The sequence below is a fragment of the Haliotis asinina genome, chromosome 9, assembly GCF_037392515.1.
Source record: "Haliotis asinina isolate JCU_RB_2024 chromosome 9, JCU_Hal_asi_v2, whole genome shotgun sequence".
In the NCBI taxonomy this organism is placed as follows: domain Eukaryota; kingdom Metazoa; phylum Mollusca; class Gastropoda; order Lepetellida; family Haliotidae; genus Haliotis; species Haliotis asinina.
Genome location: NC_090288.1, coordinates 42,204,175 through 42,276,263, shown reverse-complemented (window position 1 = coordinate 42,276,263; position 72,089 = coordinate 42,204,175). Strand labels below are relative to the sequence as shown.

Here is a 72,089-nt window from a genome sequence, read left to right as displayed (position 1 = left end):
GTTGCTTGAGGGCCATTGATGGCATTCGGTTTTACTGACAGTAAACTTTACAGTTTATTTGCAGACTGCAGTGGGTATTGCAGACATCTCGTCGTCTCTCGGTGTGATTACACAGCTCACGTGTAACCCTACTGCTGTCGTGAACTGTGCAAATATACACCATCTGTGGCCGACCTATGTGAATGACTTGCTGCACAGTGCATCAGTCATGAAGTTTTTGGGGTGCTGCAGGTGAAATATTCGGAATTACGCTTGAAAGCAACTGTAGTGTTCGTGTTATTTAAAGATCAATGCTCATTGATAGCAGTTAAATTGGCCACCTGTTGTCCAGGCAATGACATGTCATCGTGTGATGTTTTTGTCCATCTTGAAGATGTCATTTAGGCAGACGATGAGTTTTTTTTCGTATTTCCTAATTTCCACTTTTTGGTTATACTTTAATCCATTTCAAAACAATACATGCATGTGCATATGCACGTGCTTATAGATGTACACGAGGTGATTTATTTAAATGGCATATGTTGCTTAGGACATTACACAGTGTTACTGAAAAATCACCTGTAGAGGCGACCAAAAGGCGTCATATATGTACACAGGATTGTGATTCATTTAAATGCCATATAATATAAGACATTACACGTGGTTGTTGAAAAGCATATGTAGAGACAACCAGAGGCAGATTGTGATGTATTTACATAAATTCTGTTTGTATAATACTTCTTAGCTCCTATTTAACAGACAGTTTAGTGTAACATTAACTAGTCTGCTTCTTCTATCATTTAACAAATCGTTATGGTATATTTTTACTTAACATTACCAAATATAAGATTGACGTAATGCATTTTTATTAATTTTACTGCGGGAGTATGATTGCACATTCATATGTTACCACAGATAGAGAGTGATATATTTTAATACAATCTTCTTAAAGAATATATTATAATTGAATAATATACGTTTACTTTCCTGTTGTCAATAATCACATGGTAAATCAGACGGAGTTGATATTGTTATGTTGCTAGTGCGAGGTGTTTCTTTGTGAACCTTTCAAACTGATCGATTACTCAAGGCAAGAGGAGCTCCTTTTGTTTTCAAATACCACTGCATCCCCACTGAAAACAGACTACTCTTTTGCTGAAAAGGAGGGAACATTCTAACAGTCAAACTGAATGTCTAAACTCTGGAAAGGTATAATTCTGATAAAAATTCCCATTTTGGAGGGAGATTCAGAACATGAACCCGAGGGAATCAAGATTTGATTTCACTTAAGGCATTTTCATACAGTTAAGGATGGATGGAACGAAGTATGTTATGGTTCAGGGAAACTGAGACGTACAAGGTAACAGCGTGGGTAGAAAGTATCAAGCTAACTTGGTGAGTGAATTCAGTTTCACCCCATTAAAGAAATATTCCAACAATTATCACGGAGGGGAACACCAGAAATGGACTTCACACACTGTACCCATGTGGGGAAACGAACCGGGTTATTCAACGTTACGAGCGAACGCTTTAACCACTAGGCTACCTCATGCAAAGATAGAGTTTTATGTATGTTAATAAATCGATGGTGATGGTGATGGTGATGATGATGCTGATGATGATGTTGATGATGATGTTGATGATGATGATGATGATGATCTTAAACTTTCCGACGTAATGCGTATGTTGCCCACGGTAATCAGTCACACTTTCTTAATGTGATGAAGACAGGAATTCTTCATATTAGTGTTATCTTACCACTGATACCATCATTGATAACACGCCATAGTGCATTCCGTACCATGAAAATGGGGGTTGGGTTAACGTTAGGCTTCCAATATATGATATTGCACTGTCATGCGGACTTGCAGTATTACTGAACCACCGCACTGAGTGGCCGATTGATTGCTTCTCCCAGCCTCTATACACCTGTGTAAACATAGGAAACTTCCCTTCACATCGACCAACGAGAATGTCGTACGTGTAATGGTAAACTAGATTTTTCTCCTCAGTCCCTTGAATTATTTAAACTTTATATGAAGGCATGAGCAAAGCAGACTGGTCAAATAATGATAAACAATAAGGATTGGTATGTAGCTTCCATTTCAATGTTATCTGGATTTACAGCGATAATCGACATAACATCAGCTAAGTAATTTGTATCACTTTTAAAGAAGGCATAGGAATTTTTAGTCTTCACAGAGTTTGGTAATTGATGATGCAGCGGTGTAAGAGCGCGCGCGCGCACACACACACACACACACAGAGACACAGACATACTCACATATACTCGTTGGTTAAATATACATACAGTGTGTTTGTGTGTGTAAAATAAAATTTAATATTCTGAGTTCCTGAGTGAATAACTGTTGGTTCAAGAAGCTACATAAAGTCCGCAGCAACGATATTGTCTCTGTACTTAACCCAGAGAATGGTTACATATAGATTCGGCAACAAAGAGATGGTTGTCAACTATTGTATTACTATATATTTTACGTTTAATATACCTTTCATATTTAAATAACTGCTTTGATTAGGAATGACTGTGAAAATACTTCAGTGCTTCTCAGAAATATTTCTCAGTAGTTCTCAGATAATTGTGATAAGACATCATGTAAATTAACGTCAAGAGATTTAATATCAAAGCTTTGTTGCCTGGGAACAAATCATATTAATCAATATTTTTAAATGTGTTCATCGCCCTCACAAACAGATTTTGCAAGGCTAATTTGATATATTGTTATCATTGTAAGGTATTCTTACATTTAAACGTCTCCTTTCTTCAAGACAGTTGTACAGTTATATCTATTACAAAGGTAATTTCGCAAAGGAGATGGTATATACAGGTTTTAACAATTATATACAATACTACCTATGCTATACGTTATAATATTTAGGAAATATATATGGTTGAAATCAGGCGAAAGATACCCAAAAGAGCAGGTATTTGCGTAAGTAAACATTCCTTCCTTTCAAAATAACACATTTTTTAATGTACACAAAACAAATTTTTTAGTTAGCAAAAACAGTTCAGGTTGTACTTTCCTCCAAGTCAGGAGCCCTTTATCATTGAATTTTAAATTTACCCAGGGTAAACAGATCTACTGTAGTCTTATCTGAATCACATAGCTATATGTGTTATTTCCAGACGAGGTGAACATTTCAAATTTGTCACCTGAAACACATCAATCTGTCTGTTTTTATTTTTTTCGATATGAATAATAAGCTCTAAAATCTTAAATAATTTACGTTTGTGAGAAAATGTCTCACATTTGTAACAGAATCTACTCATGGTCGAGGTTGGTAGATATCTCATATCATCTTACCTTATTCAGCATATGCATGCGGCTTTAAGATGAGTAAATATGCAACGCATGGTTATAATTCATAGGTAATTTTAATGCACACATGCACACAAGTAATTGTGTGAGGGCCAAAATGAAAACATAAATACCTGCAATATTTGATAAATACATAAGTACATAAGTCAAGGTGCACATGCTCCGTACATGGGCGAATCAAGAGGGGGTCGGATGGGGGAGAGAGTCCCGAACCCCTCTTTTGAACATAATATGACTTGTGACCACACTGAAGATTTTTCAAATTTGAAAGGGGGATGGGGGTGGGGTTGGATGGGTGCAACCGTCAGTGTCCATCAGAAGATGACTTGCAACATAGAAGCAAGTGACGACTTGCCTGACGTTGAATAACACAGTAAACTATGCACTTAATATATGCTCCTATTCTTGATTTACCATCGCCTTGAAAGCGATTAAGGTTAATCCTGCTTAGGTGAGCAGAATGAAGCATGTCAAGCAAACATGACACACAAGTGACTGTCAGTACAAGGTGTGATGAGCGAAGGTCATCCCCAGCTGTTGTTACTGAAATTCTGGTTTAAAGTTTAAACAATATTGTATGTCGTAAATGAAGTGACAACCTAGATGGGCCAATATGGACAAATGCACGTGTGAAGTAACAGGTTGCAATGTAAATGATTGCAAATTACCAGAGTGAATTATTGATAACCACATGTCAGAAAACGAGACATGCTCTGCCTTCTCTGTTACTCCTCCTAAATGAAATTCACTAGTAAAATGAATCTGTGTGGTCCATTTAACCATATGCCACTTGATTTTCCTCTTCTCCAAAATAAAGTAATATATACGATTCATTGTTTTCGTGAACCTTTCAACATGAACTGATCATAAGCCAAGGCAAGATTTCTTCAGGGAAGGCTCAGAAATTTGTGACGAGGGAGGAACACATTGTCATTTTGTCTCTCTCAGAAATACAACATTTCTGCTTGGGAAATATAGCATGTGTTAATGAGTTGTAAAATCAGAAGGAGAAGGAGATTCTTACAGACATTCATTCTTATAGTGGACAATTGGATGATCGGAACGCAGCCAAGTCAAAATTATTCTTTTCTAAAATGACAACAAAAAATTGTTACGCGCACAAATAAATGTGACGTACCGATGCCCGAGGAACATTTCACTTTTCAATTTAGTCTAGGTAGAAACTAACATTAATAGAGTTACTGACAGGAGTCAACTGATGGGGGAGGGAGAGAGTGAGGGCCCGTGTGTGGGTGAGAGAGAGGACACAAACGACTGTTAATGTTTAAATGAAGCAGAAAGACAATATATTTTCATGTTTAAATTGTCTGGAACTATCATTATGTAGTAAAGATGGTTCATTATCAGAGATCAAGTCTTTGAAGGGCATTTAGAAGTGAAATGCATAAGGATGAAGATTTTATGGATATCAACTTCTTTATATGAGAACACAACGTTTCGGAGTTAATGCTTACTCCTTCATCAGGATTTTATGGATATCAACTTCTTTATATGAGAACACAACGTTTCGGAGTTAATGCTTACTCCTTCATCAGGTTATTATCAGAGATATAATGGTTTTTTGATGAATTTATGGTTCATGTATTAGAATCTTCGCCGATACCTGCCATTTAGTTTACTTTGTCCCACTAAGTTCAATCAAGTATTAAACCAACACCATAAAACAGACATTTGACATCTGGTAATATGATTTTAACGTTAATGTTTATTAGCTATGTGATAATTGAATTATTACATGTACCTCATTCACAATCCTTATATGGACGTTGGACACCACCATGGAGCGTTCTTCTTGAAGCCAGTAATAGACTTCAATACCGATTAGACTTGCCCACACTCGATTATTATTCTCCCAGTCATACGTCTCTGGAATGTGTGTGGTCGTCGTGAAAACCCAAAGGCAAAACAAAACAAAACAAAACTCCCAAAAGGAACAATATCCACAAAAATCGTTATCATCTGGCATGACCACGAGTAACATGCGAAGACACCTGCTTACTACTTACACAAAAAACTGCAGCGTTACGCTTGGAGAGCATTGAACTGACTTGCATAGCATGAACTGCTCTCAGCTTTACCAGCATGGCGAGAAGTACGAGAACGCCTTCGTTTGTATGTGTGTGTTGTTATGGACCCTGCAAGTTTGAACGGTGTTGGTCTCGGACAAAATCCTGTCGGGCTGTTTTTTTATGTTTCACTACTTCATTATTAAAACATCATTCGTCATCGTTTGACGTCACACAGTGACATTAGCAAATACGATAACATGAGCCGGATTGTGAAGCGTGTAACTCTATATTCAGCGTGTGCTCGAAGCGCTGCATGATTAAACATGCGATCAATGGATTAGCGTTCACTCAAGTATTCGACCCCAGGTAAAATTCGTCTTCCCTAAAGTGTAACAGGTCGTGGTTTGAATCCATTTAGCCATGGTTATGACCCTTGATTTGCCAGCACCAAAGTGGTCCAAGATCTGTATCACATTTGGGGACCTGTGAAGATCCAGAATTGGTCTTCAGTAGTGAGTGAGTGAGTTTAGTTTTACGCCGAAATTCCAGCTATATGGTGGTGGTCTGTAAATAATCGAGTCTGGACCAGACAGTCCAGTGACCAACAACATGAGCATCGGTCTGCGCAATTGGGAACCGATGACATATGTCAACCAAGTCAGCGAGCTTGACCACCCGATCCCGTTAGTCACCTCTTACGACAAGCATAGTCGCTTTTTATGGCAAGCATGGGTTGCTTATCTCTCAGGATACCATGGCTGCTATTAATATTTTTTTGGGAGGCCTTATAATTCATACTGTTTATAATTCATAAACGTGCTCTGCTCTAAAGCTGACCGGCGTCCACGTTTCATCCGTAGAACGTCTTGGCAGACCATGTCAAACCATTGATCAAAACGTGAGAAAATGAGGAAACATGTGTTGCTGAAGGCCTTTTTCTACCCGGGACCTTCACGGGTCGGTCTTCAGTTGTCCATGCTTGTCGTAAGAGGCGACTAACGGGATGGGGTGGAGAGTCTGGCTGATTTGGTTGACTCATGTCATCGTATCCCAATTTCGTAGCTCATGCTGTTGATCATAGGATTACCTAGTTCAGATTCGATTACAGATCCTATTTTCGTAGATCGATGCTCATGCTAATGGTCACTGGATTGTTTAGTCCAGATTCGATTGCAATTTACAGACCACCGCCATACAGCTGCAGTATTGCTGAGCTAACTAAACTCACTCACTTTTGGGATTTCGTCCAACATAACGCTGGCTACTGAAAAATATCTAATCATCTGACTCTCTTAAATGAGGCAAGACCAAATAATGATAATTAAAACCTTCTTAAGCAAACTCATTGTTTAATATACAGTAAATATTAGGATCAATTAATATGTACTTTAAATGTTCCAATGTAGCGAATATTAGTACTCTGAGCTAATTAGGAAAATCAAAACATTTCTTATTATTTTGTAAAATCGCAACCGGTGGTTGAAATGAGATATATCAATAAGCATTGATACTATTAGATCTCTGTACGAGTGATTGCTTACAAATTATGTAATGAGATTGAAATTGTGACAAATAATGCATTTGCTTTGTAAAGTCTGGGCAAGTAAAATGTTTTGAAGAGTGATAACTGGTAGCCTAGTGGCAAAGGCGTTCGTTCGTCTCGCTGAACACCAGGCTTCGATTCCCCACATGGGTAAAATATGTCAAGACCGTCTCTGCTGTTCCCCGCCGTGCTATTGCTGGAAAATTAATAAAAGCGGAGAAAAACTAAACTCAATCTATAAACACAACACAACGACTGAAAATATCGAGAAAAAAAGTACAAACTGTGCGTTACTGTTGAAACGACTTATAACACCACTATGAAAATACATCTCGCCGAATTAGGTCAAAGGAACTCTTTATCATCATCAGAACGACAGCCCATGCATCATAACGAGACACGGAGGGATGCATCTGAACTCCGGCAACTTTATTTACACCTAACAGAGCATATCCACAGTTGTTACAAAGCATTCCACATAAAGAATGAACGCTCTTCTCAGTTCACCATTCAAGACAAGTTTAGCAGGGGTGCAACTGTGGAATTTTTCAATCTTGTGGTTTCAGTAAGCTTAACCCCCTGGATGCCGAGTTTTTTTTCAGGCGCACATTTTCATAAGGTTTGAAAAGTGAACGTTGTGCGAGATTTGCGCTCGCGTGGTCCTGGATCTGCGTACGAGTATAAAATTATACAGAAATGTAGAATATTTAATTTCCTATCCGTTGATATAAATATAATTGCGACTACCTCAGGGGTTTGACAAAAAGACACTGCTAAAAGTTGTCCAAAACTTTTGTGTGTGTTCAAAAACAGTAAATTTCTCAGATTTTATCGTGCACCAATAAAAGCACTCTGCTACGATTTTTTTAATTTGGCATCTTTACGGAAAGTGTGAGCGAAGAAAATACAGCTTGATATCTTAACGACATAAGTGTATATGAAATGGATGTATGTGCTAATGCATAACGTCATACTCACAAAATCAAAAATGACCCGCAATAAATGTCAAAAATCGATTTTCTTCTATGACGGCAAACGTCGACAGAGAGGTCATGCACGTATAAAGATAAGGGGGCATAACTCAGCTATGGTTTACATTAGGTCAATGTAACTCAGATCACATGGAGAGAATTTGCTGTGGATATGGACAGTATATTTTCGTTATGTTTTGTTCACAGTGAACCAAACTATTCCAATACAAATTTCCCCAATGTGAGTGGATACCTTTTGGTAGTTTCACAATTTGTAAGAAAAGACGCAAATGTACTACAACATAAAGCAGGTAATAGCGATTTGGATGTCCCTATCCGATACACAATTTAGTTCTTAGATTCCCATATTCTCCTGTTTGTTTATATGCATTTTTATTAATTTTGCATCATTATTAACGGAGTAACAGCCACATTTTCAAACGTAATGAAATAACTGAAAATAATGCGACATTTTAGTTGACGTCGCGGCATGTTTTGTGCATTTTGTGACGTCGGAAAAAGACTACTCTGGTTGCTGATTAGTATATATCTAACCTAATTTCCACTCAGTGTGTTAAAGGTCTCGGCTTCTGTGTGAGAATTCAACACTTTTTATCCAAAATATAAAATGAATGGTTTTATCACTGAAATAGTGTCCTGAATATATCAACAATTACACGGTTTTACTACATATCTTATTGTGAGCAACACGCGCACCTGTCTAGCATCAATTTAGCGTAAATGAAAATTTCACAACACCTGAATATTCATTGAGAATTCATTTAGGAAAAAGACTTTTCTTCTCATGATTATGAAATCAATTCCCTTCATAAGTATGCAATGAAAGGTGCAAAGAGATCGCTTTTTCAGTAAAGAAGTATTAGAAAATTGAAGTAAGGCTTGTCCAAATTAAGACATGACCTGATTTATATATATGTATCATTGAATTCCCCAAGCATCTTAGAATCAAATTATAAATGGTCTTTGTCACCAATACCAACTGTCTAGACAAAACGAAACGAAATATACTTGGTATGAAAACGAACGCTGTGCTCGAAAGACAGCGCTTGACTGAAATGTAAACAACGAAAACTTCCAATTTTACACTGCGTAGCAGTTTCGGAATTTTTTCAACATCCAGTCGTCTAAACATTGCTTACAATGGCTCAAAACGCTTAGTATATTCAGGAGAAGAGTATCGTAGCAAGAAATAGCAAATTGAAAATAGATACAATGAAATCATTTGGTAATTCATAAGAAACTGTCAAACTTTTAGTGCAGCGTGACGCCATGACTGACGCAAAATCACGCAGAACGACAACGGTACTTATCGGCATTTCTGGCTTCTTCCATCATTTACGATGTAAACGACAAAAACATATAACATACACAGATGATCAGAATAATTCTGATTACGTACATGTCACATTTATGTACAAAAGATCCCCGAATCAAGCAAAAAGTCCTAATAAAATCCTGTGTACCCTTGTCACCGCCATTTTGAAAGAAATCGGTCATCGGTAGTGATGTCACACGTCAACATTGTTGCACATATTAGGCAATTTCTTTGAGGTGAAGGTCGGTTGAACAAGAGTAAACACAATGCCTATACCATTCCGATTGTACTTTTAGTATTGTGATGTATATTTTGCGCATCGTTCAGATATTTTTTCATGAAATTGATTTCAGTATCTACATATATTCATATGTGGATATAAGGTATGCGTTTTTATTCTTTGAACGCTTTTGATTGTTTGAATAATATTTACATGGGGAATTGAATCAGCAAGTGTACTATACCACATTTTAAGCCTCTACACAAGTGTTGGAAGATCACACGTAGCCATTACTGCAACATGTGCTTTAGTTCTCGTGATTTGCAATATTCAACACGTTGGGACAAACATTGCAGTTTCATATGAACAGGTCAATAAACAGCGATTTAATTCCAACTTATAAGTAAAACTGATAATATTAATGAAAATGATTTGTACATTTTATGAAATGTAGGGACACACATACTACTATTTAAAGGAATTGTCTTGTTCATTGTATTTGTTTGTGTCGTTTTTATAGACAAAACAATTATGTATATTAATTGACCAGGTGCGAGTTTGTCAAAACGTTTTATGATTCATTATCATTTTCGATAATAAAGTCAATTCAAATTAAATTAAAATATATCTGATGGCAGAATATCTAACTCAAACAATATTTATACGAATTTTTTTTAAAATAAACCAGGTCATGTCTTAATTTGGACAAGCCTTACTTCTGCGATCTCTTTGTACCTTTCATTGCATACTTATGAAGTGAAATGATTTCATAATCATAAGAAGAAAAATCTATTTCCTAAATGAATGCTCAATGAATATTCAGGTGTTGTGAAATTTTCATTTACGCTAAATTGATGCTAGACAGGTGCGCGTGTTGCTCACAATAAGATATGTAGTAAAACCGTGTAATTGTTGATATATTCAGGACACTATTTCAGTGATAAAACCATTCATTTTATATTTTGGCTAAAAGTGTTGAATTCTGACACAGAAGCCGAGATCTTTTACACATTGAGTGGAAATTAGGTTAGATATATACTAATCAGCAACCAGAGTCGTCTTTTTCCGACGTCACAAAATGCACAAAACATGCCGTGACGTCAACTAAAATGTCGCAATATTTTCAGCTATTTCATTACATTTGAAAAAGTGGCTGTTACTCCGTTAATAATGATGCAAAATTAATCAAAATGCATCTACACAAATAGGACAATATGGGAATCTCAGAACTAAAATATATCAGATAGGGACATCCAAATCGCTATTACCTGCCTTTTGATGTAGTACACTGGCATATTTTCTTACAAATTGTGAAACTACCAAATGCATATAAACAAACAGGAGAATATGGGAATCTAAGAACTAAATTGTGTATCGGATAGGGACATCCAAATCGCTATTACCTGCTTTTTGTTGTAGTACATTTGCGTCTTTTCTTACAAATTGTGAAACTACCAAAAGGTATCCTCTCACATTGGGGAACTTAGTATTGGAATAGTTTGGTTCACTGTGAACAAAATATAATGAAAACATACTGTCCGTATCCACAGTAAATTCTCTCCATGTGATCTGAGTTACATTGACCTAATGTAAACCATAGCTGAGTTATGCCCCCTTATCTTTATACGTGCATGACCTTTATGTCGACGTTTGACGTCATAGAAGAAAATCGATTTTACTGTTTTTCAAAACACACAAAAGTTTTGGACAACTTTTAGCAGTGTCTGTTTGTCAAACCCCAGAGGTAGTCGTAGTTATACTTATATCAACGAGTAGGAAATTAAATATTCTACATTTCTGTGCAATTTTATAGCCGTACGCAGATCCAGAGCGCAAATCTCGCACAACGTTCACTTTTCAAACCTTTCGAAAATGTGCGCCTGAAAAAAGAAACAACTCGGCATCCAGGGGGTTAAGCTCACACCAAGAGTACATGAATATTGAAAGGGATTTACACTAAATGTGAGATTAAATCATGTAAAATGTAGATTAGAACAAGAATATTGAAGCTTCCATAGACAATATATTTACAAACCAAACTACTTATATATTTTTACGCAGGAACTAATATTACTTTCAATTTTTTTTGTTAAGCCTTCGCTTATTTTTGTCTTAGTAGTACAGTAAAGGCACAATCTAAAAGTGACCTATACATATCCATGAGGACAAAGTCGACAAAGTGCCCTAGAAATATCCATATCTTGTGCTTACGACGAAAAAGTGCCCTAGAAATATCCATGAGCCTTATGTTGTGCTTATGTCGACACCAACAATCATTTTCACACAAAACAATGGAGAGCCATGGCAGAGTCACATCAAATATTTCTCTGGTTTATCATAAAATCTATGTTATTGCTATATTTGTTCGGGTTTTGGGACCTACTCTTAGTTCTTGTGGCAGTTGCTGGGATAATTTTCAAGATTACCTTTTACTTGCCTTAGTATAATGTTAGTAAACTGATCGTCCTCTTACAGAAACCGAGAGAAACTAGAAGCTCACATCCCATGGGCACTGTTTAGAGGAAATACGGAAGTATCCACTCAGCCAGAAGAACGAAAACATGTGGACAGACTTTCGTCATCTCATGTCAGAGTGACCGACTGTTGTGAATAGGGGATAGGTCACAGTGACCTAGTGGCTTGTCAGGCTGACACACTTGACCCACATCGGTCAGCACTACCGGCTGCGTCAACATAAGCTGTTACTTTGGGCGACCCGTGAATGGGTAAATACACTGAATAACACCATGGCGTTTTGGTTGCGACTGGCAATTTTAATAAATAGGTTTAGTCTGTCTCGAATGGAGAAATATGAATTTCATAGAAGGTATGTTTGTATATGTCCCTGCGCAATGAGGGCGGTCTGTATTTAATCGGGTATAGACCAGTCAGATCAGTCATCTCCATCACATTATGAGTATCGATCTACTGGGGTTCGATGTGGCGGCAGTCTATAAATAATCCAATCTGAACAACATAATCCAATGATCAACAGTGTAAGCATCGATCTTGGAATACAATGATATGTGTTGACAGTGAAACTGACCACCCGATCCCTTTATTCACCTCTTATGACTAATATCGGCTGCTTAAAACCAATTCTGAAACAGATCTTCGCAGATGCAAATTCAAATCATGACATCGTAATCATATATAATGATGTATTTTATTGTAGAAAAAGAATCTAGAAACATGGGTTGCTGATCACAAGATTTTGTAATGTGATCACTGGTTACTCATGTTTGATATTTACTCTTGACGTTCGAATTCATGGCATGTAGTCTTTTTAATTATTAGAATGTGAACTGGTACAAACCCCTTGACATCAAATGGGGTTTATACGTTGGTTTCATAATTACTGCGGATCACCAGGCAAGGAGACCTATCTTAATCCCAGTTTTAGAACTTGTGTGGAAGCGTTCACATTAGCCAACGAACAAGAAAGTGTACTCAGAACTTTGCTTACAAGAACCAAATTTCGGCAGTTATTAAGGGGTCAAGTACAAGATTTTGACGCAATTGATGTGAAATTCTCTGCAGAAGCTTGTTCATTAGATAATATTGAAAGGATACGTTCATTCATTCACTTCGTTTATTCACTGTGTACTTGCTTCTCCCTGCAAATCGTCACCCCCGATAACCATTAATCGTGAACTGTCCCTTATCATAATTGTATGAACTGTATTTGTTTTCGTCTCGAACTGGCTATCTCTGGAACGTGAACTTTTAACTCAGTCACTTACAGAAACACAAACACTTTATTGTGCAATATTTAAGCAGAGGTGACGAGAAGTGTTTTCTGTATGTTGAATTGATTATCTGTATTCTATTAGGTCAAAGCTACTTGCTGGACCAAGTACGAAAAATGTAACTGACAATGACTCTTAACTTACTGCCAAGGGCATACCTTCCCCATGCCCTTGAAAGATAACGTCCCTGTGAACGTAGGCATCAGTTGTGTACGTGCACGTCTACGAGGAGAGCAGCGTGCTCACTGCATGTATTATCGATCATGTGACAAGGTGGAGAGCGATAGACATCGGACACCTGACATCGTTATGACGAAACATTTACAGACATTTCATATCAAAAGAAGAATCTGCTGTTATTGTCACACTACATTGTGATATTTCATGGCTACATACTAAATTCACTCCCAAATACATTTAGTATTCATATTGAAATTCCCGACACGATATTGTTGAGATATCGTCAATGTGACGTTAGATCTTAACTCACTTACTACAATAAACATATTAAAATTTATGTAATCCTAAATTACCAATTTCAGTCGGCCGCTGGGAAATAGTCTCAATATCCAAAAATGCTGCCAACTTTGTCCAAACCAAACTGGTGACGTGTTCCACACCATTTCTTAACACATAAAAATCTAGAAATGTCAAGCTTTTTGCACTAACAGAATGTGTGTAGATTTTATTAAACCCCAGGGAGTCGATATTGAGGTGATTTTGATAATACAATGTGCCGTTTAATACTGACATCCAATGATCGAGGGAAAACAAAGCGCATTTAAGCAGTTGACCTGAGTTGGATACCGGCGTTATGCAAATATATATCAATAACCAAATTACAACATAAACAGGTCTTATCTACGTGCTATGTGACCTGCTGGTACTAACTCGGTACATAAATATGATATACCAGCAAAGTTATATGCACGTAATCACAATTCGTACACTAGACAGACACCTTAACTATCAACGCCTCTGTACTCTTTAATCCCTATCTGTTTAATGCTTTGAACGTATATATGTGAGTGAGTTTAATTCTATGCCGCTTTTGGCAATATTCCATACATATCCCGGAGGGAGACACCAGAAATAGACTTCATACATTGTACCCATGTTGTGAATCGAACTCGTTTCTTCGGAGTGACGAACGAAGGCTGTAACCACAAGGCTACCCTACATCCTCAAACGCGTATATAAGTAACCATATGTGCAGTTAAACTGACTGATTTTGATCATTATGAATTCGCGTAGTGGTGTCGCGCTGAAAAGTGAATTGTAGTCACAAAAATATTTGTCCCACGTTTGTGGTTGCCCGTCACTCTTATCCCTGAAGGGATGACGGGGTAGTCTGGTAGATAAAGCGTTCTCCCTTTACGCTGAAGACCCGGGTTCGAATCCCCACATAAGTACGTTGTGTGAAAATAAAACCACTCACTCGCACGCCCACTCTTATCCAAAAACAATACCATGAAAACATGACAGACGCCAAATATGTAAGCAAGTAGCTACGACAACTAGTGTCATTTTCATGCGAGCTATTAAGAGAAAAATCCGCTGTAAGCTTCCTCGCTGAGTACTGCAGTAGTCCTCTGTTAGCGTAATAATGAGTCAGTCAGAAAGTATGGTTTTGTAAAATCACATCAGGCAACTCAAGAATGGACTGTACCCATGTCAGAAATCGAACCCGGACCATCGTCGAGACGTATGAAGGTTTTAGCCACTACAGACATCCCCACCACCCCGGTGAGATTTAATTTTCTCAGCACCGAGACACTAACTATTCATAACTGAAGGTCAGAATTAATCCGTCTTTTCAAAAGTATTGCGGTCCTTTGTCATGAAAAAGCATTGACCCGAAAGCCACTGTACTTGAACAATACGTGTCATCTTCAGTTGTAATGGTGAAATGAATTTCCCACACAGACCCCTACTTGTTCATCTCTTCTCGGGGAAAAATTGTCAAAGAGTAATACACCATTGCGAGCCAGTCCTGTTTCAAACAACTGCCAAAAGACACCATGAGGCTTTACGTGGCTGCACCCGAAGCCATGTTCAATCTGACCAATATAACGGAGGCAGTGTGGCGATATTTCTGGAATATTCCGGCCTACCTGTTCTTAGTGTAATGACCCACAAGTCAAGGCCACTGATGCTTGTTTACTGATGACAAGGCATCCCTAAGAATTTGTTAAATGACCCCGAATTGTATTCCACTGTTGAGACAGGTACACGTGGAGAAGTGATCATGCTTGGTCATGTTTACACAGAGGAAAGCAATGACTACACGTCTGATTTTGATTCGTTGCAAGGACAAGTCATACCTGAAGGAGTTTGACGCCAACAATGAATTGTGTACGAGGTCGACATGTCTAAGGTGTTGCGCCTTATAACTTCCACAGGGTTTTACTTGGTTGGTTGGTTCGTTGTTTAACACAGCACTCAGCAATAGTACAGCCATATGGCGGCGGTCTGTAAATAATTGAGTCTGGACCAGACAATCCAGTGAACAACATCATGAGCATCGATCTGCGCAATTGGGATACGGTGCCATGTATCAACCAAGTCAGCGAGCCTGACCATCCGATCCCTTTAGTCGCCTTTCACGACCAGCACGGGTTACTGAAAACCACTTCTAACCCGGATCTTCACGTGTAGGTGTTGTTATTGGTTTTCGGAACAGGAGACGGACATCGATTGGCTCTGAGGGCAGATTGTGAATCGTTACGCTCGATCCGATAGCACAATACTGTTTCCCGTTTCCTGTTAGACAATTACGTATTGTGTTCTCTTAATGTTTCAGAAATGAAATGAGAAATGAGAAGAAAAAACTTGCATTGTCAAAACTTTGAAATCAATTATTTCAAAATGTTAGAATTAGCAAAAAGTAAAATCCATCACGAGAGAAGACATGAAACGACTGCGGATGTGGAACGCTTTTCGTCATCTGCTTGGACCAAGACCTTGTACTGTCAGCTGTGTTCTTCTTTTCTTTCCACATCTAATTATCTGACATAATATACCATCAAACAACCAGAAACAGCAAAGGGGTTCTGGTTATTATACACCATGTGGTAGTTATGTTTGTCGTACACCAGGTGGTGGTTATAGCTGTTATACACCAGGTGGTGTTTGTGGTTGTTATACACCATGTGTTAGTTATGTTTGTCATATACTAGGTGGAGGTTATAGCTGTTATACAGCAGGTGGAGGTTATGGTTGTTATACACCACGTTGAGGTTATGGTTGTCATATACTAGGTGGAGGTTATGGTTGTCATATACTAGGTGGAGGTTATGGTTGTCATCCAGCAGGTGGAGGTTATGGTTGTTATACACCATGTGGAGGTTATGGTTGTCATATACTAGGTGGAGGTTATGGTTGTCATATACTAGGTGGAGGTTATGGTTGTCATCCAGCAGGTGGAGGTTATGGTTGTTATACACCATGTGGAGGTTATGGTTGTCATATACTAGGTGGAGGTTATGGTTGTCATCCAGCAGGTGGAGGTTATGGTTGTCATATACTAGGTGGAGGTTATGGTTGTCATATACTAGGTGGAGGTTATGGTTGTCATCCAGCAGGTGGAGGTTATGGTTGTTATACACCATGTGGAGGTTATGGTTGTCATATACTAGGTGGAGGTTATGGTTGTCATCCAGCAGGTGGAGGTTATGGTTGTCATATACTAGGTGGAGGTTATGGTTGTCATATACTAGGTGGAGGTTATGGTTGTCATCCAGCAGGTGGAGGTTATGGTTGTCATATACTAGGTGGAGGTTATGGTTGTCATCCAGCAGGTGGAGGTTATGGTTGTTATACACCATGTGGAGGTTATGGTTGTCATATACTAGGTGGAGGTTATGGTTGTCATCCAGCAGGTGGAGGTTATGGTTGTTATATACTAGGTGGAGGTTATGGTTGTCATATACTAGGTGGAGGTTATGGTTGTCATATACTAGGTGGAGGTTATGGTTGTCATATACTAGGTGGAGGTTATGGTTGTCATCCAGCAGGTGGAGGTTATGGTTGTCATATACTAGGTGGAGGTTATGGTTGTCATATACTAGGTGGAGGTTATGGTTGTCATCCAGCAGGTGGAGGTTATGGTTGTCATATACTAGGTGGAGGTTATGGTTGTCATATACTAGGTGGAGGTTATGGTTGTCATCCAGCAGGTGGAGGTTATGGTTGTTATACACCATGTGGAGGTTATGGTTGTCATATACTAGGTGGAGGTTATGGTTGTCATCCAGCAGGTGGAGGTTATGGTTGTCATCCAGCAGGTGGAGGTTATGGTTGTTATACACCATGTGGAGGTTATGGTTGTCATATACTAGGTGGAGGTTATGGTTGTCATCCAGCAGGTGGAGGTTATGGTTGTCATATACTAGGTGGAGGTTATGGTTGTCATATACTAGGTGGAGGTTATGGTTGTCATATACTAGGTGGAGGTTATGGTTGTCATATTCTAGGTGGAGGTTATGGTTGTCATATACTAGGTGGAGGTTATGGTTGTCATATACTAGGTGGAGGTTATGGTTGTCATATACTAGGTGGAGGTTATGGTTGTCATATACTAGGTGGAGGTTATGGTTGTCATATACTAGGTGGAGGTTATGGTTGTCATATACTAGGTGGAGGTTATGGTTGTCATATACTAGGTGGAGGTTATGGTTGTCATCCAGCAGGTGGAGGTTATGGTTGTTATACACCATGTGGAGGTTATGGTTGTCATATACTAGGTGGAGGTTATGGTTGTCATCCAGCAGGTGGAGGTTATGGTTGTTATACACCATGTGGAGGTTATGGTTGTCATATACTAGGTGGAGGTTATGGTTGTCATCCAGCAGGTGGAGGTTATGGTTGTTATACACCATGTGGTAGTTATGGTTGTTATACACCAGACAGTGGCTATAGTTGTTATACACCAGACAGTGGCTATAGTTGTTATACACCAGACAGTAGCTATAGTTGTTATACACCAGACAGTGGCTATAGTTGTTATACACCAGACAGTGGCTATAGTTGTTATACACCAGACAGTGGCTATAGTTGTCATACACCAGACAGTGGCTATAGTTGTTATACACCAGACAGTGGCTATAGTTGTTATACACCAAAGAGTGGCTATAGTTGTCATACACCAGACAGTGGCTATAGTTGTCATACACCAGACAGTGGCTATAGTTGTCATACACCAGACAGTGGCTATAGTTGTCATACACCAGACAGTGGCTATAGTTGTCATACACCAGACAGTGGCTATAGTTGTTATACACCAGACAGTGGCTATAGTTGTTATACACCAGACAGTGGCTATAGTTGTTATACACCAGACAGTGGCTATAGTTGTTATACACCAGAGAGTGGCTATAGTTGTTATACACCAAAGAGTGGCTATAGTTGTTATACACCAGACAGTGGCAATAGTTGTTATACACCAGAGAGTGGCTATAGTTGTTATACACCAGACAGTGGCTATAGTTGTTATACACCAGACAGTGGCTATAGTTGTTATACACCAGAGAGTGGCTATAGTTGTTATACTCCAAAGAGTGGCTATAGTTGTTATACACCAGACAGTGGCTATAGTTGTTATACACCAGACAGTGGCTATAGTTGTGATACACCAGACAGTAGCTATAGTTGTTATACACCAGACAGTGGCTATAGTTGTTATACACCAGACAGTGGCTTTTGTTGTGATACACCAGACAGTGGCTATAGTTGTTATACACCAGACAGTGGCTATAATTGTGATACACCAGACAGTGGTCATTCTCATGAGTAAATCTGAAAGTCAAGGAGGCATTACTGGGAAAATATTCCCTCGAGTACTTCGAGTACTTGAAGAAGGGGCCGCGAGCCGGCAAATTCTAGTGTTGCGGAACGATAGAGACATCTTGGCGGCTACGGGTACAGTCCTCTGCCCCCACCCTGAACAAACTGTAATATGAACATTCAATATGAAAGTTTATACATAATTGTAGACATTGTGAAAGCCGTCCCCAAAAGGAGCGTGTTGCATGCTGTTGAGAAAGAAGCATGTCGCTGCGACGTTGCCAAGTGAAAGGCAGCCTTACACCTGTTAGGGTTTCTCTAACTTTAACCTTTATATCACCATGCATAAGCGTATAATTGTCAAGGGATTTCCCTTTGGACATCCTGTAGTTTTGTTCCAAGGTTTGGCACTACTACAGCAGAACTTGATGACATGTTGATAAGCTTTTGTGGTACGGTCTGAATAAAGGTTGAAATGCCTAGCCGAGCTAAAGAAAACATTACACCCTTCAAGTTATTAATTTTAACGTTTAGATACAAAATACTTTGGCGCTACCTGTGGTAATGATACGATACATTTGCATGATGTGTAATTTTGACATTCTTGATTACCTAGGGTATTGCCTGCACATGGCTTCGTTAACTATAACCAAAGGCTGGATATAGTTTGGTCTAACAAGCTTAACGACGCCAAGTTATCTCCAAAGGGAGTCAGTTCTCGTCCGCCAAGACAACTCACCCGAAGACTCGCGTATTTTCCACTGAACTAGGGGCTTTACTGGAAAGTACTGAAGTGAGTGAGCAAGTGAGTGAGTGAGTTTATTTTACGCCACAGTCAGCAATATTCCAGGTATATGGCGGCGGTCTGTGAATAATCGAGTCTGGATCGGACAATCCAGTGATTAACAGGAGAACCATCGATCTGCGTAACTGGGAACCGATGACGTGTGTCAACCAAGCCAGCGAGCCTGACCAAGTACTGAAGTATCTGTTTCAACCCTACACGGATGTAGATTAGCTGTAGATGTTGTAACACTTGCAACTTGTTTTCCTCATCGAACAAATCACCACTATCACCCATACATGTGAACACGCTGATAAGCTGCAGATGCTTTCTTGACTTGAATTCATCTTTAAAGTACCGAATATCATGGCGTATTTTTGATTGATATATTTGCTTGAAGGAGGGTAAGATAGCTAAAGGTGGTATTACAAGCTCGGCCATGACTGAAAATCGATATCGATAACACAGAATGCACAGTCCGTCATAGGTATGTGGTTGATCACCCTCATATTTGACATTATGATTCACCGTTTTGATACATGCCGATTTCGCCAGATAAAACCTGTTATCAACAGGTGTGCGGTGGGCATTGCTGCAGGACGAGCGTCTGTTCACGTCACCCACCTGGTTAGAGCACAACCTGTCAGAATCATCTTGATTACGATATAGTACTTCAGACTTTTGATAAGTATACAAAAGCTTTACACGTTTCGTTGTTAGATATGTTCATAGTCACCCATACTTAGGGGTTTAGGGACTCCGGGTCAAGGCCTTGGGGTTTCTTGCCTTCCAAGCGTGATTCGGCAGAATTCTAGCTATCCAGGAACCTATTGATGGTTGAAATTGTATACCCGTGCACTGGCGAGGGCTTGGCATAAAAGAAAACTGATGTTAAGAGGGATGCTTCTGTCGGACTGATTTATGGCTGTTGCTGCTGCTGTTGATGATGTTGCTGCTGCTGTTGATGATGTTGCTGCTGCTGTTGATGATGATTGGTTTAGTTGGTTTGTTTCTTGCCTAAAACCACCATCAGCAATATTCCAGCAGTCTGTAAGTAATCGAGTCTGGGCCAGACAATCCTGTGGCCAGTAGCATGGGCATCGACCTGTGCTGATCATCCGTGGCATCCCGTTAGTCGTCTCCTACGACAAGCAAGAGTTACTGAAAACCAATTCTATCCTGGATCTTCATGGGTCTGCTGCTGCTGTTGCTGCTGCTGATGAGGTGATAGGATGAGGCAGTGTATAGATTTATCATTGTGCCTGCTTCGATTATTAAATCACCCAGTTCAACTTATGTCCATTCTTATACACAATAAAACAAGCAGTCTTACTGCTAATATTTTAAAAACAGAATATTATAATAAAGGCTTGAATATCACGCTACACATGTTGAAATGTTGCGTAACATTATTCGATAGGGTGAGGCAATCTTATATACTAACATGAAATCACCAGGCATCATTTAAAGCGTGTTTGTGTTGTGTTAGCACTACAGGTACGACAAATAAAGGAAATAGTACTGGTGTTAGTGTAGGAAACACACTCTCGGCTTGTTCCGGGGTTTCTCTCGCTGAGAGTGAGTGACGTCAAACGAGGCTGGCTTTGTTTACTCAGTCGTTGTACGGACTGGATGTATAACAGCTTCATCTTGCCTAGCGATGATGTGATTCGTGCCTAAACGTGTTAGAGACATGTGGCGCATAACAACTGTTGGCGTATAGATCAGATTTAAATTGAACGTAAAGTTTTGTCAGATAAATAGATACCATATTCTAACTGTTTATATGGTTGCTATGCAATCGTGTCGAAGTATCAGAAGCCAGGCCTCCCAGCATGCATTTGCGTACCTTGGTGTCGCTGTCGTTGGCGCATTGTTACTTAGCTGTACAAACACCCAGAGCAACTTATCGACTTTCAGAGTGGCTTAGCCTTGCTTCAAGGCTGTACTGAATGCTAAACCCACGCGATTCTATTAATTCTATCCTTTAGAGCGGCGATAGGGTTCATTCCGGCTCACCCACTCCTATATTAATTAATCCTATTTATTAGGGATTAGGATTAACTTGGCCAGTAACTTTGTAGGGGTAGTAAGTTACTTGTGAAATAACATGTATAAAATTTTCATCCTTCTTTGAGTATGTTAAAAAGTAAACACATCAAGGCCTTTATCCCACATATACAATGATGCACATTAATAATCATCGTACAAGTACTATTTAATATAACAATTAACATCAGTTTTATCACTTGAATGCAAAACAGTACAAAACAAATCTGACCTATCACTTGTATATATATTACAAGCAAAAAAGTATGGGAACACCCTAAAATTTGATAGTCATGTGTAAACTTCATGAGGTCATATATACTCTAAGTTAAATGCAACCTTTTGTGTGCTTGATGGGCATTTTAACACGAACTGAAGCAACTGATTCAGTATTCGTTGAGTTTGAGTGAAACAAGGGAGGTTGAAAACAGCAGCATCATGTTTGATTCAAACACCCAAATTGAACAGACTTGTGCATGTCGAAGACAGACTTCCTAAGCATCCTGTGGCAGCTGGCTCTTCCAGGCTCTTCGGAATCGGTTCCTTCGGGCCTGGAACACACCATATCGGTCATCTGTCCTTGATGTTTTACTTGTCGTTAGAGAGCGAGGCCTGGCATGTACTCTACCAGTGGCCTGGAACCTGTCCCTCATTCTGTGAGCCACTGGAGACACCTAAAGGCAGCAAGCAACACTTCATAAGGATTCGCCATCCTGTAACCATGCAATGGCGTTGCTTCTGTCGTGAGCGCTTCACGGTTTGCGCTGTGGCATGGTGAAGAAGACGAGATGTTTCTGTCTGTAGCTTCTTTTAAAGGAAGCATTTCCACAAGCTGCATGGGAAGTCTGTCTTCCACACGTACAAGTCTGTGGTATTTGGGTGTTTGAATCAAACGTGGTGCTGCAGTGTTTAACCATTGTTTTCGGACATGTGCAATGTTTCATTTCATTCAAAAGCAACGAATATTGAATCGGTTGCTTCACTGCATTCTAACATGTCATTTAGAGTGCCCATTAAGCATTAAGTTGCATTTAAATAAATAAATGACCTCATCACGTTTAAGTCTATTTTTATATATATTCTATATATATATATCAATGAAACTATTGATTACAATTTTAGAGACCTGCGCAAGTGCACAGGCGGCTGTGTGAGCTAAGTGGCATTGAGTGCATTGTTGACTGCGGGTATGAATTGATTTCGGATCTGAAATGTTAATGTATCTACGTGTGCACGATATAAACACTAGATAAAGGTGTGACTTTCACATATCAGAATATTGCTGCTGTGGCCAATCATCATCTAAACGCAAAATTTACTATACGATGTTCATAGAAAGAGAGCTTATTGAACTAATTTTCAAAGCAACAATGAAGGATGTGCAATAGGTACAAGAAAAGCAGCCCCCCCAACCCCCACCCCCTCTTTGCCGTTACGAGTACGACTTCATTTTAAAAACACTGGAGGTAACAGAAGACCACTAAAATCGAAAATAGCGTGTACCGTTTCCTGCGCATGCGTAGGCTGTCTTTCTACACCGGTGATCGATCATATTCATTTTGTCGTGTTGTCGCACATTTTTCAGGCTTCTTTTTGCACATTTTAGATGCGACAATGGGACCACGCGACATATTTTGACCTTGAAAATTGTCGCTGTGTAAGATGTCGCCCTTTGACTGAATCGAAAAATGTGATTAAAAATACGACAATGCGACAAATGGCAGAAATGTCACGTTGTCATGCTTTGGTTAATTTTGCCTATTTTTGCTTGTTTTTGAGAGGGCCATAACACGCCAGTGTCCCTTCAAACAAACACTGAACTTGTTTACAAGTCTCTAAGCTAATAACTGGTGTTAAATGATACGTTCTGAAATATATTATATATCCCTCTAACAGACTGGGGTACGGTCCGCTTATCTCAAGGGTATCCGGAATCTCTAGACTTGTCTTTGATGAATCATGGTAAAGAAGATAATGGAAACGAAAGTAACCTACGACAGATGTAATGATTATGGAAACAAAACATGAAATTGTTGTCAGAAAGGTCATAGAAACTGTCATTATCAGTTTGAACTCTTGACCTAAGTTAGGCCTTTGCTTTGTTGGATGTCCGAAATTCAATCGCCCATACTGTGAAATGTTCCACGAGTGTATAGCGTGTTTCCGTTGGACATGATTAAAAAACAAATAACAATACGGTTACAAGGGAACAAGACAAAATAAAAGCAACATTAAGTTCTTCAATAAATATTTCATGAATCACCCTGGATCAGGACCCTCTAAGCAAGCCACATGCTATGAATGGGTGGTGGTGTTTCACACAAAAACAGCATTAGTGAGTGAGTATGGTTTTACGCCGCCTTTAGCAATATTCCAGCAATGTCATGGTGGGGGACACCAGAAATGGGCTTCACACATTGTACCATGTAACCGAGCCTTCGGAGTGACGATCGAATCCGTTATCCGCTATAATTCCCCACCACTTCGAAACAGCAATAGCCTAGTACAAAGAAACATACGAATATGTGAGGAAACACACACAAACTGTACATGTAAACACAGCCGCACGCGCACACACATACACATGCACGCAGACAGGGGCGCTCGCGCACATGGATGCTCATATAGTGATGCAATGTCAAATTCTAAACTCAAATTTGGCGGTGCTTTTTGCAAGTTGCTGGTCAAGCGGGTTAACCTTACATCTGCTTAGGCCAGTCACTTTTTCAGTACAACAGCACTGTCTTCAGCAATTCCTGCATGACCAGCAACAATTTTTGTTGTTTTTTTCATTTCGAGGTAAACTTCAAGAATTTCCCCCTTTTAGAGTCAATGCCCAATAGCACAGATTGTTTGGCATCAAAAACCGATCAGTCAGCATGACGCGAACTAAATTACATCGACATCGACATCAACACTATGATAGGCAAACAATGACAGGCACGTCGCACATTGCGTTGCCGCTCTGCATTTCGCTGACTCATGCCGAATCGTGTGTATAAAACGCCCCGGACGTGCAGACTTCCCACATCGAGAGACACCACTGTCTGCAACAGCACAACAGTTCTACCCCGGATAAATACACTGTCTTAATCATGGGCAAGGCATGGGTGTTGGCGAAAGAGTTCGAGGGGAATCCCACAGAGGCTAATTTCCGTCAAATCGACGAAAAAATCCCGGCTCCAAAACAAGGAGGTAGGGCGCTTTACCACCTAATGCACTATATATCTTTCATTGTGCTTTATGCATTCGCACTTGAGACTTCTGAATGCACGTAAATATCTTACTTCTTATTGGGTATATATGAATATGCGAGCTGGGTTTATCTATTTCAGTAGTTTTTACGGTGAGAACCTCCGAAATGAAGGTTCGTTTAGTGGTTCTATAGTCATACCAAGGATTATTATCACAAATGTATTAAAAATCTCGAATTCGACCCTAAGACAACATATCTTGGCACAGCTGTGTGACGCAACTTTCTACCTGCACATCCTTCGAATATACCGGCAGGGGATGTAAATTCTCCTATGCAAAAAAAAAAAAAAAAAAATGTATGACCTCAGGTTTGACCCACTTTATAAGCCAGCGCACAGAATACTCATTCGTGCATGCCTGCTCGACTCAAACGATGTCAAACTCCCAACTTAAATTTCTCACGTGCGTTGCAATTTGGTACTAAGCACAGCTCACATTATACAGTAAAGGTTTTGAACTGTTTTGTATGCTCTGGTATTCGTTTTACGGCTCATAACAATTAATCAAGCCCCACTGTACTCTCTACAGATATGTAATTATACGAGTTCAGACAATTTACATGGGGATGATTGTGTATTTTATGTATGAAGAAACGTAATCAATCATTGTTACTGGAATTTTGCGTAGGTTTGTTCAGAAACGAAACTATATCAGTTACATGAAGGCAATAGGACTCACAGAGGAAAACATTATGGCTTAGGGAACACGAGTATGTGAAGCTGTGATACACGCTGCAATGTCCTTGAACCATATCTCTTAAATACAAACACTTTCAAACAAGTTACATATAGGACGTTTTGCATGGTTAATCACCCACAGCGTGTCAAAGTCTTCCACTGTCCACACAGAAATGTGAGTGCCTACATATTGACCCCTTGGTTGGACGTTGACAGCACGGAAGTACCTGCCCTATGTATTTATAAATAGACAAGGTCACTCACTTTGGCAGAAGTTCAAATATCCTTTAACGTTTAAATTAAACAGGAATATCAGCATAACGATTACTCCCCTGTGCCTGCCACATATCTTCATTTGTAGCAATGCATTTCCTATAACAGTTTTTTTTTATTATTAAATCATATTGTTCGCTTATCGTGGCCGTCTGGAGTTAGTAAATAGTCGTCATCGATGACGTCGAGCGTTCTGACAGGCCAGCGCTCCAGTCATGCCAAACATGTGTCGATAAGTGGAAATTTAATGACATTGATTCTTTACCGTATTCTTTCCAACCTTTACTGTTTGTAATGGTGGTCAAATACTCGCATATTGGCTATCGTGGTTAACTAGCAGCTAGTCTTTGAATGAACATATTTTACAGAAAATATAAGGTTATTATTTTTTAAAATTAAAATTATATATACAATAAAAAGAGCTGTCCGACTTTCTTCATATTCAGATGCTGTGGAAATCTAAATGTGCCACATTTTCTAGACATGCTTGGGCTATCGTGGAGATATTTGCTTCATGGTGTGTGTGACAGCTAGGTCCGGGGTTTGAGAGTAATTACTGTCCTGCTTTAGGTATCTTAGCTTCCGAAACACCACCTCCAGCTACCGGGTGAGATGCTACACACAGGGCAAATCCGTTCTTGACGCCAGTGTGCAAGTTTCTCAATTCCACTAAGCAGTTTCATCTGCGACAGGCTATGTATCCCATCCTGTTTTGTGGGTTCAGCAGAGATTAACGAAATGCAGATACTGATATGTGATGATGCAGTTGAACAAGATATTTGGCAGTTCCCGTGAATTGATATCAGTAAACAAAACACGTTTCTGTCACTACAGTAAACAAAACATTTCCCTGCCACGACAATAAACAAGACACTCTCGGTGGCTACAGCACAGAAAACACTTCTGTCACTACAGTAAACAGATCTGTTTTCTGTCACAGCAGTGAACAAATCACTTCTCTGTCACTACAGTAAACAAAATACTTTTCTGTCACTCTCGTAAACAAATCACTTCTCTGTCACTACAGTAAACAAATCACTTCTCTGTCACTATAGTAAACAAAACACTTCTAGGTCACTCCCGTAAACAAATCACTTCTCTGTCACTATAGTAAACAAGACACTTCTCGGTCACTACAGTAAACAAGTCACTTCTCTGTCACTACAGTGAACAAAGTGAACCGTGAACATCTCAGACATAACAAGCCAGTGAACATGGAACCTTGTTTACGAAAAGAAGTGTTACTATTTCTTTATTAATTTGTCTATAAATCAGAAACCATTAAATATTTTTTGCAATATATTTTATTCCAACGTTCATGAATATCTGTCTACATACCTGACTGTCCACGTGTCATGCACAACCATGAACTTTCACCAATTTGTGTTTCAGAGTTCGTGTGTGAGGCGATATGTCTGACTGTGGATCCATACATGAGGTACGTTGTTCACCTTCGTTTTATATACGCGTGTAGGTGTCTGTGCAGTTGTCAGAACTCATATCGCATCATGTATATATTTGAAAATGTCTAGGCCACATGCACGTGCACATTTGCCAAGGTCAGTGTCACATAGACGTGTATATTTTATGTCTGTATGACATTCACGTGTATGATTGACAATACATGTGTAAGAAGCATGCGAAAATAAAAAAAATTGACTTGCTACGTTATATAATTCACTCACTCACACACTTGTTTCTGTCTCAGAATGTTGTTTTTAAAGACACATTGTGATTCAATAAAACCTTACATGTATTTGAATGTTCATGACGTTAATGTTCTCCGTTTTGTTCAGAACCGTCATGGCTGGATCAGCTGTTGGTAAAGTACTGATGGGAGAACAAGTCGCAAGGTAAACCCAACATTAAAACACAAATAACACAAACATAACGTTTCAATTGTGTCATTATGTAACGGGTAGTACCATATGACACAATGATAAAATATTGTTTTTTTTATTCATAACGGAACAGAGCATTAAACACAACGCTAACCATCATGCACTAATCATCATTAAAACCCAGGAAAATGCAACTGTATCTCTTAACAACATGAATTCATTTAATAATGAGTTATAGCATTCACAACGATCACGATGTTTGGGATTACTAGCTATGATAGGAAATGAAACAGCAATAAAACACTACATTAACCAATAAAATCATTATGCCACTATGATATTTGTGTGTACACGTAGTTTTCTGTTTACCGACATGTACTTTGTGCAATTTCTGCCATATGCTTGTTTATTTGTTCCACTTAAATCCCCTATGTCTATCACTCCACTGGAAATTTACCTCGATCATCAGTGTAATTTGACGAGATGGAAATTATGGTGTCTTTGGAATCGGACCACACAGATACAGATACAGACACAGACACACACACGAAGAAACAGACACACACAGAGACAGACACATGCGCGAATGATTGTAGTTTTAATGGAGATGAACTCCGCCCCGTTTCAAAAAACCCTCATATCAAAAGCCTAGTAGTAAGATCTCAAAACTTCGTTCGTCGTGTCACTTATGTTACGAGATCATAGGCTTACGACAGCTTTGTAAAACGGGCCCCTGGATAAACAGAAAAAGGCAAGCATGCTGACAGTCACAACGACCAAGTAATGTTTGACAAGTCAACTGTACTGGATGTTAACTGGTTTATGTAACTGGTTTACAACACTGGTTGTGTAATGTTTTGTGCAACCAGTTTACATAACTGGTTATTCAACGGATTTGTTTTAACCGGTTTATAGAACTGGTTTGTAAAACTGGTTTGTGTAACCGGTAAAAGTAAAAGTGTTTTGCTTAGGGAAGTGGGGTTACAAATAACTTTTCTTAAATCTTTCAAATATATTCTGTGTAAAACTGTGTAAGTCATTGTTGTTTCCACTTCTAGAGTGACAGAGAGCAAGAACCCCGAGTACCCCGTTGGGTCGCTAGTCCAGGGTTATTTTGGGTGGAGGAACAGGGCGCTAGTTAACCCCAAAGAAAACCCGGATGCACTCAAGATTCATACAGTACCAAACCTCGGTGGCAAAGACCCATCCATTGCCCTTGGAGTCTTGGGAATGACCGGGTAAGAGCAATGAAGAAAATGTTTTCAGGAAAACAGTATTATTGTTATTGATATTTTCAAAGGATTCCTGGGTGTTTGAAACAATTAGATGTTACAATTCTTCAACGATTTGATGTCATTTCCTTACCACCTCGATTCGGACCTTTCTGTCTTTGTAAAGAAATCCGTATAGAGATTTATATCATCTATACTTTTTTTGTGCAGTGGCGCTCAGAACCGACACGGTATATAACGATATACTAGTAACTGTCAACAACAAGTAAAAAACCGCAGTTATTTTGCATTCATACTTCGCCCATTACAGAAATAAGATATGCTTGTAGAACACCTCACTCTTCCAGACTGAAACCCCGTGTCTGACTGGCTGAATATACAGTTCCAAAGACACAACTTCCCGTAGAACATCTTTAGATGTTCACACGGAGAGTCATCCTATTAGTGAGCTAACGGTCGCGGAAAGGGGCGAGGAGTTACGAATGGACTAACGCATTGTCTGAAAATATGTAATTTAGATAGGAAAAAATACCCAATTCATATAGAAAAAGAGTCCATTGAGACTTACGTCATATTGATCTACCAATCATATGATACAGAGAGCGTAGGAAGATTTGATATTAATAGGATTGTTCTGCTAATGTTTCAGAGTGACGGCGTATCTAGGTTTTCTGGATGTGTGTCAGCCCAAAGCTGGTGATGTCGTCTTCGTCAACGGAGCTGCAGGAGCAGTCGGGAGTGTGGTTGGCCAGATCGCCAAGATCAAGGTAGGGTGGAAAAACACAATCCTGGCACTGACTTTGATTATCCTTCTTTTTCTGGATTGATTGATTGTTGGCTAACGTCGCACTTAGCAACGTTAACCCTTCATGGCAACGGTCTGTATATAATGGACCAGAGAATCCAGTGATCAATAGCATGAGCATCGATCATCGCATTTGAGATACGATGACATGTGTCGGACAAATCAGCGAGTCTGACCACCCAGTCCCGTTTGTCGCCTAAATCCAGAATGGTTTGCTGGAGACCAATTCTATCCCTGATATTCACTGGTCTGTTTTACTGGTGTCCACCTAGGCACCGCTGAATACTAAGTGCAGTAAGACTCCCACATCGTTTTTATGGATTTCTTTAAAATACAATTAGGAATCGAGGAAATTTTCATCAAGCAGAGTTGTACGTGTCCATACCTAGATTCGACATAGTTAGGGCTACCCAGTGTGATACAGCGTCTCCAGTCAGGTTAACAATAAGTACCATCTATAACGTCCACAAGATCACGGAGGTGGTCAACATAAACATATGAAGGAGATCATTTTGATAATGGTCACAGATTCAACTCTAACAGTAAACCGAGTCTCCTTTTGATATCACGCAATAGCGACTCTGCTTTGTGTGTCAGAAAACTCGAATGGATCGTCCGTTCTGAGTATTATATAAATCTTGAATAAATATGCTTTGAATCAGTGACGCGAAAATTGTTCCCAGGGCTGCACGGTGATTGGGTCTGCCGGAACCAAGGAGAAGTGCGATTGGTTGAAGAGTCTTGGATTTGATCAAGTGTTCAACTATAAGCAAACAAAACTGGACGATGCTCTCAAGGCTTGCGCACCAAAGGGAATCGACTGTTTCTATGACAACGTATGTAAAAAACGTTTGATTTTGAGTTTAATTAGTTAACTGACCTGACACGGTGTCTGTTATATTATGATATTTTGTGAATGCTGATTTTGTTCAGATATCATTACATGAGCATCATCCTGATCGAAAGCACAAAAGATTAGTGAGCCTGGCCACTTGACCCGTTTAGTCGTCTCATACCACATAGGGATTCCTTGACGGGGATATCTATTCTTAACCTGATTCCCCATGAGAAAGTAACAGCATCACAACGACGTCGACAGTGAAGACGACTATGATGACGATAATGATGATGTTGTTGTTGTTGTTGTTGATGATGATGATATGTTTCTAGGTCGGTGGTGAGGCCTCCTACCACGTGCTACAGCACATGAACAACTATGGGCGGATGTGCGTGTGTGGCGCTATCTCCACCTATAGCAACGACAGTGAACAGCCCATGGGTACGTTTCACTGAGTTCTTTAGACATATAACCTCAGAAATCACCCCAGTTGGTACATCACCTCTGATTTTCCATGGACGTTACTTTGTCCTTTATAACAAGAGATTGGTCGTTGCGTCATTTTAGGCCAAACCATTATTCCATTAAAATACCTAATTTGAATTTGCCCAGCATCCCAAACAACATGTACTCATTCCCATTAATATATACTACATATAGTTGTGTGTATTTCATAGAATTGTAATATGATCCATAAAGAACATTAACACTAAACATGTGTTTGTTTCCTGTCAGTATCTGATTAATTTGCCGTTATATTCTGCAGTGCCGTCACCATTCTTTACCATTCTCGTAAAGAGGCTGAAAGTGCAGGGATTTGTTATCTTCGATTGGGACTCCAAATTTGAAGCGAGTAGAGCAGAGCTTCTCAAATGGGTAAATGAGGTGAGCATGTTCTTGACCTGGTACCATTGTTCTATAAGGCAGTCATGGACGGCATTGTTATACATAGCTTTCATGGACCACATTGTTATACACAGCTTTCATGGACCACATTATACATAGCTTTCATGGATCACATTGTTATACACAGCTTTCATGGACCACATTGTTATACACAGCTTTCATGGACCACATTATACACAGCTTTCATGGACCACATTGTTATACACAGCTTTCATGGACCACATTGTTATACACAGCTTTCATGGACCACATTATACATAGCTTTCATGGATCACATTGTTATACGTAGCTTTCACTGACCACATTGTTATTATACACAGCTTTCATGGACCACATTGTTATACGTAGCTTTCACTGACCACATTGTTATTATACACAGCTTTCATGGACCACATTATACATAGCTTTCATGGATCACATTGTTATATATAGCTTTCATGGACCACATTGTCATACGCAGCTTTTATGGACCACATTGTTATACATAGCTTTCATGGACCACATTGTCATACGCAGCTTTTATGGACCACATTGTAATACATTCCTTTCTTAGACTACATTCTTATACATTCCTTTCTTAGACCACATTGTTAGATAAGGCAGTCCTAGACCACACCGTTATATAAGGCAGTTACGGACCTCATTCTTATACCTAGCTGCCATGGACCATATTTTGCAGTCATGGACCGCATTTTTATACAGAACAGTGATGGACCACGATGTCTTTATCGTTCAAGTTGTAGAATATTTTTTTTCAAAGGTCCGTCAGCTTATAGAAAACAAGTGTATGCTTTTCTTTAGTTTTTAATTTACCTACCTCTTCCCTCATCTTTCAGCACTTGGCTTGCACACTGACAATCCTTTTTTCTAGTCGTGTTTGCGCTATGCTACTTTGAGGCAACGGAGTTGATGTATATCTCACATCAGCCTTTTGGTATTCTAACCGAGATGATTGCTTGTATTTCAGGGCAAACTCAAGTTCAAGGAGACGATCCACCAAGGATTTAATACCATGCCAAAGGCATTCGCGTCCCTGTTCACAGGAGCTAGCCAAGGGAAGATGATTGTGAAGGTTTAGGTCCATCTTCATCAACAGTTGCACTGCCGTCAGGAGCAGGAGGAGGTGCCGTAGAATAATAGTTTTAATCGTTCGCTTGTTTCATTCCTTGGTCCTCGTCCCTGATGTCGCTGGGATGCTGATGTAGGCAGCGTCCATCATCTATTTCCTCGAGATACATAACACCAAGCTGATTCATGTTTATTCTCCTCGTTTTTATTGCAAGGTATCCTCTTACCTGTCCATTGTAGTTAAAATACTTATAAAGGTCATAGAAAATAATGGTGGTACAAAAATACGTTTTGGGTGATACATTTTGCTGGATTTCTATACAAAGGACATGACAGATTAATTTGAACATACGAAAATGCAGTTGTTCTTTCACATTTTTTCTAGTATATATTGCAGGTCATGTCAGGTTAAATATAATCATATGTAGAAAATGGGAGTTTTTTTAAGTTGAGTATCTTCTCCGGTTAATCCTACAATATCTTCACCAACGTGTCATGCATTATGGACAAATGATGCCTCATTTATCGAAACTAGGAGGTCCATTGGGTTAGATTGTCTCCCAGCATCTGGTCTTGGCCGTGAGAGATGGCCAGTGGTTCGAGTGGTCCCACTTTGTCCCGTGGTTGATAGCGTGTCAGCCCCGACGATGTGGATGGATGCTCATGATATCAATCACTTGATTATCTGGACCAGCCGTATACAGACCGCCGTCATAAAGTGGATTTTTTCTGAGTGCGGCGTTAAGGAACAAAGCAAACATCTCATGTGTTCTTCTGTGATCATCTTTCATGGTTGCTCTAGTTCAGGGCATATTAATCTTTGTATGTACACGATCTGTTTCTATGTCAGTACTTGTGAGGACGTATTTGTATTGTAAATCATATCTGTTTCCAATAAACGTTTGTTTTCCTACACTGTATCATGTCATTCTTGCAAAAAGCAGTATACCGTAAACTGTACACTGTATACTAGACACACTCGAGATTAACCTGATAGTTAGAGCGTCACGGCCCGGGTTCAATTCCCAGTTAGGGTACAGTGTGTGAGACCAGTTTCGCCTTCATCGTCACATTGCCGGAATACTACTCGCATCCAGCTTATTTACTCCTGCATACAGCAACACCATCCCATACAACATTTACTCGATGACAAATTAGAATATCAAATTTCATTTCAAATCCAAGCTTCGAGAAGTCGCCTATGTTATTTTCAATGTGAGGCTGACAAACCAATTCATCAAAAACTGCTTGAACATAGTTTAAAAACGTCTCTCTCTGAACCCGCCACGAAAAGTTGCAAAGTTGATGATACGACGCGAAGTAGCAACATTCTCCTCACTCACTCACTCACTCACTCACTCACTCACTCACTCACTCACTCACTCACTCACTCACTCACTCACTCACTCACTCACTCACTCACTCACTCACTCACTCACTCACTCACTCACTTGGCATGGAAACAAAGTCTCGCCATGTATCACCCTACGGATTATCCACCATACGGATCCGTGTCCATACTTTGCATATCTACATGTGCCACAAACGCAACAATTATGTACCCATTATAAAGAGATAGAGTGATAAAATCAATCGCAGTTAATCTACAGTATTTTGTAGCAGAAAAACTGAAGTGAAAGAACTGTGATTTGCAATTAAAAAGAGAACTTGTTTGTATCTTATCCATTGTAGAGGGGAAACATTTTTTACTCATCTACTTACCATTACATTACTGTCCTTGAATTTTCCGAATGCACATTTTTGTTAACCGACTCCACCTATGTTGGACGAAATGAGTAGTAAGATTTCCCTGTTGTTTTAAAACCGTGGGCACGGGTTGTCAAGGTCGTCAGAGTTATCTCCCTTTTGAATCCCTGAAATTTCGGTCCCGTGAGCGTTTCCTCTTCGTTAACACCTTGCTTGTGACTTTCAACAGTTGTAAGTGCTTGAAACATTTTGTGTCCTCCAATTTGTTACTCTCACTCACTCACTCACTCAAGAATGAAGGTTGACAATACCATGAGAGTTACTGGACAAGAGAGTTGTTTGACCACACCAAGCAGAGAAAACTGTGCGCCAAAACGCACCCAAAGACACTTTTTGTTGACATCAAAACTTTGATTTTCACGAGCAGAAGGGACGGTACACGTCAGTTCGTGTACGTTTGGAGTTTAGTTGTGTTTTGTACCTCAGTGTAGCAACAGGTAATAGTGTTTCATTTCCGTTAGGGGAATTTAGAATAAAAACGTTGCGTTAAAGCAATTTAGTTGTTCACTTCTTAAAATGAACTTAAAACACAAAGGTGTATTAAAATATTAAGAGAGTAATTATAAACTCTGCAGTTTAATAGCTTTAATAAAATGTGAATGTGCCTTAGGTAGAATTGTGTTTTTATATTTGGAGTATCCTCACTCTCGCTACATTTCGGGACCCGTGAAGGTTCCGGGGTAGAATAGGCCTTCAGCAACCCATGCTTGCTATTAAAGGCGACTCAGCTTGTCGTAAGAGGTGACTAACGGGATCGGGTGGTCAGGCTAGCTGACTTGGTTGACACATGTCATCGGTTCCCAAGTACGCAGATCGATGCTCATGTTGTTGATCACTGGATTGTCTGGTCCAGACTCGATTATTTACAGACCGCCGCCATATAGCTGGAATATTGCTGAGTGCGGCGTAAAACTAAATCTCACTCACTCACTCACGCTACATTTCGGTGTAGGTTCTGAGGATAAGGGAGCATATCGTGTCAAGTTAGAGGAGATTCTGAAAAGTACACAAAGGGAATCAGGAAGCCAGGCACAACAACAACACCTAGACTAAAAGTGGAACAAATGAAGCCTGCGAAATACACAAAGGGATATCGAAGCCCGTGGTTGTACACAAAAGGGGTGGGGTGTGGGGGGGATCATTGATGAGGATCTTTGACAACTTACGTTGTTCATCACATGTTTGATAACGGCGTAAGCTACACCGAAATGTCGCTCTCATAGCAATAAAAACGTTGTTCGTCCATACATTGCCATCCTTCCTTACTGTACAAACTTCAAAATGCCTCTCAAAGAATTCACTCGCTCACTTGCTCGGATATTTAATTCCCCCAGCATCACCTTATTTCCATGCTGACGGCACGTGTTATGTCGGGATATTAGTCAAGTGATTAATCATGTACATTAAAATGCGACAGTCACATGAATATGTATTCGTAATTATCACTCGTACGTTGCATAATCTCGATGTGTTGCATATTTTAATATGTTACTGATTATGATCATGTATATTCATTAAATTTGTGATTGTACGTAAGGCATCTATTAATATATACTTGTAACGACGTTCCTTTGCTTCCTCTCGAATTTATATCAAGTAAAAGCCTCTTTCATGCTGAATTTATCAAAAGGTTTAACACCCAAACATCAAATATTTTAACTTAGTCTAGAATCTGGACGCAGTTTGAAATCATTTTAGTCGCATTTATTACAAACTGTGTTCTGGACGGTGTTAGGATGTGTCTGTGGAATGTTTTAGTTGAAATATATACGTGTGGATATAAACATGCGGTCTCAATTCAAGAACACCCGATGTCAATGTACCGGGTACCCGTATTATGGCAATATGAGTCAGTGAGTGAGTTAATATTTATCGTGATATCGGCAGTATTTCAGCCACATCGTGATGAGAACTAATTATCACAATTAAGTTTATGAATTAAAAAAACCTGTTGACGAAGAACAGTAAAAACGCTATCACAGAGAAGGTAGAGCTAGCAGGTATCATACTGTAAGAGAACAAGACAAAAATAAAAATGGGCAATAGATCACCAGCAACTAAATGTAGATGACGATGCTAGGGACTAACACTACTTTTGCTGCCCTGCATGGAGGCAGTATGAGACATGGTGTGAATTTTTCGTTTGTTCATCAGTAAAATACGAAAGAAATGAAAATAACACTTCATACTTTAACAAATCATTAATTATTTTCACATCCTGAAGAAGCCGTCTCTGAGCATGCGAGCGTAAATGCAAGTTAGCCCATTCGGTTGTCACATTGAAGGCCCGGATTTTAGTTCAACGCTGTTCTACTCGTGAAGATCTTAAACTGATCTTCAATAACCCCCAAGCCTTTTGTAAGAGGCTAACATGATCGGGTTGTCATGCTAGCTGACTTAGTTCACACGTCATCGTATCCAAATTGCGTAGATCGATGCTAATGCTGTTGGTCACTGGATTGCCTGGTCCAGACTCGATTGTTTACATACCGCTGCCACATAAGTGGAAATTGCTGATAGCGGCGTAAAACTCCCCCCCCCCCCCTTCACTCTACACTCCATGGGAATGCATATATAGTCACTCAGTCACCTAGGGAGCATTTCTAAAATCAAACACAGATACTGATGCCATACGGGGTTGCTTCCTGGTGTGGTATAAGACATTTTCCCACTAGTACTGTTATCATCGACTCAGCTTGTCGTAAGAGGCGACTAACGGGATCGGGTGGTCAGGCTCGCTGACTTGGTTGGCACATGTCATCGGTTCCCAATTGCACAGATCGATGCTCATGTTGTTGATCACTGGATTGTCTGGTCCAGACTCGATTACTTACAGACCGCCGCCACATAGCTGGAATATTGCTGAGTGCGGCGTAAAACTAAACTCACTCACTCACTACTGTTATCATAACGTGTATCTAGCATGTTGACATGCATGTCATCGAAGTACAGTATGTCAGTACGTTAACGCATAAGCTTTTGAAATCCAGGTTGATGTTGCGGACTAAAAATATGAGAGTATTTAAGATATACCGTTTCATTGTCTGTACCATTAATATACATAATGTTGCAATGAAAATGCATATGAATTATGTACATTACCACTTTGAATTCACGAATCATGTCTGCAGTGTTATATACACTTACTGACCGTCAGTCAATTATAGTCATATGATTCACAATGGTAATATTTAGAATAACGGCAACTACTGTAACAAAGGCAACGGCTCAGATTCTATAATAACGAGCTCACTGGCGCAAAACGTAAATGATAGGAAAGCAATTATGGGATGTTGAAGAAACTTATAATTAAAAAGGATGTCTTTAACTGTTTTGTATTGTACCAAAGATGGTTCATGTACGTTAGGTCGCTCGATTCACCTGAGCCCTCCTATTTCAGCATTGAACGATGTATTTACTGCAAATATTTTGATGCTTTCTCCAAATGTCATCTGGACTGAAAGCAAAGTGTTCGATTTTCGACGTCCAGAATGAGCAGAGGTGACGTAAGTGAGTATGATTTTAGCGCCACTCCAGCAAGACACCTGAAATGTGGTTCACACATTGTGCGGAATCACCCCCCAATCTTCGGCATGACGAGCAAACGTCTAAACCACTAGGCTACACCATCGCCCCTTGTGTGTAGTTACCCTGAGATACGATGCCCCATTTTAAACATCACTTATTATTATTATCATTCTTATTGTAAGCTTTATATATAGCGCACATATCCATGCAACTATTACTTGCTCAAAGCACTGGTGTTTGTTTCCCTCGATCATTGGAGTCAATCTCATCTCCCTGGGGAGTATACAGCTTATGTTGCCGCACCGAGTTTACAGAGGCTCTCTGATCCTAACGAGGATTGGGACACACAGTCACAGTACTGGTCTACTGAACGTTTCTGTACCCGCAACTAGGTGTTTGGATATTCGTGTGGCCACCACCTGGTCATGTATCAACGGATTCGTGGGTTCTTTTAACTGCACAGGTTTGTGTACTACCCACTAGCTTTGACAACACAAAAAGAATCTACACACAAAATTAGACTCCATGTTTTCTTACACCCGGTGACGGGTGGGTTCGAATCCCGACACCTCAACCTCGTGGGATCACTCGCCTGACGCTTTAGCACGCTCGCCAACGCGCCCCATTCCGATACTCAACTAAAATGCCCATTGGATCACCGTTTTTAGTCCCTTTAATAGAGACGGAGGCTAACGACAAGAGTTCGTCTCTAACGCCGGTTTGGTTTCACACCTCTGGCTGAGCAAACCGTTTAGAATCTTTCTTATTGATTCAGCACGATAGTGTTATTTTACTCCTATTCAGAAATGCACTGTAAATCAGCCCGAAATGCTGGAGAAAAAAATCATTTTACAGGGAGAGATAAGAAGATTGATATAAAACCAGACTGACGTGCAGCTTTATACAACGCAAGCTGAGGCAGGCCAAGGTAGTTCAGCAGATCTGCCACGTGTAAACAATGGTGATGGCAAAGGCTTGGGTGATTGGGAAGACGTTCGATGGGGCTCCCACTGATTCCAACTTTCGTCTCATCGAGGAAGACGTGCCAGCCCCGAAAGAGGGAGGTAGGAAGGATAAACATCATCTCAGTTCACTTCCTGAATGTTTTTGCTTTCTGTCACTGTTATTGAAATATTTGACTTACCTTGGTCATGGAGACAGTTCCAGCTGAGGGCAGTTCCACTAAAGATCCAGGTATTATTTTTGTCATTTTTTGTTGATTGCAACAAACCTTTTGCCGATTAATATAAACTGCGAAAACTGATAACTTTTTATCATGTTCAAAACACATTAACTTTCACATCACCAGTATCTGTTTCAATCAGTGGGCCTCCCCGATGTGATAAGTTTGTGAGTCGATTGCTACATCGGCAATAATTCAGCCTTATCGTGACTACAAACAAGTTACATTGTATAATTTTATAATAAGCACAGGTAAATATTAAAAGGCCGGTCAGCAAATGACAGTAGATAAAATAATACCTCACAGATGTCAATTTAAAAGTAGTAATTAACACTAATCTACTTTAACTACAGATGACAATACCATAAAAAACAGGCTATATATTGCCAACAACTGAAGTTAGATCACCATGCTAGGGACTAATGTAATCAGACCCGTGAAGAGCCAGTGTTAGAACTGGCCCTCAGCAACCGACGCTTTTCGTAACAGGCGACTAACGGGATCGGGTGGTCAGACTAGCTGACTTTCACGTTCGCTTGTAGTAAGAGACGACTAACGGGATCGGGTGGTCAGACTAGCTGACTTTCACGTTCGCTTGTAGTAAGAGACGACTAACGGGATCGGGTGGTCAGACTAGCTGACTTTCACGTTCGCTTGTAGTAAGAGACGACTAACGGGATCGGGTGGTCAGACTAGCTGACTTTCACGTTCGCTTGTAGTAAGAGACGACTAACGGGATCGGGTGGTCAGACTAGCTGACTTTCACGTTCGCTTGTAGTAAGAGACGACTAACGGGATCGGGTGGTCAGACTAGCTGACTTTCACGTTCGCTTGTAGTAAGAGACGACTAACGGGATCGGGTGGTCAGACTAGCTGACTTTCACGTTCGCTTGTAGTAAGAGACGACTAACGGGATCGGGTGGTCAGACTAGCTGACTTTCACGTTCGCTTGTAGTAAGAGACGACTAACAGGATCGGGTGGTCAGACTAGCTGACTTTCACGTTCACTTGTAGTAAGAGACGACTAACGGGATCGGGTGCTCAGACTCGCTGACACTCATGTTCGCTTGTAGTAAGAGACGACTAACGGGATCGGGTGCTCAGACTCGCTGACACTCATGTTCGCTTGTAGTAAGAGACGACTAACGGGATCGGGTGCTCAGACTCGCTGACACTCATGTTCGCTTGTAGTAAGAGACGACTAACGGGATCGGGTGGTCAGACTAGCTGACTTTCACGTTCGCTTGTAGTAAGAGACGACTAACGGGATCGGGTGGTCAGACTAGCTGACTTTCACGTTCGCTTGTAGTAAGAGACGACTAACGGGATCGGGTGGTCAGACTAGCTGACTTTCACGTTCGCTTGTAGTGAGAGACGACTAACGGGATCGGGTGGTCAGACTAGCTGACTTTCACGTTCGCTTGTAGTGAGAATGATCAACGGTATGAGCATTGATCTGCGAATTTGGGAACCGATGACATGTGTAAACCAAGTAAACGAGCGTGACCACCCGATCCCGTTATTCGCCTCTTACGACAAGCATAGTCGCCTTTTATGGCAAGCATGGGTTGCCTCAAGGTCTATTCTATCCCGGACCTTCACGGATCAGGTAATCTTGTATGCCTCTATGACTTCAGTTAGAGTGAGTGAGTTACGAGGTTTTATCTCATCATCTGCATTTCAGTCAAAAATGTGACTAAAACAGGTTATACGTTTGTGACACTTAAACAGGGAATATATAAAGAGCCTGTTGACAAACTAAATTACAAACAACCACAAAACACAGATACACAAGTAAGACTACCATGTAAGGCTAAAACCATAGACAATACAACATATGAATGAGCTACATATCGTCAACAACTGAAGGTAGATCACCATACTAGGAACCATGGGAACTTACAGTACGTTTTATTCCTGCATGGACCCTAGATGGGTTCAGCCGCAAAACACTTGTCTCTATTTATAATAATTCATTTCTTTTTTAAAAATATCAATAAATGAATATGACATGAGAATTGGCATGGTTAAAAGATAATGTATTGTTTTACACTGAAATACCGTGCCAATGCAATGGGAAAATCTGAGAAATGTGTCGCCGCGTACGGCAACGCCTTGCTGAAGATAGCGCGCTGACTGTTCTTTCTGTGATATCACATACGTTACTTTCCTTCATCTTATATATACCTGTTTATTAATTGTACGTCTCTCCCACAGGATATAACTGATGATAATCTTTGACGTTTGTGTTGCAGAGTTCGTGTGTGAGGCTCTGTACCTGAGTGTCAGCCCATATGAAAGGTGAAGTAGCTAGTTAAAGTTTGTCCTGAAACAAATATGACGGTACTCAATAGCCATTCCACGTTGTTCATGTGTTATTTACTGTAACCCGTGCTGGGATCAAGGAGAGGATTTATCAGAACGTTAAATCGCAGTTTACTGTATTTTTCTTTGAAGTCATTCATGTACAGTATGATATCGTCACGCCATCCTAAGTTATTGGACGAAGGGTTGTCCCCCATTGAATAACATGATACATACCTTTGTTGATACTATGAATTTGATGGTGCACATTGCTATGTCAATAACGTTAATAAGATTTTTTTATTGAAAAATATTGATATCGCAGTTAAGATTTATGTTACATATACTCATGGAGACGAAATATAGTAAACATGATAGTGCAAGTGTTCCTTTATTGATTTCCAGATTTTCACCCAAAGTGCAAAGTGCGTAACATGAAACCCAGAAAAGGGTATATGAACACTTGCACTTTCATGTGTTCCTTTTCTCGTGTCCACGAGTATACTGGCAAACAAGGACAAGTTGATAACCAGCCTGACAATTGTCCCGTATTAGCACGTACGATTGCCACTGTAGACGCGATATCTCTGTGCCGGTTCAACGTATCCTTTTTTTGCCATTAGTGAAACGAAAAAGAAAATATGAGAGAAATGGGGGCGGTGGGGTAGCCTAGTGGTTAAAGCGTTCACTCGTCACGTCAAAGACCCGGGTTCGATTCCCCACATGGGTACAATCTGTGTAGCCCAATTTCTGGTGTCCCCCGCCGTGATATTGCTGGAATATTGCTTAAAGCGACGTAAAACTAAACTCACTCACTCACTATCAGAGTAATGTGTTGAAGCGTTCATTTCTTGGTCCTTCGATGTTCACTTAAAACCATATTATCCGGTTTTACTCTGCAATGTATTGGTGTTGGATTCGTTCATCTGCAGGAGGAGCTCGGACACAGCACCAGTAGGATCACCAATCTTAGGGTATCAAGTTGCACGGTAACAGAAACACATATTCCGCACATTCAGTCTATTTTCAAATATCCCGAATCAGTGAAGATCTGGATTGTATTTGGTCATTAGAAACCCACACTTGTCGTATGAAGTAAATTACGGGATCGGGTTGTCAGGTTGTCTGTAGTGGTATCCCAGTTGCGTAGATCGATGCTCATGCTGTTGATCACTGGAATATTCGGTCTTATACTGTCGTGATGTAGCTGGAATACTGCTAAGTGCCACGTCAAACAACAAACATTATAAACAAATAAACATAAAAAAGTTGCTTTAGGGATTGCATTAACTGATAGACATAAAGGTTGCATTAACTGATAGACATAAAGGTTGCATTAACTGATAGACATAAAAGTTTCACCATTTCAAAAGATGATCAATCGCACGTAATACATGTTCGTAAAGTGTTTGACTGAATTATCAGACTTTTTAACTGACAACACTCGAGTCTAGAATTGGTTCCTTCAGCTCTAAGTCAAGTACTGTCTATGTGCTTGTATCAATTAAACAAACACACTGAATCAAATAAAATAACAACTCTGTTTTCGTATTTTGTGTAAGACTGCCAAGAAGCCATAGCTGTTTCTTCCAGGGTGACCGAAAGCAAGACCAGCGAGTACCCAGTTGGGACGGTTCTCTGTCTCTACTGTGGCTGGCGAACCAAGTCATTGATCAGTCCCAAAGGAATCCCAAAGGCTGTCATGATGGCTAAGCTGACTGATTTTGGTGGCAAAGAGCCATCCCTTGCTCTCGGAATCCTTGGAATCCCAGGGTAAGAGCGAGTTAGGATAAGCTGTTTTAACCTTTCTTCTATGTTATTTTTGAACACTGTCATGTATATTTTAATGTTTAAATGTTAAAATTCATTTTTTAATGCTACTCCAGCATGATGAGTGAGTGAGTGAGTTTAATTCTACGACGCACTCGGCAATATCTAGCTACATGGCAGCGGTCTGTAAATAATCGAGTCTGGACCAGACAATCCAGTGATGAACAGCCTGAGCATCGATCTTAACAACTGGGAACCGATGACATGTGTCAACCAAGTCAGCGAGCCTGACCACCCGATCCCGTTAGTCGCCCTTTTCGACAAACATAGCCGCATTTTATGACGAGCATGGGTTGCTGAAGGTCTGTTCTACCCCGGGACTCCAGCCTGAAGACTGTCGTAGAGAAGAGATCGTCTTGTGGCCCTAGAAGCGCTAAACTGTTATAGGTTTCTGGAAAATGAAAATAGGTCTGATAGCTCATCTGAATGCTTGTAATGCAATGCCATTGCTATTTTAAGCAAAACATTACCGATTTTACAAGGAAAGTCCCCTGTCACTGCATGACAGAGAAGCTGTGACTTGTCTGAAGTTCGTTTTACATATGTTAAGGTACTCCCATGACTATATGATTGGTTTGTTTCCGCCATATATACTGAAGACAGTCATAATGCGAATATCGTTTCCAAGCACAAAGCACTTTCAGCTATCATAGTGATGAAGTGTGTTGTTACATCGTTTCCAAGCCATGCAGTGACAGGCGACGTGTAATCATTCGTGGGATAGTTGGATTAGAGAAAAGCTGATCCCTGTGTCTGAAAGGGACCAAACTCTACGTAGCTCACAATGACGTCCGTTCCTCCACATTTGTCAAGATGAATTCCATACACGTATTTTTGTAACTGGTGCGTTTATATGCTTGTGAATATTAGTAGTTCTTGGGACACTGTTTCAGAGTGACGGCGTATCTGGGTCTCTTGGATGTCTGTCAGCCGAAATCTGGGGAGACAGTTCTGGTCAGTGGGTCAGGCGGAGCTCTGGGCAGTGTGGTTGGACAGATCGCCAAGCTCAAGGTAGGTACTAATGTAAGATCGACGAATTAATTTTTTTTTCTAACACAGTGTTTTGTAAATGTTTATTTTATATATAATCACTGTCGTAAATGACAAATTCAGTTTCAGCACGTCCTGTTATTACAAAGATGAATGTGCGATATTCAAATGATGTAAGGTTTACCTTCGGTTGCACTTTTTAAATTTCTCACTTCAGTTTTACCTGTCATAGTGATGTTCTTTCCGTTGACATCGTTATAGTGAGTGAGTGTAGTTTTACGCCTCTTTTAGCAATATTCCAGCAATATCACGGCGGGGGACACCAGAATTGGGCTTTACACATGGTACCCCTGTTGGAATCGACCGCGGGTTTTCGGTGTGACAAGCGTACGCTTTAACCCGCAGCTTGAGGATAACCCGCCTGCCCTCGCCGTTACAGAACGCTGATATTACTGAAATGCTTTTCAAGGAGCCTATGAACCAGATTCGACCAGTCACTCGTATGAAAACTATCAACCTCTGCTTGGAGCCAGCTATGGCCTTGGTGTATTTATATTGAATCGATGCCACTTTATAGCCAAAATGTGTCTCCAACAGAACTGATATATTTCAGGGTTGCAAGGTGATTGGGATTGTCGGATCTAATAAGAAATGTGATTGGTTGAAGAGTCTTGGGTTTGATCACGTGTTCAACTATAGGGAAGCCAAACTGGACGATGCTCTCAAGTCTGCTGCTCCAAATGGGGTTGACTGTTTCTTTGACAACGTATGTACCAGCCCATCTAAAGGCCACGCGTATTTGACCTGTGGTATGTTAACAGACAAATGTATCTGTCGTATATCATAAAAGAGTGTTTGTTTAACAGCTCCACGAACAATGCAAATACGTGATCCATGAACAATGCAAATATGTGACCCTTGAACAATGCAAATATATGAACCACGAACAATACAAGTATGTGACCCATAAACAATGCAAATGTGTGACCACCACATATCCGAGGTAACCGCTTGAGGTGCCTAGGTGACTATTAAATTTAGCTCACACTCTCACTCATTTCCCGATCAAACAGTGCATTCTGTCCGTTTTCAAAACCAGCGTGTGAGTATCATGTTCCTAACAAACACGTAAAGAGACAGGGGGACACATCATAAAAGAGTTTGTTTAACAGCTCCATGAACAATGCAAATATGTGACCATGAACAATGCAAATATGTGACCCATGAACAATACATAAATATGAAACACGAACAATGCAGATATGTGACTCATTAACAATGCAAATATATGACCCATGAACAATGCAAATGTATGAATCAAGAACAATGCAAATATGGGACCCATTAACAAATTGAATGCAATTTTATTACTCATAAACAATGCAAATAGATGGCCCAAACTGAATATATCAGGTAAAATCACACATTTGAAACTATTATAGGTACTTTTCTTCTGACTTGTAATGAACTGAATTTAGAAACTGCCAGAAACAATGAATTGGTCCCCAACAACCTACTCAGGTCATTAAAGGAGTCTGCATTAGTCGACTGGACAGATTCGGTAGACTCATTTTTTTATGCTGAATGGCGGCAGTCCGTAAATAATCGAGTCTGACTTGATCCGGGTTAGAATTGGTCGCCTTTACTACTATGCAACCTCGCCGCCCCAGTGACGAATTAAATTATATAAAAGGACATTTATTGATTGATTACGGACATTCCCGCCATATAAACAACTGCAATAATGTCATACAAATCTAGGTTATCTAATTTGTACCGTAAAGATCCATACAGATCTTAACCCATACAGGCTAGCTGTTCTCGAAACGTTCGTAGCCCTAGGAACTTCCTAAGCCCATTCTTAACACACTGACTACGTTCAACGTTAAGAATTCTTAGCCCTACGAACGTTTCGAGAATAAGGGCCCTGATCCGTAAGAGGCGACTAACGGGATCGAGTGGTCAGGTCCGCTGACGTGGTTGACACATGGTGCATCCTTATTGTGTAGATCAAAGCTCATAATGTTGATCACTGGATTGTTTGGTCCAGTCACGACTATTTACACACCGCCTCCTCATAGCTGGAATATTACCGAGTATGGCATAAATCAGCATACCAACCTTGAGCATCGATCCTACGCTATTGGAATACAGTGACATGCATCAACCAGCGAGTCTGACTATCTCATCCCAGGAGTCGCCTCATACAATAATCATGTACAGGTGAAGACCATTTAGTACCCGGGTTTTCATGCGCGCTATTATTTACTAGCCGCCTACTGAGGAGAAATGCACACAAAAATAAACATAAAACGTGTGATAACAAAACGAGTGAGTACTGTTTTACACTGCTTTCAGCATTATGCCAGCAATACCAAGGCGGATGACTCTAGAAATGGGCCTCACATATTGTCACCATGTAGGGAATCGAACCTGGTCTTCGACGTGACGAGCGAACGCTTTAAGCATTAGGCTACCACGCCTCCCCGATAAACGATTTGTAGGTGATATTCGAAGTATTCATTTATGTTTGCAGGTCGGTGGTGAATTGTCCTATCACGTGCTGCAGCACATGAACAGCTTCGGGCGGGTGTGCGTGTCCGGCGCCATGTCTTCATACAACTACGGTGACAAGCAGCCTTTAAGTGCGTGAGACCTACACACACGCAACCACAAACACAGCGCGTTATCCTAAAAGAGACCTCAACATCCCAAACAAAAGACGAATTAAATGTCATTGAATAAATTGTAAACAAACGTACATTGACCGACAAAAAGATGATATTGAGTAATTTGACCGGAACTGCAACACGTTTGTCAATGAGTAAGCTCAAAGCACTGAAACTTGTTTTATAGCTGCAATGTTTTGTCCAAACGAGAACTTCAAGTGAGTATTATTTGCAATTATTATTATCATAATACATATTTATGTACCACACATTTACGCAACTAATGTTTGCTCACTGGAAGTCAATCTCAACGGCACATCCTATTATCAGTCTCAACTCCCTTGGGACTATACAACTCTTGTTGCCTCAAGGCGCACCGATTTTATTGTGGCTTTTCCATTCTAACGAGGCATTCACATCTGGGTAGACTTAAAGTCACAGAACTTCGTGCAAGTTCACTGTACATTGCTGTGCCGCAACTAGGTGTTTGTACACATGCATGTGGCCACCACCTGGTCATATACCAACGGATTCGTGGGTTCACAGGGTGGTATACTGTATACTATGGGTTGTGACAACACGGAGAAAGAGTTGACTCCAAGGTTCTTATACCCGATCACATGTGGGCTCGATCCCGACATCTCAACCTAGCATTTTAGTCAGCTCGCCCACCGCGTCCCAATCGCGTTGTTTGTTTGTTGTTTACCGCCACAGTCAGCCATATTGCAGCTACATGATGTAGCTACATGGTGTATAATCCTTGTCTGGACCAGACAATCCTGTGATTCGCACCATGAGCAATCTTCACTGGCTGATGCAGACCTTTCAATGTTTTTTCATTCCGTGTTTTTACAGCTCAGTGATAATGTTCCATTAACCAGTTCCAGTCATCATTATATTGATGTGTCATGTAGCATTTTGAATTGTTTCATGTACTCCAGCTCCGTCGCCATTCCTTGCCTGTCTGTACAAGAGACTGAAGATACAAGGATTCTCGGTCCTTGATCATCGCGACAAATTCGAAGAGAGTAGAACTCAGGTTCTCAAATGGATGCAGGAGGTAACCTGTTAGATCATTATTAAATATATTCTACCAATATATGTCGGTGTTAAACATTGCACTCATAGATGTCGATGTAAAACATTGCACCCATAGATCACGTTGTTAAACATTGAAGTCATAGATCACATTGTTATGCATTGCACCCATAGATCATGTTGATATACATAGCACCCACAGATCATGTTGATATACATCGCACCCATAGATCATGTTGATATACATTGCACCCATAGATCACATTGTTATACATTGCACCCACAGATCATGTTGATATACATTGCACCCATAGATCACATTGTTATACATTGCACCCACAGATCATGTTGATATACATTGCACCCATAGATCACATTGTTATACATTCCACCCATAGATCATGTTGATATACATTGCACCCACAGATCATGTTGATGTACATCGCACCCATAGATCATGTTGATATACATTGCACCCATAGATCACATTGTTATACATTCCACCCATAGATCACATTGTTATACATTGCACCCATAGATCACATTGTTATACATTGCACCCATAGATCACATTGTTATACATTGCACCCATAGATCACATTGTTATACATTCCACCCATAGATCATGTTGATATACATCGCACCCATAGATCATGTTGATATACATTGCACCCATAGATCATGTTGATATACATTGCACCCATAGATCACATTGTTATACATTGCACCCACAGATCATGTTGATATACATTGCACCCATAGATCACATTGTTATACATTGCACCCATAGATCACATTGTTATACATCGCACCCATAGATCATGTTGATATACATTGCACCCACAGATCATGTTGATATACATTGCACCCATAGATCACATTGTTATACATTGCACCCACAGATCATGTTGATATACATTGCACCCATAGATCACATTGTTATACATTGCACCCATAGATCACATTGTTATACATTGCACCCATAGATCATGTTGATATACATTGCACCCATAGATCATGTTGATATACATTGCACCCACAGATCATGTTGATATACATTGCACCCACAGATCATGTTGATATACATTGCACCCATAGATCATGTTGATATACATTGCACCCATAGATCATGTTGATATACATTGAAGTCATAGATCACATTGTTATGCATCGCACCCATAGATCATGTTGATATACATCGCACCCATAGATCATGTTGATATACATAGCACCCATAGGTCATGTTGATATACATTGCACCCATAGATCATGTTGATATACATTGAAGTCATAGATCACGTTGTTATACATTGCACCCACAGATCATGTTGATATACATTGCACCCATAGATCACATTGTTATACATTGCACCCATAGATCATGTTGATATACATTGCACCCACAGATCATGTTGATATACATCGCACCCATAGATCATGTTGATATACATTGCACCCATAGATCACATTGGCATACATTGCACCCACAGATCAGGTTGATATATATTGCACCCATAGATCACATTGTTAAACATTGAAGTCATAGATCACATTGTTATGCATCGCACCCATAGATCATGTTGATATACATTGCACCCATAGATCACATTGTTACACATTGCACCCATAGATCACATTGTTATACATTGCACCCACAGATCATGTTGATATACATTGCACCCAGAGATCACACTGTTATACATTGCACTCATAGATCACATTGTACCCATAAACCACATTGTTACACATTGCACCCATAGATCATATTGTTGTATATTTCACCCATATATGTCGATCTTAAACATTTCACCCACAGATCAAATTGTTGTACACTGCACCCATAGACGTCGATGTTAATCATTGCACCCATAAATCACATTGCTATACATTGCACCCATAGATCACACTGTTACGCATTGTACCCACAGATCACACTGTTATACACTGCACCCATACATCACATTGTTATTGCATTAATATACAATGCACCCATTATCATGCTGTAAAATGTTGCAACCATGGATAACATTCCTACACACTGTACCGATAAATCACGCTGATACACATTGCATCCACACATCACATTGTTATACACCGCATCCGAATCACACCGTTGTACACTGCACCCATAAATCACCCTCTGATATACATTGCACCCATAAATCACGCTGTCATACATTGCACCTATGGATCACACTGTCATACATCGCATCCATGGATTACGCCGTTACAAACTGCATCCATTTGTCACGCTGGAATATACTGCATTCTTGAATCACATTGATTCAAATTGCACCCGTGGATCACATTGATTCACATTGCACCCGTGGATCACATTGATTCATATTGCACCCGTGGATCACATTGCAATGGATTACACCATGGGTCACTTTGTCATTCGTTGAGGATGCCGTAAAGTCTCCTCACGTTTCGTCGTTCCTTTCTCTCCTCCAAACATGTAAAGAATATGTATTCTATAATTCGTCGGCTTCACATCCTGAGGCATTCTTGTTTCAGGGCAAGGTCAAGTACAAAGAAGAGATTCAACATGGGTTTGAAAAGATGCCACATGCGTTCTTGACTGCGCTGAAGGGAGACGTCGCTGGGAAGATTATTGTTAAAGTTTAGTTCGATTAAACTGCAAAATAGCATGGCTATTAATGAAAGTAATATTGGTAACCGGAATTGCTTTCGCCCATATTGTCGTTTACACAGGGAAAAGGGTGAAATTATTGTTAGTGGGATAACATTTGTTTCTGCGAGTAATGCCTTTGAATATAGCATGGTTGTGGGTGAATGTGGTCTTGCTGTATTGTCGTTGGCAAGTATAGTTTTCTAATGTTGATGTCCCTTTGCGCACAAACATATTAAACACTTGTTGGAACGCCCTCTGTTTACTAAGCCAGTTACCGTCACACATATTTGAATGTTTGAAGCCCATTTCTGATGTATCCGCCGTAGTGTTGCTGGAATTATGCGGCCTAAAACTAAACCCACTCATTCCAGGGCAATGCCATTGTCTCTTTAACAGCCCATTGTTGCCACCAAACATTTCCCTGCTTTGAAATAAAACAAATCCCAATTATAGTCACAACAAATGCTGTATTGAAAAAATACTCCCAACATTTCTAACTAAACAATTTTGTAAAATTACAAGATGAACCACAATGCATTTGACGTTCTACATGCACATTCATCGCTCACAGTGGAATGCATTATCAAGTAACTGATCCTAAATGCAGATTCGACTTCTAATTCTTTCACAACTCAGAGCTACACGTTGAGGATAATGTCCGAGTAACTTTCCATTCCTGAAACATAATGGAGCTGAGACCCCCCGTAGGGATCCTCATTTTTAAGGAATAGCCTCCCTTCTCAAAGGCATATGCTGACGTTTCCCAATACGGCGTCCCAGTTGGTCCTCTATGGGTGACAGATCCGGTGACATTGCGGGCGACTGTAGGACGTTCACGTTGTTGGTATTGAGAAAATATCCAATGACGAGGTGAGCTTGGTGTGGCTGTGTCCAGTTGTAACATCGTCCGTGGTTGTTGTTGCACCACAACCCGTTTAACCTGTACGACGTGTGGTGAAATAAGCGCCAATGATGACCGGATCCGTCTTCTGATCCCCACAAAATCCACCCCGGACCCTCACACTTATTCCACTTCCTGTCGTCTGTCCAACACGGCGTGGGCAGATTCTGCCTGGCAGAGCTGGAACCTACTCTCTTCTCTGCTACCACTGCAGTACAGTCCCTGTTCTCCTCAATCTGGTACGTCGACGTTGGCACGTTAACATCAAAAGGTGAAAGGTTGATAAGAACGAAGACCATGATAGCGGAGACATCTAGCCACGGGCTGTCTGTCGACTGGATGGCCAAAGCTGTTTGCGGCTGATGACATCACAGTGAGGAACCTGTTCCACAGTTGAAGCACCCATAAATACTGGTCATCCTGCGGGGTCGTGACTTTGGTTCTGCCAGTCCATGGCCTGTTTGCAGTACTGCCAGTTCGTCTGTGACTTGTGACAAGTCTGGCGTTCATCTAACAAGATTAAAAATCTTTTTCATGTTTTATACCCGATTTTCATACAGTATACTTTGTGCATTATTTGCAGTTTTTCGTGATTAAATGCACTTGTTTAACAAAACAGACTGCAGCATTTATTGTATAATGGCAGCCATTATTTTTATGGGAGGTTTCTTTAGACCAAGCTTGTTCCCCTGTCTGTGTGGGTCTCTGTGTTAGAATCTGTCCACATTGCAATATAAGTTATAAGCTTGACTACTTGTTTGACCGTACGTATCATAACAACATATATTAAACCGAATATATATAAATATATAAATATACCGAACAGCAATTGCAAAAGAAACGCAACTCTGTTTTTGTCAAGTTTTAGATAGAAAATATAAACATGAAAGCTTACTTTTATTAGATTTCATTTTTTCGAAACTTCTGTTTCTATTGCTGTTCAGTATACTGGTATGTTAAAGGATCAGCAGCGCTTTCATATTACAAGTCAAACCTAACCACTATAAAACAGCATTTATTTGCATTTTTGTGACCTCAATACTGAGAAATCTCAGCAGCTTTGCCTGTTGTTTACTTTGCTTCCTGTTTCCTTCAACGATTCGTATGTATACCTTCTTACTCTTTCACACACAAATGACCTTCTCGTACATGTACAATATAACTTGTAGGTTATGGAAATAAACAATGCAGGTGAAAGGCTGGATCGTGTGGTTCACCTGTCGGAGCTCGGTGTTATAGCAGAACATTTTTGACTGATGCAATAAACAACATACATTCACTACTGTTTTCTTCGATAGTGTTACAACGTTTGTGTCTAGTGTGGCAGTAAATGAGTGAGCGATCAGGTTTATTTCAGCAATATAGGTGGTGACCAAGTTCACACGCAGACACGTTGTCTCATAAACATACAGGCTAACACGAAAGTCATTTTTGAGTGAGTTGGGCTTTACGACGCAGTCAACATACCAATATCGCGATGGACAGTAAATAATCAAGTCCACTGCAAAGTCCACTGATCAACAGCACGAGCATGGATCTATTCAGCTGGGATACAATAACATGTGTCCAGTATTTACACGTGGCTACATTGCTACTGACTTACTGACTTGGACTATACGATGTTCCCGGCGGTCACGGCAGCCCTGTAGTGCGTGGTGGGATTTCCCCCATTTCCCCCATTTCAAAGTCACGTTTTGTTCGGTCGTGCTTAGTACTGTATCCATGAACTGTCTGGATTAACGGGCCGCTGAGTACCGGAAGGGCAAAGGTGCACTTCGATTGGCCCCCTGGTTACAGTTGCGGTTCGTCCCGCCAGTACGTCTCCTTTCGGTCTATCGCGTGGGTTTCCTCATTTTTTTATCAATGGTTTGACAGGTTCTGCCAAGACGTTCTACGGATGAAACGTGGACGCCGGTCAGCTATGGAGCATGTTTGCGTCCACGGTATAAAATATAAGGTCAGTCAAAAGTCAAAACATTGATTCCTGCTGATATAATTCAGTCTTATTGCGCACCTTAGTACAATAACCAATATAGAACTTCGAGACCAACACTGACACACTTGCTCTACCAATCCCCGCCCAGCAATGTGATAGATTTTAACATACCTCGTGGCCAAATATCATCGCACTGAAACGAAACACATCAAAATCGAACTTTACAACATAATGCTTCCCAGCACTCACCACGAGGACGCGTGCCCCTTGACAGACTGAGATCCCAAATGTGTCATCAATTAGCTAAAGCAAATGACGACAACAATGCCCGAAGCCACTACTGTGATAAAATAGTCAAACGCGGGTCTTAAAAAGAGATTTGTAGCTGATACTTACAACACCCGTCGGACTAATACATTCATGTGCAGCTGGCATTGTCGCACTGGTTATTGTTTATTGTAGATTTATAACACTTGTGGGGCTAATATATTTTCATTCAAGAAGCGTCTGTTGATACCTCTGCGCATTCACAGTCGTATACTTAAAAGAGCCAAAATGTCCGGCTACAGGTATGATCTACAGTAACTTTTCTATCTTTCATATAATGAATACTTGAAAGACACCAAGGAACACTTTTCATTGAACAGTATAACAAAGGCTGTCTGAAAAACAGAATTATTAACAGATGAGAAAACCGAGGTAGGTAGGTCTTGACGTATTGTGTGTACGTCTACATTAATAACTCAGAACACCCAAGTCGTGGTTACAAATTACAACATTTACACCAAGATATCTATATTGACAGTATGCGATCCCAAATGTGTCATCAACTATCTAAACCGGATATTGGCGACGACAAGGCCAAAGGATATTTCCAATAAAGTGATAAAGTACAGTTTCAAACACTTTTCTTTCGGTTTTAAAAAGCTAACGGACTCGAAGGGCTGTCCGGAACGAAAAGTACACATCTGTAGCATTGAGAAATTTACCGATTGCATTAACCTTGCCGGAGCCAGTTTCTGGATTTTGATACCACACATTCCACCAACGATTGTCCAGTTATGGTAAACATACTCATAGCACTTGCATTCCTCCTGATGTGTCAACAAGACGTTTGCACTGACCTCAGGTTTGGTTACTTCCAGAGGATTATGGTTAAAGAGAGGGCGGACATTTTATGGAGTTTACCCAATGTTTCCAATAAGCTGAAGTGTCTCATACTATGTCTTGATGAAAGCAAATGTACTACTTTTGGGCCTGTTGAGTCAAAGGGTTTCTGTCAGGCTTTTGGTCTTGGCGTACAGCTGGTGATGGGAAAAGATGGCTTCGTTGCATACTATTCGAAAAGACGTAAGTACTTGTTGTTCATAGAATTATTAAAATCATTGAAGGTTGGTAACGTACTTTCCACGCCTCGGTTCGAAATATTTTTTTAATATCAAAATAGATTTCAAACCTCGTAGTGAAAATCAAATCGTTCTTCACCTCCACTACCAGCTTCCGGTTTAATGGCGGTAAATCTAAATACACTTGTGATCCATATGTCCGCCATGTTGAACCCTTGCTTTCATTCACCCGCTATGCCAACAGTTTTTTTTGTGTTTTAAAAAAAAGACGGCAGATAATAAATGCAATCTCCAAAAGTGAAATGGTAAAATTTTACTTTCTGCTTACTCCTGTTCCTTCTCTTCGTTGGACCGGAAGCTGGCGTGGGTAATGGAGGCGGAGAATGTTTTGACATGCCACGAGTGGAGCTTAACATCATAGGCCACCACTGCCGGTCGATGAACTAAGTCCTGGTTTACTATCCAGCCTCTCAACAATGTAAAATGTAAAGATGCATCATGGCAATAAGGCGTTAATTGTCCGGTTTTCGATCATGTTACCGGTTGTGTTAGCTACGCACCTTTACACGTTGTATACTAGGGAGGCTGGATAGTAAACCAACTTTGTGACCCACAGCAGGGTCCTATGCTTAAAATGTTAGCCCGAGTAATTGTTACATATGGAGGTTGGAAATCTGAGAGCACATCCCTGTGCGGAAATGGGTGTCTACCTTTGATTGTGGCCTTAGCATTACAAATATCTTTTCAAACTGAAGTGACGGAAGCACGTTGTCAACCTTTGCTCGCTTCGCTCTCATACAGAAGACTGGTCATCTCTGTTGCGCAACCCTTTTTGTGCTACAGTTTGACTGTTGATGAAGTAAGGGCCACCCTACTGCACGAGACGGACTACATTTCTGACGGACAATCTGAATTTACAGCTTGCCAGTGCGATATTCTTGTATATAAATTAGATAGCATGTTCAATACATCTGAGTAAATTCACCATATCAGAAAATCTATTTTTCAAATTGAGCATTACGCTTAGACTTGACAATTATTGTTTGGACACCGAAGTCTCGAATCGCAAGTCCCAAGCACCGGGCATTCGTCACCACTCGCCCCTTTCCGTAACCTCCAAGAAGACATGTCCGCCACTCGATGCTTGTCATGTGCGAAAATACGACAAACCAATCAGAACGAGCGTAATGACTGCACTGCGTTCATGAAAATAATCCCGACTACTTAAATCGTTTATGTCATTTTATGTTATAGTTTGAAAAATCATGAAAAATATATCGTCATATTGATTTTCGAAAGCATTAAGAACGTAGCTTACAGAATTGTGCTGTCTTATGTGAAGTTTTTATAAGAATCATGAGATTGACTGTCAAATTCAAATACATTCAAAGACATGCACGTACGTTTATGGACATGATGGCTGTCAGTGGTGTATTTCTGACGATTTTGCGGGCGTGTTGTGGTGATTCTACATACGCTTCCAACAGTTTTAGGAAATGTGATTATAAAGAGCCATGCGTTTCAAAACAATAATATTATATCTATAATTAATCAACTTTAATCTTTAGCATTTGTCATATAATTCACGTGCATGGGGAATTTTAGTCTGAGTTTTTTTGGGTCTTTTTTGTAGGGGGAGAGAGTCATTCATATATTTTCAGCGACTTCAGTCATATATAAGTCCACTTGGGGTGTGACAGCAAGGTTGAACGAATGTTCAGTTTGAGTAATATTTTTTAAAGTCATTTTGGAGTTACTGTTTTGGAATATAATGTAGCTGTTTTTTCATAAATGTTATGTGCATGTTCAGTAAAAGAATAAACCCTGTTCGGAAATATAATTGGAAACATACGTTGAACATTTGGTAATAATGAAGTCAGGACCTGTCTATGACGAATATGTTTATCTCCCTCTTTTAGGTGTAATAAGGAGGTTTATTTCTTTGTAACAAATAAGCAAAACCGAAAAACAGCAATACAATATATGAGTACTTGGGTGATATTAAGTACCGTTGGAGTCAAACAGCTCTACTTGCGTTTGTTGACATCAAACGGCTCTCATTGGTCCAACTGAACGTGTGCTCGGATGACCTTGCGAGCTCCTTGTGGTGATTGTACGTGCGCTTCCAATCATTTTAGGAGATGTAATTAAACATTTCCAGGAGTTTCAAAACAATATTGTTATATCTGTATAACTACTCAACTGTAATCTTTAACACGGGGCATATATTTCACACCACTGGGAATATTTTAGTCTGACTTTTTTCAGTCGTTCATATATTTTTCGTCGAAATCAGTTAAAATTCCACGTGGAATGACAGACAGTTTTGTCATTTTGGAGTTTCTGTTTTGAGATTTCATGTTTTAAATTACATTTCATTTACTTATTCAATAAAATAAATTCCCGTTTGTGATTATAACACCCAATATATAAAAATTATTGGCCATACAAGGTGAGCATAAGGTGTAATAATTCTCTCTTGTTGTATCAAGGTGGTTTAAAAAAACAACAACAAAAAAACCCAACCCAAACCAAACCAAACCAAAAAAAAAATCAAAACAGCCATACAATGTACGAGTACGTATACCCTGGAGATATTCAGTACCACTGGAATCAAACAGGCATAGAGTGCTCGTTTCTGTTTCAAATTGTTCGCTTCGTAATTAAGTAAACGCGAGGCTCGAGTTCATTAGATCATTCATTGTATTTAAGAATTAAATGAATTTCTTTAGACTGGTCTGGTTAAATTCATTTTGGGATGGTGACATTTTAAATGTGTGAGTGGGTTTTTGGCATATTTCATAAACTGTGACTGCTTTAAGCACACATGCGCATGTAATTTACTCAAGCTCAAGCAACGTGTTATCTACTGCTAGTATCTCAGACCTGCTTTTGTACATTCAAAACTGTGTTCACTTAACCAAGATATTCTAGTTGAAGTATCAAAGGTACCAACGTTAAAGCACTCACAACAACGAGACATGCGACTTAATAATAGTAATATTCATATCGAGACATGCGACTTAATAAGTAGTTGAAGTATCAGATGTACCAACGTTAAAGCACTCACAACAACGAGACATGCGAATAGTAATATTCATAACGCGCCTTCATCCAGGCTATATCCTGCTCGGAGCGCAGAGTCTGGCCATTATTACCCCGGATAACCCAAGCTGCCTGTTAAGCGCAAGACTTATCCCACTGGGTACCCATTTTCTGCTAGGCATGTTTGAACAAACTCACTCGCCCATGAGGGACCATATTTATCACGTGTGCTTCGTTTATATGAGTGGGTTTAGGTTTATGCTGCACTCAGCAATATTCCAACTATATTTCGGCGGTCTGTAAATAATCGAGTCTGCACCAGGCAATCCAGTGATCGACAACGTAAGCATTGATCTGCGCAATTGGGAACCGATGACATGTCGGCCACCCGATCCTGTTAGTCGCCTCTTACGACAAGCATAGTCGCGTTTTATGGCAAGCATGGGTTGCTGAAGGTCTATTCTACCCCTGAACCTTCACGGGTTGCTTTATGAGGGAGGTCCGCATCTATCTATGGTCATTCTGAATCAGATTTTTCACTTACGTTTATCAGCTTCTATTTAAGATTAAATTGAAATATACCGCGTTTGTTGTTGTTGTAATATTGTTGTTGTAGGATTTGCCGACATGCAGCGAACTTGTAACAGTGACAAGGACTGCTTCGGCAAGGGTTCTCTGTGCTTTATGGACAGGTGCACGTGCGACCCAGAGTTCACCTACAGCACATCCAAACAAGCATGCGTGAAAAGTACGTCATGTGAGCTAGCATGCAATGCATTCGGGTTAAATAACCCTTGCTTGAGTGGCTATTGTCTATCTGTCAAAGATTTAGCGCATTGGTTCAAGAAGGCATACGAGACTAAATTCGTGTCTACCTTAGAACAAGAGTTGTGTTAAATATTACTTAGTGTCCTTATCTGTGACAGTTGTGCATTTGATGGTGTCCACGCGGAAGGACAGAGTAGGCCAAAGTACCTTACAATTTTGAACATTGGTTGCTTTTATAATGAGCGATGGGTGTGCACTGGGTCTGGGCTCCAAAAGTTATGTGTTGTGTTAGAAGTAGTAAATTGTAGACTCAAAATCCTCTTGTATCTTTTAAGATAATCATCACGTCAGGTTTATGGGTACTGAGTTTCAGCGGTGGGGTAGCCTAGTGGTTTAAGCTCTAACTCGTCCTGAGGATCCGGGTTCGATTCTCCACATGGGTGGAATATTGCTACAGGCGGCGTAAATCTAAACTCACTCACAATAGATTCAGTAATAAACTGGTGACATGACTCATGGTAGGGGTAGGCCTATGGGTGCTGAACGTCTTTATACTTTAATCTTGTGAATTGTCCCTCATTGACTGAAGATGCACAGTTTATGCATAACATGTTCCAGAACCTGGTGGGATGTATCAGCCTTGTGTAGATACAAACCGATGCCACATCAATGGTTCCATATGCTTCAATGGAAAGTGCATGTGTACCCCTGGTCTCAGCTACCACAAGGCGGAGCAAGCATGTGTCAGGAGTGAGTAATCAGATGAAGAAATAAATGATTGTTTGCCATGTTCATCATTATGGGTGCTTTAAGATCAGTGGGCTGGCGATTAGGTGCCTTACTCTGAGAGTGTATATGTGTAGTCAAGCCCTGTAGTTTATAAACAGGAAGTTGAATCTTTGCAACTATCATTTCCTCGATGTACAGTTTTTTGCTGCAGCGAGGGGCGGTCGATCTCAGGTAAGTTTGCGTATTATATCCTCCCAACGATTAACACACAAAAAAACTGAAAATATGGGCTCGAACAAAGACTCTGGCACAAAAATTATATCATGTTATTAAGCATGCTCCTGAAAATTGAGCTTCCAAAACACCTCTTGCACTCACTCGAAGACCGAACATGAAATACCACTACACTGGCTATTTATGACTATAATATTTACCTTCAAATGATTTGCATGATTTACAACGAAAGAAATTAATCTTTTCGTTTAGGTAAAGTATGTCGTTGCATGCGGTGATGTACATGGAATTACGCTGAAAGAAGCTATACATGTGATAGTAGTTACTATTAGTAGAAATAGTAGAAACTTATAAAATACTTTCAGAAATGGATACTGATAATCAAAACGAGTCAAGCATATCGTTCGATTCTTCAGATTTGACTACAAGCACACCAAGAAAGAAACGTAAGGTTGAAAACACGTACATATGTAATATATGCGGTCATGTCGACGTCCAAATGCGGACTCACACTTCACCTGGAAAGTGCCCATGAAAATATATGGTAATTTTCATGCTCAGTTTGTAATAAAATGTTCCAGCAAGTCTTGAACTACAGGTCACACATCACTGATCATCGTGGCATTCGACCTGGTGATTTTCTATCGAATGATTAATAACCTGTTCACAACTTCTCTTTTCTTCACAGTAATAGCAATGGATTGTAATGCTTGAATAAATACAGCATATCTTAGATGCCTGCAACGAAAACAGGCATCAACTGTATCACTTACATGAAACTCCAGGACAATTAACTATGCAACTTCCCGCACAAATTATTCTGATTACAACTACTGGCATATGAGGGTAACAACTACCTTTCGAGCATACAGTGCCTGTTTAGTAACATTACACACAATTACCAGATACCTGTCACAAAAGAAAATGGTATCCGATTACAGGATAGCTAAACTGCACAAGTTTGCAACCTCGTAAATACATGTTGACATATTAGAATGATAGCTCAAGGAAATGTAATATTCACGCTACAAAACATTCCTTCCCAAGAGGTACCACTTCACTTCAAATTTGTCATGAAGTAACAGATATATAACATTTATATGATTAAAAACTAGTGACGGAATGTCTCAACGTTCAGATTTCACTTAAAATCAACGCATTTAACGCTTGCATAATACAGCATAACAACCTGAAATGTCGACACTTTTGTCTAAAAAGCGTAAATGGAAGAAATGATAGTTGCAACGGAACAACTTCCGGTTTATAAAGTATAGGGGGTCCCTACAGTGGTGTAGGTGGAATCCTACATGGAACTAAACCCCTGAACAACTAGAAACTACCCTTTGCTGAGGAAGTGCCATCCCAATTAAACATACGTTACATTTAACCAGTTATTAAATGGCGTTATTAACATCTCATGTTTACTACATAATGCCGACTACCATTTTCATGTTTTCCAAATGAACACCTCAAAAATCGATTTTTGGTTCAATTTTCACTTCAATTTGGCAGCTCTGTCACATTCGAATGTTACTTATGTTACGGTTAAGAATTTACCGTAGATAAATTCCGGAAAACCAGAATCCTAAAAGTGTTGACCATCGATTAAAACGAAATGTAACCCATCATAATTGTTATTCAAAACACTAAATGTTGTGACCCCATAATAATTATAACTTAATTAAAACAAAAATATACAGAAAATACACACTCGTAACACTTAACATCCAATTCATAAAGCGGTTAGGTTAGTCATGTTACAAATAATACTTTTTAGAAAGAATATCTCATTTTGCAACGAAACATTTTGTGCTGTTACATAACAGATTACTGTTATATATGCTCCCTACTTCAGTTTTCAATAAATGGCGACACTGGCGACAGGGCTGTAAAACCTTTAAATGTATTTCGCTATCTTTGTTTGGGTGTATAATGTTCTCTTGTCACGATATGGCTGAAATACTGCTAAATTGTAATATACTGACTCACTGCTATCTTATGTCATATTGACCGCCATGGTGGGTGATCATTAATGTGTTCACGTTAAGGTGTATACAAAGTGAGTGAGTGAGTTTAGTTTTGCGCCGATCTCACCAATATTCCAGCCATATGGCGGTGGTCTGTAAATAATCGAGTCTGGACCAGATAATCCAGTGACCAACAAGTTGGGCATCGATCTGCGCAGTTGGGAACCGTATCAACCAAGTCAGCGACCCTTACCACCCGATCCCGTTAGTCGTCTCTTACGACAAGCATAGTTGTCTTTTATGGCAAGCATGGGTTGCTGAAGGCCTATTCTACCCTTGGACCTTCACTAGTCGTGTATACAAAGAGAATATGAAGACATTTGTCATCATTATCCCCCGCCTCAGAGTTCTGTTAATATTCGGTTTCTCTTTTTGAACTCCATCACGACATTTTATATCAAGAAAATACATACCAAATTTGTTTTCCCTATCTACAACGGTTTCTGGGAAAATATGTCCCCTTTTGGAACGCCGTGCGCGTGCACGTAGTCAAGAAACGCACAAGGGTCACTACTCTGAAACATATTGTAATTTACACTATTTTCGTTTTCGAATTCCAGTAAAGCAGATATGTCTTGAAAACACTCACCAAATTAGATTTCCCTGACTATAATGTGTTTCCCCCCAAAAAAAATCTTTCCTCATGATCTCTGACGGACGGACGGACGGAACCCAAATCAAAATTCCCCTCCCACTTTTTAATAATAATGCTGTATCAAGCAAATCAGGTTTGTGCCTGTGTTTGTGTTGTTAGTGTTTCAATGCGGATGTGCAAAACTGTTTCCGTTTCCAGAGAGTTGAGGCATGGTTCAGTTTGACATATATATACCATCCGCACACATTTACTCCCATGTTTCTGTTTCAGAGTGCAATACATACGGGAAGACAATGTCGATTTATGAAAGGTTGAACGTGGGTGGCCACAACACAAGAGAATTACAGGTTTCCTCAAACCAAATGTGTATCGACACTTGTACAGCTGCCACAGACTTTGAGTGTTTGAGCGCAGACATAAAACCCTCCGAAAAGTTATGCATGCTCTCAGACCATGGTTATCTTGACGTAACGGAAAGTGACAGGAACAGTGGAGAAGTTGGCTGGCTGATGGGAACCCGAGATTGCGCATTCAGTCGGTTTCTGCTTGATCAGCATTGGATTGATAGAACGAACGAGAGGACAGAGCACCGTTAAAGATATCCACATATTGTATACGACCCGTTTATCCCAAGAAGACGAGTCATAAATTGTACGACAACACTATTGTTGCGGACATGAGGAAAGACCTCAAACCAAAGGAAAACGATCTAATTATGCTCTCTTCAGTTCCGAAATAATTAATTATCTCGCTAAATACATTTTATTGTGTTTAAACAACGAGGACAACTGTTAAACCTACCTTCATGTTGAATTGTTTGAATGTTTAATGTATAATGAGTCATATAGCATTATGTACGAATAACCATACTTGAATTTACTTGTTCAAGTGACTTTCATAGCTTTGGTTGCTGACTTATCCTTTGTTAAGAGTGAGTGGGTGAGTTAATGTTTAACCTTAAGCCCGCTGAATTAATTTCAGCATAAGGCGTTGATAAGAGAGTGGGTGATTTCAAACAGTCGGTGTGTCACTAAATAAGGAACAACTGAAAAAATATTCAGCTCATTAATACTAGATAGAAAAATAAACATTATTATTAAAAAATATCCTGATAATTTCAAACGTACAGATATTAATTACAAGACAAACATAAATAAAGTCAATTTTCCTGAATTTACCTGAATTACTCGATTGACAGCCGTATGCGTTTTATATTAGGAACCGAATAAATTGTCCAATTATCGGAAACCGATTTCAATATTCTTACTACTGATATTTCATAAGTATCGGCAAATATCCGCGCGACAACAAATTAAAATTATTTCTGAAAAAAAAATATAATCGAAAACGTTCGTCGTAAACAAATCATATATTCGATGTCATGACAGGTCTTAATGAAATGGCACGATTACGTTTATTTATAAGTGTCATGTCATAAAAATAGCCGGATAAAATACATGATTTATAAACATTCATGAGTGGAAATTTCAAGTGTTATGGTTCATTAATTTTTGAACCGGTGTTAGATCGTTAGATCGTGTTACACGTATGGAAAACAAACATGACGCGCTTCGTCCAACTCCTACATAAAATATAGCTTTTATGGTCAGAAGAAAGTTTACCGAACTCTTCTGTGTAAGACCAGGGGGAAAGAGGGAGAATTTCTCATTCTGCAAGTGTTCCATGTATCGGTTTCCGTTTAGTATGACGAGAGACAGACGAAAATTAAGATCGTGAAATCTTAACTTGTTTTCTAGTAAGTGCAAAGGTCACCGGATGTGATGTCACAGACAGGGATTGCCAGATGAAATTCATTCGCCAATGAATAATAACAGAGAAGTTGGAGATATTTCGTCTGACAAACCCAAAATTAGCACAAATAACTGTTTAAAATGATTAATCAGAGCTCATCGCAATTTCTTGGTGTATTTTTGAGTATATAATTCGCACATAGCCGAACCAGTTTGACCTTGTATGCTCCCGTGACCCGGAAACAGTAGTCGATCAACACTACAGATGTAAGTTTTTCAGTATCTTTATTTGAATTTTTATTCATATTAGGCACATTACTTTATTGTCCACTGAATATAAAGATAGCAAAGATAAATTGTGATGCATGTTGATCCTAGCTTGTTCTTTTGTTTCTCAGGGTCTCACACAAAAACGTTTACAAACATCAGCCTAAACAACAGGTGCGCGGACATGGGCGTGGCATTTGTGTTTCGAAATAACAATCATGCTTTCCTTTTTCGCAGTGGCAACTGCACGATACATGTTTTATAAACTAAAATATGTTTTCATTTATAGCTTCACTTGAAATTGGGGATGATTTAACAAATATTGGGTTCATATTACATGTGTGCTAAAATTATATGTCACACCTCAGGACAAGTTGAATTACATTAATAATTTTATACAATAAATTAACGTGCTTGCTGAATGATTGTGATAGATTTGTCAATGCTTTATGTTTCATAGCTGGTTACAACTTCAAATCTTTTCATATATTAATTGATATTAATTACATGACAAGTATTTTTCTCTCCCAAATAGTCATGGTCAGTAAAATAACCAAATTTTAATTAATGTCTTTCAGTGATGTGGAAAACTGACAACGTTGTAAAATTCTTTCATACAACTACGTGTATACCATAAAATATATGGATAGATGTTTCATATTATTTTATCTATTTTATTTCTTTATAATATCTTGCTAAAATGTACAAGTCATCAAATACGAATGGGTAATGAGCTATTTTTGTTTTCAAGAGTACATTTTTGTTTGGTGAATTAGTTTGAATCACACATGACTAATGTCATTTATGTTGCTGCAGTAACAGTATGTTTATCAGAAAATTTTATCATTTGATGAAGAAAGAAACTATATACATGTAATAAGTTATATTGTCTCTGGTTAAAGTGAACAGGCATCATATTCTGTAAATAGAAATTATGTTATTGTCTTTTCCTGGGTTTAGGAGCAATGTCACGGTATGAAATGAATCTGTTGAACTTTCAAGGATTGTTCAATAGCCTAAACCATCATAAAATAAGAAACATCAAGAACAGTCTTCTTTGAATATAAAAATTCCAAGGACTGAGCAGTCTTTCGTTTCGGATCTGGGAGCATTTGATGTATGTCTCTGCCACATACATATGGCAATGACAAATTCCAAATTGAAATCTTAATGAAACAGCTCCAATTTGGACAACAAAAAACACTCACTGCAGAGCTCAGTATTATGAAAAAGAAAAATATTTGTCTCTGGTGCCACCTTACATGATTACCTTGATGCCACAGACTAACACAGGTTGCACCTCCTGCTCAACATTTAATTATCTGTCGCTTGTAGTTTTGATATTCCATATTCACAACATCACTACAATTAAATTATTCTGGCTCTGGTATGACAATTTCATATTACTTCATAAAATTTAATCACATCAAAAATGAGTCTCTCTTTCAATCAGTGTCGTGTAATCATTGCTCCAAGAGTTTGGATCATCAGTCCAAACTGTTTCCCTAATGAAGTCTGTTTTAACAGTAAAAAATGAACATGGAAAGTGTGCAAGTAGGTTAAAAGTATGGCCATAAATATGAGGTTACATTTTGCAGTTCAGGTTCATGATTTTTTAATACAAATATGCACACATGTCAAACAACTTGATCTGAAACATTACCTGCAGTACAGTAGGTAGAATTTAACAAAAGCTCTGCGTTTTGAAGTAACAGAATAATTTCAATTTTGCTCCAAATTCGTGAACAAAAGATGTGATGTTTAGCTGTTTTAATGTCTAAAATAAAATTAATACTGATTCACACAGACGATGACAGTTGTTTTCTAAGCAGTCGTTAATTTTTATGTAATCCATTTATGTTACATTCTCACACTAGCTCTGGTTTTGTTCGTTTCTGTGAAAAGAAAGAAAATAATCATTCATGACATCTTAAACCATCCAAGTTGTACTTTTTGTGACGATATACACAGAATATAATGTTATTGTTATGACTCATGACTCCCCTTGTCAGAAAAGTCTCTGAAAAATATCGACCGCGAAAATCATCAGTCATTGTGGGTTCAGTTACAAATATTGTGATATTGTTTCATGATCTGCATTGTATAGGTATTGAGTCGTTTTCATTCAATGTATAAGAGTTCAGATTCTGCTTATGGAAGCGTATTTTCAAACATCAATCGTATCTTGTCACGTGTTTGGCCACGCCCTTTCGGATCATCTAACATGTCAACATGGTGAATGTTGGAAGGCTTATCAAACAAAATCAAAATAACCTCGATTAATATGGTATTTTCTGTGCAGAGACAATAACATTTGCCTATTCACACCATGTAATTAATTCCAGATAAAATAGTTGAAAATATCAAAAATATATTGTTTATGTGTTGGGTATATTTGAATATATTTCACAGACGTTAATATGGCGTATTTTTCAGCTGTGAAAACATAGCTGTAATTTAGAAGATCCAGTGCCAGTGGCACAAGCCACTGCGGCACAAGCCACTGCGGCACCGTCCGGACCCATAAGTAAATAAAGATTTGTAATTGCTGTATTGATTTATATTAATAGGTTATGTTCTTGTTTACATTGTAATTTCTTAGTTTCAGGTTTTTTTTAAAATGTAGTTATTGTTAGGTCAACGTGAGGTTTAACCACCTGCCAAGGAGAAGAAAGAAAACGGGATGGATATATATTTTCCAGCTCATTGCTGGCAGAAGAAATAAATGGTTTAATTCTTTGCCCTAGATGCGGTACAAGAGAAGATTTCTTGTAGAAATTCCCATAAAGTGGATTGAAACCACAGTTATATCAGCGTTAGATTCATTAGAGTATGATTTGGTATATAGTGTTGTGTAAGAGATGGTTCATCGGCCTCCACGTAGAGACTGTCAACAGGTGAAGTTCTGAAAGACCCTAAACAAACTCGTAAACCTTGGTGATGGGCAGGATCAAGAATTTTATGGTTGCTTTTGCAGGCTCCAGTCAACCATATACAGTGGATACATGATCGAGTTTTGAACGAACCAGTGATCGATTTAAGGTGAAGGAGGGTAGTTTGATCCCCTCCCCACTTTGAGTTGGAAACTACTTTCAGCAAATCGAGTGCCTTCAGAAATTTAACGTTAAGGGATTTAATGGGCGGCAAGAAGCTTAAATGGGAGTCGAAAATAAGACCTAAGAAGTTGGTCTCCTTTACAACTTTGATGGGAGTGCCATTGAGAAACAGTTCAGGATCTTTATGCTGTTAATATGTTCTGCAAGAATGTATACACTTAGTTTTGGATTAAAAAACTTTAAAAGCCGTGTTCAAGACCATTTATTTATTTTGTGTAAACATAACTGAAGTTGCCGTTAAATGAAATGCTTATTTTCACAAGAAATATACAAATCCACAAAGAGTGATCAATCAATTGTGTCACTTAAAACCTTGGACAAACTGTTTATCTTGATACTAAAATAAAGTAACAGACAAGATACTGCCTTGTGGAACACCCTGGTCCTGATTATAATGGTCAGACAGGGTTGAACCCTGTGATATGAAAAGTCTTAAACGACACGTTTCCAGGTGGTATAGTGTGCTTGCTCAAGATCAATGAATGTCGATACCGCGTGTTGTTTATTTACTACCGCGTTCATAACAAAGGATTCTAGTCGTACAAAATGATAGATGGTACTATGATATTTTCTGAAACCACACTGAATATTTGTTATAAAGGTTATTGGTTTCAAGAAACCATGTCAATCTAGTATTTGCCATTCGTTCCATGTTTTTTCAGACACAATTTATTAAAGAGATTGGTCTGTAATTAGATGGATCAGAATGACCCCTTCCAGGTTTTTTAGTGCGTTTAGTTTTAACCAACACTCAGCAATAACTATATCGCGGCGGTCTGTAAATAACAGAACCCAGTGATCAACAGCGTGAGCATCGATCTGCGCAACTGGGAACCGATGACGTGTCAACAAGTCAACGCACCTGACCACCCCATCCCGTTAGTCGCCTCTTGCGACAAGCAGAGGTCAGGTTTAGGAATGGGGCCTACAATATTAAACCGTTGGTGGGAAATTCCCTGAAGGTCCATAATGTATCATGAGCTTGCTCAAGGGCGGGATGTAGCTCATGTAGTGAAAATAATTCATTCCTCACCGTTGTCTGAATCAAAATTTCATATATTCTTCTCCCGTTGTTTCTGACACTTTTGAAACTAAGGGGCATAACTGGATTAAGATGAATGTTTGGCAATAGTTTCACCGCGTTTATTGGAAATGTCAGTTTTGTTAGTTAATGAATTATCATCACCTCCAGGAGATGAACAGTAGCCTTGCAGCCATTATTCTTTGAATCATGTCTTTGACACTGGCATGCCTAAATTTATTTTAGAAACGTAATTTCGCCAAGACTGACGCTTATTTTGTTAAAAAGCACGTCTAGCTTTGGTATTTAGAATTTTAACTTTGTCTAGATTACGTACGGTAAGTATGTCGGCAAATATCTCTTTCAGCCTTTTCCCTACACATTCTGGCCTGTTTACATTCGTTTATGAAACATGGTTTATAAATGTGACGAACTGCAAAGGGCTTAGGAACACACTGTAACTGAGCGTAAAACAACTCTTAAGTGCGAAAGAGTTGTTTACCCCTCTGGGCTTTCGTAGTACCATTTTGATCCCTCTGGGCTTTCGTAGTACCATTTTGCCCCCTCCGGGCTTTCGTGCTATCGGGTCTGATACATTCATAAAATTGTCCCGTATTAATGTATCCATGCACAATGTATCATACAAAGACAAATTTGCCTTATCAAAATACTACCGTGATGGAGGAGGGTCATCATCCGGTTTGATAGCTTTTGGGAGTTAGGAAGTGGTCACTTCCGCAAAGGTCATCATGAACAGATCAGCCAAATTCTTTGTATGCATTCGAATCAGCGAGGGACAGTCAAGTGCAGAATAGATTACTGTAACAGGATGTAAATAGGTGTTTGATTCGTCATTAAAAACACACAAGCTGTTATGAGACACGAAGTCCTTAATAATCTTGCCTTTATTGTTTGTACTTTTACTTCCCCATGGAGCGCTGTACCCGTTCTAATCGACCATGAAAATTAGGGGATTTGGTAACTGATCACAGATTCTGAAGTCGGTTGTTCGAAGAGCATAATGTGGAACGTAAAAAGAACATAGAGTAAACGCAATGTGCAAACCGAAGCGAATAGCCACGGCTTGGACGTTTGTACTCGGGTGAACAGCACTATGAATGATATTGTCTTTACATCCCCTGGAGGAGAAAAATGAATAAGAACAAAACTGCCTTAAATCAAATGTATCGGTATGTTTGAGATACGTCTCTTGGAGACATAATGCTGACGGTTCAAAGTCTTGAACTGACAACTGCAACTTCTATTGACCTTCGCCGTCTCAACCCATACGAACTCATGGACACTGTGAAAATATACATGTCGGTGCTATGTCAGCTATTACCACCTTCGATACATTCACTGTTGTGTGTTTTTCTCTGGAACATACAACCCCCCAAAATTATACAAAACTAAACTAATCTTACAGATTAATGGTGTTGGAGCTCAGAACAAATCATTAAGAAAAGATTTAGCCTCATTCAGAGATAAAGCTCTAAGCAGACAATGAAGTATCTTTTCCAACTTTGTATTAATTTGTAAATTTACAACTTTCTAAGTCACGCTATGACTGAAATACTACAGATGTGACTTTTGACTCGCTTGCTCACTCTACGTTGGCTGAGGACTTCTTTGAAGAGACTCAGTGACAGTAAGTTCCCAAACCTACACAGACAAATTGTTATGTATCGTCACTACTTTGTGGTGATTCAAAAAACATCTGTCATCATATAGCATGGTCGCTATCACTGGATTGTCTGGTTCAGACCCGTCACTACTTAATGGTGATTCAAAAACATCTGTCATATAGCATGGTAGCTATCACTGGATTGTCTGGTTGACATCCGATTTGTTTATAAACATCATATGGCGGTAACATTCTTGAAACAAATATCTTACTCACAATATGGTCACAATTGCACAATCATTTTCTAATCAATGTAGAATGAGTTTAGTTGCTTCTAAATGCATCTGAAACATTATGCAGATAACAATATGTAATGCAAATGTACACATTCAAACAAGTATGGGAAGACACTTTACACTGTATTCTTTGTCTGTAATGTAAACTACAAGTAACGCTAAACAGTATAAAGCTGAATGGTTTAGCTTTTCAGAGGCGATCATTGCCTTGCAAAACACAACAGGCCGTTTTCCGATTTGACATTGTCGGATCTTAATCCTCACAAAGGGTTAGTCATAGGCGAATCTTACAGCGATAACACAAATAAATCATGAATTTACTGACGTTCCATATTGATTTAATAAGCACCCATTCAGTTCCTGTTAATACTAGAGCGTGCAAGCGGCAGTTGGCCAAGACACAACGCTGAAGGGGAATTTCCCGAACTTTCCGGATGACGACGACGAAGTTAATTCTGCGGGTTTCACGGAATATTTTCCATCAGATTATTCTACGTAGGTATGGTAAAAACACTACTGTTTGGAATCATTAGATGTCACATATGGGCTAGGTTGCACCTGAATTATTCTGCTGTCACTATCTTTTGTGCATCAGTATAGCTTGTTTATTATTTACATTGGTATTATGGTAGACCATGCAGTCTTATTATGTATTTGGTTAAGACAATAATATTTCATAACAGTATGACCGTGATTACAGTTAGTTTAAGGGTTTGTGTTTTTTATTTTCCTGATATAATCATAACACTGACAGAATTGTTTTTGGTCAGGAAATGTATAGCATTATTTTCCATCATGTGTATTGGTTTGGAATAACATTTTTATTTGACCAGTATTTTGAATTCTCAGATTGAAGGTACATAGCAGTAGTGGTTTAAGTCTTTGACATTTTGATACAATAGATGCTCCCTGGCTGTAGATTTGAGTGAGCACTGCGAGCCAAGCGCATGAGTGACCCGAGATGGTCAAAGTTTTCCGAGAGGGAATGTTGAGAAATACATCTATATTTCAGACGGTCGAGACGCACACTTCAGGTACAAATATCATTTTTACAATATATCCATGTTTGTGAGGGTGTGGTATGCTATTTTCAGAGTATTTTAGTAAATTTCAGGAATGTTCAGTTACTTGGTCACGTGCAACGATGTATCCTATTTTCGTGATAATAATCTGCCTTTTAATACACAGCAAGTTTGCATGTAGCAGTTTAAGTCATAATAACAGAATGTTAGAGTGAGTTTATAGTTTTAGAATCCAAATACAGTCAACATGCTCAGCGTAAAATTTGATACGTGTTGTTGCCTGTACCAAGGGAGTAGTCATTACATGAGAGTGTTGGGCATTGTGAACTGATTGTTTTGCAGTTGCATTATTACAGGGTAAGTGCAAGGTACAAGTATTTTCATTGTATCGGTCTGTAATTTCAGAACCTGGAAGTAAACATCCTTGTTAGAAGAATCTCGACCAGAGTTTTATGGTTATTTCTATGATAATTCCTACCAATTACTATTGTGACAACAAGAATTTGAAAGTGAACCTGGTCCAGTTCTTTGCAGGTTTGCCTGAACAGATGCTCACTGCCATTGTTATGGTATCTTTTCTGTTGTTTTACTCCGTTGATGTATCTCAACAAATAAATGGCCCAAGATCCTGACAACAAAGGCGTTTGGCACGATGTTCCTGTTAAAGGGATGAAAACATTTTATGGTGTGTCATGGTCCACATGTTGTCGGGCTTGAGAGGAATGAAATGTACAAGCATTCATAAGTTTAGTAAAACGTTCTATCAAATGGTGTTCAGATCAAATA

The 72,089-nt window shown here is 39.5% G+C and overlaps 2 protein-coding genes across 2 annotated transcripts; both read left to right on the top strand.

The window, feature by feature from the left end:
• The first annotated feature begins 24,662 nt into the window (after nucleotides 1–24,662).
• Nucleotides 24,663–33,594, top strand: LOC137296300 (prostaglandin reductase 1-like). The gene is made up of 9 exons (XM_067828065.1): nucleotides 24,663–24,981; nucleotides 27,384–27,429; nucleotides 27,788–27,844; nucleotides 28,891–29,070; nucleotides 29,714–29,831; nucleotides 30,553–30,705; nucleotides 31,040–31,148; nucleotides 31,474–31,592; nucleotides 32,581–33,594. Exons 1-9 carry the CDS (start codon nucleotides 24,882–24,884, stop codon nucleotides 32,689–32,691), a joined length of 993 nt encoding a protein of 330 aa, XP_067684166.1. The 5' UTR covers nucleotides 24,663–24,881; the 3' UTR covers nucleotides 32,692–33,594.
• Nucleotides 33,595–38,837: 5,243 nt separating this feature from the next.
• Nucleotides 38,838–52,816, top strand: LOC137296299 (prostaglandin reductase 1-like). The gene is made up of 9 exons (XM_067828064.1): nucleotides 38,838–39,040; nucleotides 41,415–41,460; nucleotides 42,396–42,452; nucleotides 43,057–43,236; nucleotides 44,187–44,304; nucleotides 44,897–45,049; nucleotides 46,820–46,928; nucleotides 47,894–48,012; nucleotides 50,508–52,816. The coding sequence occupies exons 1-9, from the start codon at nucleotides 38,935–38,937 to the stop codon at nucleotides 50,616–50,618; spliced, it is 999 nt and encodes a 332-aa protein (XP_067684165.1). The 5' UTR covers nucleotides 38,838–38,934; the 3' UTR covers nucleotides 50,619–52,816.
• The last annotated feature ends 19,273 nt before the right edge of the window (nucleotides 52,817–72,089 follow it).

Coding starts and splice junctions, on each gene's coding strand:
- LOC137296299 (XM_067828064.1), top strand. CDS start 38,935: ATGGTGATGGCAAAGGCTTGGGTGATTGGGAAGACGTTCGATGGGGCT. Junction 41,461..42,395: donor AGTGTCAGCCCATATGAAAG/GTGAAGTAGCTA, acceptor GTTCATCTGCAG/GAGGAGCTCGGACACAGCAC. Junction 48,013..50,507: donor TTCTCAAATGGATGCAGGAG/GTAACCTGTTAG, acceptor TTCTTGTTTCAG/GGCAAGGTCAAGTACAAAGA.
- LOC137296300 (XM_067828065.1), top strand. CDS start 24,882: ATGGGCAAGGCATGGGTGTTGGCGAAAGAGTTCGAGGGGAATCCCACA. Junction 29,071..29,713: donor GGAGTCTTGGGAATGACCGG/GTAAGAGCAATG, acceptor CTAATGTTTCAG/AGTGACGGCGTATCTAGGTT. Junction 30,706..31,039: donor TCGACTGTTTCTATGACAAC/GTATGTAAAAAA, acceptor ATATGTTTCTAG/GTCGGTGGTGAGGCCTCCTA.